Source organism: Perognathus longimembris, chromosome 21, assembly GCF_023159225.1.
Source record: "Perognathus longimembris pacificus isolate PPM17 chromosome 21, ASM2315922v1, whole genome shotgun sequence".
Lineage (NCBI taxonomy): Eukaryota > Metazoa > Chordata > Mammalia > Rodentia > Heteromyidae > Perognathus > Perognathus longimembris.
Genome location: NC_063181.1, coordinates 7,335,972 through 7,408,060, shown reverse-complemented (window position 1 = coordinate 7,408,060; position 72,089 = coordinate 7,335,972). Strand labels below are relative to the sequence as shown.

The window sequence follows — 72,089 nt, the reverse complement described above, 5'->3', positions numbered from 1 at the left end:
AGAATGGAGAGAAGCAGCACTAAAAAAAAGCAATGGACACAATTTTCTGCAAAATAATCTAAGATAGTAGCACAGATTCAGGAAGCCTACAGAGCACAGTAAGGAATACTAAGATGAGGGGTGGATGATCATATCACAGAGAATTTTAAGACACCAAAGAAAAAGAGATTCTTTAAACACCCAGAAAGGGGAGAAAGCTGTATTTCCTACAAAGAACATGTTTAACTTTAACACACACTTGCTAAAGAATATGCTTATGAGGAAAAAAGTATCACAATCCAAAGAAAGACGGGATATGCAAGACAGAAATAAGCAAATAAATTGGAAAATGTAAGAAAAATATGAACATGCATGAACTGCATAAGAGTCATAAATTAATAGAGAATGCATGAAGGTGCAGCCAACATATTGACCAAAATATAATGTAAACTGTAAGGCAGGAACTGAGAGTATAGTACTCTAAGACTCATATTTTGAAAGGATGGTGGAGATTATGATGAACTTCAGACAGGAAATATATGTGCTATAAATTTAGGACAATCACCTAATAACAGAAATAAACTCCTGCAACAAAACTTCACTGTGAGAAGAAAGGACACAGAAAAGAAAACATCAGGCAAATAAAGCTAAAGAGCCCATCAGGCTACTAGGAAAAGGATTTTAAGGTAGAAATGCATCAGATGGCCACCCTATACTTAGCGAAAAGAACAACTTACCAAGAAGATATACATTTATTTGCAACTAATGATAAAGTTTAAATGTCATAAAGCAAAAGATGCAAGATTGCAAGGGGAAAACTACCCATCATCATTCTGGGAAGAGTTTTAAAATATTGTCACTAAGTAATTGATCTGGAAGGAAATAAATAGCTATATTAAGTCAATACTAAGTGGCCACTATGCGTATATCCTGGACAACATTAAAACTGGCATTGAATTTCCTAAGGTTCAGCCCAATATCTAGAAAACTAAATCTAGCAACAAAAGAGGTACACATTCTTTAAAATCACTTATGGTAATCAACTACAATTTATTATGTTTAATAAAAGAGTTAGAATTTAAATGGATACAAAAGGGGCATAAATGGAACTGCTAATTACATCTCATAAAGTACAAGTGAAGTATAAACTGTAGCCGGAGAAACACTCCCCAGTGCCAACTTCAAGAAAGCTCTAAGATATATGTAAATGAATTTAACAGGGCACATTCTAAAACTACTGATGAATGGGCAAATTTAATTGAAAAATACAATAATAAATAAGTAGAGCCAATGATAGGATTAACATTACAGTATTCTATTTTTAAAAGTAGGAACATTAAATTTGGTAAGGAGGCCAAGATTATGTAAATAGAGTATGACTCTAATGCAATGTCAAAGAGACTTTAAATAGAGTTTGATAAGCTGAGCATACCATTTATTTGGAAAGGCAATGCTTAAACATAGGTCATTTTTATGAAGGAGGTGAGTAGGAAGGAGACTTCTTTATGAGAGAATTCTGAAAATGATGCAGGCAAACACAATCAACTTGTCGTGGTTTGGTTCTGAGTGGGAAGAGAGAGAGATGGGCTGAAGGAGTCGCGAAGGAGTGATGTTTAAATGGATGGTGAGACAAGATGAGATTCGAGTCTTGAAAATAATCGAGAACATTTAAACATTTTCAATATGTCTTCATAGAAAAGTGGGTGTTTCTCCCAATCTCTCAGAAACCAGATTCAGAGGGATGAGGTGGTTAGATTGGAGGGACCAGAAAATATTAGTCAGAATGCCAACGTTTCCATTTTCATATTTTGAACACCCGGTTCACATAATGCCTCTTCCACTCCTAACTCAACTGTGGATCTACCCCCATGCTCTTCTCTACGCTATTCAAAGTATTAGCGTGTTGGTGGAAATATTCCCTCTTTCATAGTGCCAGCTCACAGAGGTCCCTGTTACTCTATTGCTTAGGATGTATTTTTCTAAAATAAATCTTGATCAAAACAGGTAGGAGATGAGTCTCTTCATAGTGAGCAGGTTAACTGGAGAGTTGACATTCTGATTTCCTGTCAGTAGCTCATTATATAATTCCTTAAATCAAATTCTTCATTATTTCAATCTGTTTCCAGCTAATAAGAAACATATCACTTCTTATTCTCTTTGCCAGTCAGTATTCTGGCTTTCTCAGGGATGTGCTAGTGCCTGGGGCTTGAACCCAGAGCCTGGGCACTGTCCCTGAGATTCATTCATTCATTTGTTCATTTATTTACTTATCTATCTATCTATCTATCTATCTATCTATCTATCTATCTATCTATCTATCTATCCATCCCAAGGCTAGTGCTTTGCCACTTGAGCCACAGCTCCACTTCTAATTTTTTTTTTGAAAGTTAATTGGAGAGAAGAGTCTCACAGACTTCCCTGCCCTGACTGGCTTTGAACTGTGGTCCTCAGATCTCAGCCTTCTGAGTAGCTAGGATTAGCAGGTGCCGGTGCTCAGTCTACTCTGACTTGTTTACACTATGGTGACAGCATCACCACCGGGGCTTTAAACAACTCCAGGGTGGTTTTTCCTTATGCTGCATGTTCTTGTGTGTTGGTGCAGTAGGACTCAGGCATAGAGTCAGTCCCAGACTAAGGAAAGTTATTTAAGCCTTTGTCATTATGGAAGAGCAGGGCAGAGAGGCACCCATGTTCATGGTCAAACCTGTCAGAAAACAACAACTTCTATCCCTCCATCCCTCCAGCCACATTTCATTAGCCTAAACAAGCCAGGGAAGTAGAATCTTTATGTCACACACACACACACACACACACACACACACACACACACACACACACACACACACACTAGAGAGAGAGAGAGAGAGAGAGAGAATACTGGATTGGATTATTTATCAGCAATCTTAATAGCTACCACATTTCCTATCATTTTTAACCTTTAGCAGTAATGCCAACCCAAACGTCTTAAAATTTCCTCTCTGCTTTCCACAACACAAAATACCCATGGCTTCCTTGTCTAAAAGCTCTCTGTGTATCATGTTTTTCTCCAAAGTTCTTTTTTATCCTTTCTACAGGGGCCTAAGTGAAGCTGATTCTTCAGTTCCTCTCCATGTTCACTGTCCCATTTCCTCTTTCATCTCTGTCCTGGTGTGACCCCATTGCTCTGTCAAATCCCCGTCGACCCACATGGTTCTCACTCGCTCATCGGCACGGTATCGTCAGGCTTCTGTGTGGAGGTGGGAGCAAATAAGATAAAATGCTTACTTTGGGGGAACTCTAAGATTAACTGAGAAGGCAAAGGTCAAGCAGCTCCGGGAATATGGGCTCTGTGTTGGAATATGAACTCTGCTTTTGTCAAATGTCAGATGGGTGCTCATCCTGCTAGGTACCTGTGGGAGTTGAGCATTGTCTCTCGTAGCTGATGACACGAGGCTGCTCAGTACTTCCATCCGTCCTCACTCATAGCCTCCTCTTCTTTTCTAATGCTATTCAAAGCACTAGTGCGTGGGCAGAACGATTCCCTTGTCCCACAGGGACTGAACACGGTTCCTCCCCAGTGTTTCACTTCTTTTTTTTTTTTTTTTGGCCAGTCCTGGGCCTTGGACTCAGGGCCTGAGCACTGTCCTTGGCTTCTTCCCGCTCAAGGCTAGCACTCTGCCACTTGAGCCACAGCGCCGCTTCTGGCCGTTTTCTGTCTATGTGGTGCTGGGGAATCGAACCTAGGGCCTCGTGTATCCGAGGCAGGCACTCTTGCCACTAGGCTATATCCCCAGCCCAGTGTTTCACTTCTTGACCACTTGCAATTCCAACATCAAGAGTTACTCTCCTAACACTACGTATCACATGGGAAAAGCAATTGTGATACTTCCCCAAACACGGGCGAACCCTTTATCCTTAACCACGACCAGGTAAATTTTGCTTTATGAATATTCATATATTAAAAACTCTGGGGGAAAACAACCATCTTGAAGAAGAAAGACCAAGAGTGTCGGGGGAACTTCTGTCTTCATACAACGTTAGAGGTGTGTCTAGCTCAGAAATGTCTCTCGTGAGGAAATTTGAAACTCTTGATACCAGGGTTTAATCTTGTCTTTCTTTACTCTAAATTGGTTTAGAAATTATAAAACTTCTTTCTGAATTCCAAGAGAAGACTCTCGATGCAGTTCTACATTAAGTAGAACATGACATCAGAGCAGTATATCAAAGACTGTTCATAAAATAAATTGAAATGGACTTATCTACAACCTTGAAATAATGGACCTCTCTATCCTATTTATGATCTAGAAGCTAAAGAAAACACAAAAGCAAAAACAAAGGACTGGACAGAATGGGAAAGAGGAGGAGTGAGGAAAGGCAATTTTGGGAGGCTAACTCCTAAAGAGAAACAAGAAGCCCTGGGATGCTATTGCATAATGGGGCGACTGACAAGAATAACATTCTGTGAGTTTCAGAAAACTAGAAGACTTCTGAATGTCTTCATCATAAAGCAATGAAGTTTGAGGAGACAGAAGAAAAAATTTGATGTGGTTTAAACATTGCACAAAGTATGCACACATCAAAACTTCCTGTTGTATCTCAAATATATGTAACCTTTATGTTTTAATGTATCAGTTGAAAACAAATGTAGTTAAGAAAAACCTACATGGGATATAAAGAACATAGCCAAAACAACAAATAAAAGGGCTCAGTGAGCTAGACTGAGAGCTGGATTTGTCACTGGCTGTGCGTAAACAGATGACTGTGTCTTGCTGTAGCTTGGCTTTTTAACATTAAAATTTGAGGAATTGGTGATTTTAAACAATATTTGTGTGGATAATAGAGAAAAGAGTTTGACGTTGTAACCCCTGGGCCTTTTGTAGCTCCAGACTTTTAGACTGAGCTGTCACAGTTGACAGAATCTAACTTCTTTCAAATTCAGAACCCCCCAAACCAGTATCTATTTCGACAGAAGGAATAGTGAACAATTTGTTGTAGTTGTTTTATAAGGACAAGTCTCCACCATTCTTAAAAACATCTGATGTGAATCTCCAACAAATAAACAGATAGAACAAAAACAAGTGTATCTTAAAAACCCATCAAACCATAAACCCCAGTAGATCTTTGGCATTCCTGAAATTCAGGATCATGTAGGGGAGGAAAATTGTTAAGTAAGCAAGAGAGAGAGACCTGCTTTGTGCCTCAGGACATTCTGTCTCTAAATCTTATTATATTCTCATAAAATGAAAAACACTTTGTTACAAGCATGGATACAAACACTTGTGGAAAAATATCACTTCAATTTATAAAAAAAAAAAAAAGATCCAAGATCATTGTAACTGCTAAAGAATCAGTAGTCAAACACTTTCTGAAATTTAAAGGAAAGTATGTGTTTGGTAAAGAACAGATGGTTGTAGCGGGCTAATCTCTTGAGTTTAACCCTGTAAGCAGTCATTATTCTCCTGGCTATGTCCAGGACTATGAAAAAGCTTGAGACGTTTTGATAGCAGATGAGACACTAAGTGACTCTGGAGGAAAAAGGTGTCTTCCTGACCAACCACACCACTTGCTGGGCGCATACACTATGGCCCTGTCCTTAATTGATGACGAAGCTATGGATCGAATTGTCTATTGAGCAGTCCCTCAGTCTCCACGTGCCTCTACTAAAACACCCTGCACATGAGTTTAACCCATTAAACTCTGGAGTAGAATTTCTTGAGGTACAGCAAGAGTTTTGCTTTGCAAATGCAGGCTCAAGTCTTTTTCTTTACTACTTCTGGGCAGAGTCCCTATGACCAAGGAATGGTTTATTTTATGTTACAGATTTGAGTAGATTTACTTAAGGAATGAAAGTCAAATAGAGCCAAGGATTATTGAAGCTATGCTGTTTTGTTTTGTTTTAAATGACTTGCTTTGGAAAATAGCACATTCAACGGGACGCCTTATGAACTCAACTTAAATAGCTTTAGAATTCCATCTGAATGCCTCCTTGGCTCTGAGGAGTGTGATTTCTTTTCTCTCAAAGAACATGGGCGTCTTTCAATCCCCTCTATTTCATGTTGGGACACTGACTTCTCAGCTCATTGTTTCTAAGGAAATGGCCAGGAAAGGCCACACATCAGTGCTCCAGAGTAAAAATACTGAATGGGCATTTGAGATGAATAAGAATTAGCCCGACCCTGTGCCCTGGCAAGGCCTTCTTCATCATTTCCCACCACTGGAAGCTCCCAGCTGAATAATCACAGCCAAACTTGCTGAGCTAATTGAAGAAAGGTGCTATGTAAACACAAGGTACTGTTATGATGGTCATTTTCCCAGACCTCAGCCTTCCCCACCCACTTCCTCCCCAGTGACAATGCCAGGGCCCTGTAGGCCCGCAGAGCCAGAGCAAGGCCATCAGCGCCCCCAAGTGGTTCTGTCCATGTTTACATGTGGAGCCATGGAGTCTTGGCTAAAGCAAATGAAGCTCCAGAAGAGAAAAGATAGGTAAACCACCACCACCACCACCACCACAACCAACAGAACACAAAAGTCCTGTTAGATGAATATGTCTACACATAATCACTTTCAGGTGAAAAATGCCAGGCGTGTTTGCTGTTGTTTAAGTATAACATGAGTATGTCTTCTAGTGCTCTTGGAAGTACAGAAACTGTGTTTCTTGATGAACCTAGCTTACTCATTCAGGTTGCTGTCTTTTTCTACCTAAGTTGGATTATGGGCTATTGGTGTATGAGTTTATGTGGAAGTACTTAGCAGTAAGCCAGCCAGTACTTTGTAAGTGCTGAGTCTGTATCTTGTCACATCGACAGCTCTGTGTCTGGGTAGGGTCAGCTCAGCTGTTTCTCCGAACAGATCCAGTATGTCTTAATTACTAAAAGGAAAACAAGGAACCAAAAATATTGCTTTTCTTTGTAAAAGAGAAAGAAAGAAAGCCATAGGTCTAGTCAGCTGAGGAATAAATAGGGCCAAAGAGATATCCCACAAAACCTTAAAACTGAAGACAAACGTAGGTGACAATAGTGACTCGGGCTGTGTTCAGGAGACGGAGCTGTGCCTATTTGGTTTGCCTTTTTCTCTTTCTAAAGCCCTGGATGCATCCTAGAGTGCAAGCAAACATCATGGAAAGAATCGTGGAACTGCTTACCTCTATTGTTTATTTGAATAACCTCCAATTCATGATGCTTTTGAATATCATGTTATTAATTTTCTTAACAGACAGTTAAATCTTATATGATTCTCCTGTTGTTTCATTGTGTTCACTTCAATGATCACTGTGCACAGAGGCTCTGAAGTAAAGATGATGAACTCTCAAATCCCTGTCTATCTCCATGCTTCTGTGACTTAAGACAGCTACAAAGAACTCTGTGCTCACAGACTCCCGAGAAACACGAACTCCATGCTGGGCTGCGGTAGGACACAGAAGTGATTAACACACAATCCAGTTGATGAGGCTTTTCAAAGGCATAGAGAGCGAGCTCATGATCTACCAGGCAATACTAAAATGTAAGTGAATGCTGAAATGTCCCTGACAGTCTGATAGTCATAGCTATGTGGAGGAGAGGGGAAGCAAGAGTTTAAATAGAAGTCAGAGGAAGGACAAAGCCTTCGAGTCTTGAAGGATGAGTGACTCTGGACAGACAGAAAGGATGAAAGGTGGGTGAATCATTTTGAGAGTTTGGGGCAGGACTGAACTGCCAGGACACAGCTCTAAGAGGCTGTGGAGGCCCAGAGTTTGGAGTCAGGAGCTCTTGTAGCTTGATTTTTTTGTGGTTCTCCTTTCATCAAAACATGCATGTTGAAGACACAAATGGTATCTGGTACCAAACCCCATTCACTGATTTTCCTCTCTTCAACAGTGAAACGGAGAAGAAAATCAATCCACTCTTTTCCCACTTACATGTTAACTTTTACCACCCAACAGATTAGAAGACTACAAGATATTTACAGCGTCAGTTGCAATGGATGCGACTGTATTTGGAAACACGAAAGCTTTCGTGTTTTCTCATAGAGGCTGTCTTTTCTTTGAAGTGGTAGATAGCTCATATTGCTGTAAACAACCGATGCTATGAATTAGTGCAATGTAGTCAAACGCGGGGGCATGGAGTTACAGTCAGATAGCTGTTAGTGAGGTAAGTGTGGCAAATAATCCCTGCCAGCTCAGCAGGGAGCCCCAGTCCCCAGCCCCCAGCCCCAGCCCGAGCCCCAGCCAGCCCTGGAGCCCAGTGTGTGGAAGACAGGTGAAGGCAGGCTCTGGAGAAGCAAAGGCTCTTCTTTTTCTGTCATCACTATTCAAATGCCATGTGCCTTTAACAGAGCTCAGCTAGACAAGGTGAGAGATGACGTGGGAACGAACAGGCTCCCTCACCAAACAATCATAGATCGTATTCGGTGAAGGAACACTAAAGCAGCTCCATCACAAAGGTGACTTCAGTGGGCTTCTCCCCTTCCGCTCCTGTGGTTACTCCTTTCCTGGCTCTTGTGCTGTCTGACTCTGAAGGGTGAGGAGGAAGAACCAGGAACCGTGGCTTCACCGTCCACTTCCTGCCCGCTCAGCCATAGAGGGTGTAGGGCCCAGCCTTAGCTGAGAAGAGACTTGATGTTGATCAAGTGTTACGGTCCAGGCAGAAAGTCCGTTCACAAATTTTAACCAGTTTCAGGTCACAGGGAAGAAAATGACAACCCTCGAAGAGGCTAAAATGCCATTGGAACACAAAAGCTCATCAATTTGCAAGGGAAAACTATTTTAGTACATCTGGGAATTAAAGATATGCTCGGATAAATAGGGAATCTGTTTTCTGGGGGGCAGGGGATCTATCAATGCTTAAAAGGATGACAGAATTAAGGGCAAATGGTGTACCTTTCCAGAAAATTCTGACAATTATTTTGGCAACCATTTAGAACCCAAAGACTCCGTTTAAGTGATCATAATACTTATATATGAAAAGTAGTCTATATTCTATCAGCAATAATAGCTTAAAATAGCAATAAAAAAGCAAGCTGTTTTGGAACTGGCCTTAGGAAGAGACAAAAACAGGGCATGACTTAATGAGGATGTATCTTTCTGAGGCAGAAAGCTCATTCCTCTGGCTCTCCCCATCTTGGAACTGCTAGTGGGTAGGATATAATGTTAATGTTATTCTTATTGTGTGCTTCTTTTCTCACTGATCAAGTGAGAGAAGGAACACTTGGAGACAAAGGTCAGCACACCGGGAACTAAGTGGCCCCATGGCCACCCTCGTGTCCAAGGCCAGACCAACAATGCCCCACGGAGAGTCCTGGGCGTTCCCTTCTAATCCCTTCCTCTCTGAGTGGGAGGAGGGCTGCGGCTTTTAAGACAGCAGCTCGGCATGGACGCTGGTGGCTCATGCCTGCAAACCTAGCAACTCGGGGGGCTGAGATCTGAGGCTCCTGGGCCAGCGCTGGCATAAAAGTCCATGTGACTCAACTCCAAATAAACTACTCAGAGAAAGCTGGACGTGTCACTGTAGCCCACGTGGTGGAGTGGTAGCCTTGAACACAAAGAAGCTCAGGGACAGTGCTCAGGCCTTGAGTTCAAGCCCCAGGATCAGCATTAAAAAAAAAAAAAAGATAGCAGCTTTTGAAAGTCCTCCTTTGCCCGGGAAAATGCTTTGTTCTCTAAAATCTTGTATTTGTTATTTGTGAATAGACCTCAAGTTCAAGGGTCCAAATTTCCAGGGTCAACTATGGCTTGGAGCACTCCAACTTTAAAATTTGACGGTGTGTTTTATCCTTGCTGCACTTCCAATGTCCTGTCTAGCAAGTCACCACCAAATCAAGGAAATGAATGTTAATCCCTCCAGAGAGTTCTCTCTCAGTTTAGCCCTTTTGAATCTCATCCCGTTGGACTGAAACTATTCTAGGTGTGGCATCCTGCCTAGCTGGGATTACAATTATACACCATCATCCTTCACTTGTTTCTCAAGATGAGACCTGCAATGGCTTCAAGCTACCACCTACCACCCAATCTCTACCTGCCAGGACTCTGGGATGGTAGATGCCCTCACCCTCGCTTTTTCTTTCCAGTCTAAATGACTTCTCCATGCCTCCCCTCCCTTCCCAGTCCTCCCCTCTCTTCTGCTGTCTCTCTCAACATTCCCCTCCCCTCCCTCCTTTGCTTCTTTCCTTTCCTAAAACACATGGCCAAACTTTTAAATAAACTAGAAGTGGCAAAAAAAGTTATACTGGTCTAGCTTCCAGATAACCATTAAATAATTAACGACACGTTCTTCATACCTTCTTTGAACAGGTTGGAAAAGTCCCTTTATTCCCAGCTTTTGTGTGTATGTATTTTCATAATTAAATACGATAGAATTTCATGAGTACTTTTTCCATTTTTACAAGTTAAACATGTGGTATGTTATTTTTCTTATTAATATCATCTTCACTGTTCGTGGTCTTTCTTTCTCCTTCCTTTTACTGGGGAACAGTAAAAAAAATCATTAATAATGTCTAGATTCTACATAGGAGAGAAAGCATGATTTATTTGGCTTTCCGAGGCTGACTTATTTTGCTCAATGTGATAATTTCCGGTTCTATCCATCTTCCTATAAATGACATAATCCGGCTCTTCTCTGTGGCTGAATAAAACTCCATCATGTATATGAACAATGTTTTCCTTATTCATCTGCTGTCAGGCACGTAGGCAACTGGCTGTCCAGCAATTGGCTATTGTGTGAAAATAACATCTCAATTTTCACGGGTGTCAGATTGCAAGCTTTTTATCCTTCTCCTGTTTACTTTGTCTCAACTTACACGTGTAAGAAATAAGCGTTGTGCCTGTTCTCAAGAACACAGTCCTACAACACACACAACAGAGACACACTTCTGCACATTCTCGTAAGGGCCAGGATATTCCCATAAATGTACAACTGGACATTTCTGAAAATTCTCTGGTCTAGGGCTTTTACCAGTCATGGTCACCAGGGGGCAGCAACGTGTAGGAGAGGGAGGAGGTCCCGGTGGGAGAAGGCCGTTCTGCATCCACCCATCTCCCCATTCAGCATGGCTTCCTGTCTGCAAGCACACACCTGAAGCTTGTTTCCCTGCTCACCTGCTTCTGTAGCTACCATGAGCCTCTGGGGATAGATCTCTCTCTCTCTTTCTCTTTTTTAAATCTTGCAGCCTTTTTTTCATGAAAATCCCTTTCATACTCATCCGTGTGCATCGCATATTAACTCTCCATAGTTAGATTTAAACACAGCACCAAACAAAACCCTCCAAATGTAATTAAAATTGTGCATCTGTTAACAACTTTTGACACGAAATGTGCTCACCACCTTACGTGTGTAACTGACCCCTCTGTACACCACTTTGACAATAAAATTAAACTAAAAACCTTACATATCTGGTATATTTGTTTGGGTCAGTTAGAACAGAGAGGTCATAGGAAAAATTTTTGGAGTAAATTCAGATTGACAGGAGAGTTGACTTTTTAAAACACCCTCATATTCTCTCCTGGAAGGCCTCATTTTACTTTGTCTCTGTAATTCTAGTAGCTAGCAATCATTTCTTACACACATGGAGAAAGCGGAACGGAAGAGCGGACGTGCCCGAGCGGATGGGAAGAATTACTAAACTCTATTCATAAACTGCCTTGATGAATACCAACTCTTTTGTTCAGTTACTTTATGATAATAAAAATGTATTTGTTGAAAAACGAAGAAGACGGGTTAAGAAAACCAATCCTTTCCGTTGAGGACTTGTTAATCGGGTTTCTTGTTGCTTTCGGCATCAGAACTTTAAATAGCATCTTCAGCTTGTTTTTGTGGGCTGCTTGGCTGGGCGTGTATCTTAGCTCCCCGTTTCTTGTCTCCATTCTCTCTGCACAATTCCTGTCCCCCTTCTTGGGCAGTGGCTACTGCCGTTCCCTTTGTGTGACCACGTGTCTCAGCTCTGGCTTCTTTACGTGCCCGGCTCTTCCTAGCGCTTTCCACGTTGGTTTTGTTTCATCACCTCGTCTCCCACCTTATGCTTCCATTGACGACGCATGTTTTTCCTTGGGATATAGGAAAGCAAATAAAAGCAAAGGCCTTCCCTCACCTTGTGAGGTGGATAGCAGTGAAGTCGCCGTTCTGTTTATGGCTGAGTCTGAGAGCTGGGAAGAAGAGCTGAGATCCATCTTGCCAGGAGAAAAAGAAATGGGTGCGTATGGAGGCCACCCTAGCCTTCGTACAGAGGAAAAGGAAATGTCTAAATCCAGACGCACTGTCGGTGCAGGAGTTCTGTTCAGGCACGGCTTCATTTATATCCATTTGTCCTGGGCTCGGCAGGGCAGGGCTGGCCAGGTCCTTGCAGCCTCTGGGCCTGGATTCAGTGAACAGCTTGCATCATCGATCTAGGTCAGAACTTAATTAAATTTCCCCGGGCTTAGACAGGGGGCACAAAAAAAGGAAGCGATTCATCTTCCAAATTTGACACAAAATCATGTGTACATACATTCTTTTGCCCCACTCAATCTGTACCACAAGAAAGCAGTGTTCTCCCAGCCGGCAAAGCTTCTAAAGACTGGCATGGGTGTATTCAGCCCGGCACATGTACACAATGGAGTTTTAGTCAGCCATAGGAAAGAGCTCATGTACTTGCACCGAGGCATTCATCGCTATGGTCTCTGGCAGTTAAGGAGATAGATGTAATCACACCATACAGTGTAAATAAACTGATAAGAGAGCACCAAGGAGTCATTAAAATCTTTAAAAAAAAAATCTCCTTCTGATTGAGGTCATTACTAGTGGCCTTGCTTGTGCCTGTCAACAAATAGCAGACACGGGGCTAAGAGCTTGTGACGTGAACGTGGAATTGTGTCTGGACTCATGGGATTTTCACGACAAATCAATGGGACATTTCCTTTGTGTGGACACTGAGGCCACGTGAAGTCACACCACCACCACGGGCCCGTGGTGGGACTGCAGTAAGACACATAGGAGGACCTGAGGTGAGGAACCATTTGCACTCCATGTCCTGAGAATGAGTGGGGACTCAGTGTTCCAGAATGTTCCTCCAATGTTCCAGAATCAGCGAGGGCTTTGTACATTCCCGCAATGCCTCGTGATCAGTACAGGGTGTTGACAGACAGAGCAACGTCTTTGAAGCGGAATGGGGATTTACTGAAGCACAGATGAAGAAGACAGCGTGAAGGTCCACAGTTTTACTTGATCATCCATCCACCAAGTGAATTCAAAAGTAGCAGGAAGTGTTGTGTATCCATCGGGAGGTTGAAGGGTAAAGACAAAAAAGGACAGGAGCTCTTGACTCTAGCCTCTATCTCCTGTTCTGATTCTTTCTCAAAAAGAACCCTCTGTGTCTTGATTTGGCTGATGTTAACACCCACATCACTTTACACAGAGGTCATGGCGAGATGGGATTATACATAAGAAAATGGCTTGTAAACTCTGAATGAGTTTTGTTTCTTTTCACTAAGAAGGCTTTACAAAAATCTCCAATAGCTTCATTCTGTCTTTAGGATCCAAGGTTTCCCTCTAACGTGACTAAGTCCACCATGGTTTCTACATTACAGACGGCAAATAAATGCCAATTGTCCAGTTGGCCCTGGTATACTGTTTGTTCTTGCGCTTACTAGTATTGTAGGCAATTCATATTGTGACCTCAAGCCGGTGACTTGCACAGTGTTGGAGAATCCAACACCAGAACCTTCCTGGACACTTCGCAAAGTGCTGGTCAACTTTCCTTGTAAGGAAGTTCTTGCTCTTTATCTAGTTTCAGTCAGCTAGTCTTACATTTTGGTTTTCAATTTCCAGTGAGTGGCTTTCATGAACAGGCTCAAAGACAAGGTTTTTGCTTTATTTCCGCATTTATGGGTCACCTCCCTTTACAAAACCTCTCCAGCCCTGCTTGTAAGAAGCTTTACTTACAGCGGTGACAGCAAAATAAAGCAATGTATTCAAGAAGGGAGATCTTACACAGGGAAGACAGAAACAGAGAAGAGAGATGACGGTCCACAGGAAACTTCCCGTAGCCTACATCCTGGGCACGAGTGAACTCTGCGCTGAAGGCTGGGGTGGGGGGCTGTCAAGCCTGGCTTAGCCTTAGTCACATGGAAGAGCTTAATGAATCCCAAGTCTGCTTAGTCACTGGGGTATCTGGTTCCATTGAGCTGGGGTGACTTATGGAGTTTTCCTGGGTCTGCAGGAGGCTCTAGTGTGCAACCAGGAGTGAGACACAAGTTGGGAATGCCATCGGATGTGCACTTGATCCCCATGTGTACAGAAGGGAAGTAAGTGCCCAGGAATTGATTTGTAACTGCTTTTAGTTTCAGTCAACGAAGTAGCTACAAGTTAAACATGGACACGCAGAATACAGCTCCAGGCGAAATGAGGCCTTCTGAGCAAACAAGATGGTGGAGTTTTGTGGGTTTTTTTTTTCCTTTTAAATGTTATTGTAAAGGTGATGTATAGAGGGGTTACTTTTACATGAGTCGGGTCATGAGCACATTTCCTTTTGAACAGTGTGGTCTCTACATGCTGTTACTGACAATTGCCCATCATCTGGGAATCGGTGATGTTGAATGAAAATAAGCCTGCATGATTTTCTTTTTCATTTTCCTCTAAGATTAAACTTTAGCCAGAGCTCTTAGTTATAAGAATACATGCAAGAACGGGAATGGCCTTTGCAAAGAGTGGTTTTGATTCCGTCGTTCCTGGTGGTGAGATGTGGCTGGTGGGTGGAGCAGGAAGTGGGAAATGGAGTGAGGTGCTGCCCCCCCCTGCCGCCCATCACCTATGGCACTGAGGAAGAGCTAGAGCCAAGACGAGTCGGGCTGAGCGTGGGTGAGGACCCCCCAGGAGACGTCTGTCAGCTCCACAGTTGAGGAGAAGTTGAAGGGTGGGATTAGAGCCGAGGGCCTTAGCATGAGGAGGAGGGAGTGGGGGTTGCCCTTGAGTGACTGACTCTTCATTCCTTGGGCTTCCTAGGTCATACTGCTAACATACGTCCAGCAATTCATGGGAAGTCCTTGCTGGATAGGAATGGAATCTGGAAGAGGTAGTGGGATCCAGGAAAGACCACCTTTCCACCACCACAGTGGAAACGATCTGGAGACTCGCACCCAGTGCTCCTCCGCCATTGTTACCCTGGCTGCCTTGGCTGTGGTTTAAGACACCTGTAGGATGCTTGCGCCATCTCTGGCTTCCAGAACAATGGCCTCCACATACAGTTTTATACTAAATCCATCCCATGGCCAGCTTCTTTTTATAATTTCTTTATTAGGACCCTCATCCATATCCACAACTTCTAACAGATTCATAACTCCCAAACCTGCATCGGTTCTTCCCACTAATGACATTATCAACTTTCTAGCATTGTGTTTTAATCTTAATCAACCATTGACCTTGCCATATTTAGTCTAAATACAGTTAGATACATTTTGAAAATACTTTAGATGGCAGCCCTTAAAATGGACAATTCCTACATGTACATGTATTTGTATTTTAGTGTAATTTGTTTTGTGAATAATGTAAATATTGGATTAATACCAGTATGGGCAGAAACATTGAATGGCTAGAGGAAGAGTTGCTAACAGACTGAGATCCTGGGACCTAACCTTTGCTCCCTTATACCTTTTACCAGGGATCAGACAGAGTTGTGATATCTTTCGTGAGAAAAAAATGAAATGAATGCAGGAAATTTACCATATATTGCCATTTTGTATTTCTTTTTAAATTTTATTTTGAATTAGTATACATGAATAATACAGGGGTTTCATTGTGATAATTGTACAGAATACTCTGAACCAGTTCACCTTCTCCACAAAATTTTCCTCCCCTCTCCCTTCTTTTCAAACAAAATGGAGGCCAAATGGTATCAATAACATAGCAGTGTATCCAAGACTAATATACTAAGTGTAATGTATTTATAGAAGTGCCTGGAACTTAATTTGTCCAGTTTAGTCTCCCTACCACCAGCCAAGACATTTCAGCCTTTGGGTCTTGGCCTTTCTGCCCTCTCCCGCATCCTGGCTGTTGGTTAGGGCACAGACAGCCTGGAAATGTGGAGAGCTTTGCGCCTGCGTTGCCCTCAATTCCTCTTTCAGAATGGCTCAAGTCCCCGGAGAGCACCATCATGCTGACATTCAATGAGAGATCCACGGAAATCAGAACTTTGCAGAAGTCACTTGAATTAGAAAGTGTCCCATCAAATCCCCTATGTGCATGAAAGGAGGCTCACATTCTCAAGACGTTTATTTATGCCAACCTGGCTACAATTTATATGAAATCTATAGGTACCTAGATACATAACCCATGTGCTATAGCCGTAATATGTCTGCATGCATGTGCACGCAGTGTATATGACATGCATTACGTACGTCTTACGCACGTTTATACACAGATCAGGACATCTCAGGACAGATTCCGCCTGTGGCTTGCTGAGCTGTGGAACTAGACTGGAAATTCTGCACCTTTTTTGTGCAGAGCAGGCAGGGGAAATAGTGTGGAATGCAGGAATCCGCAGAGGCAGCTGGGAGTTGCCAGGACTTCCTCCTGCGAGCCATTGTTGCGGGACCTCAGCATGGGTTGTGCAACAGGTGCACTGAGCACTGGCGGAGGCAAGCACAATGAACCTGGAGTTGGCTCTGTCTCCCGCGGGAGGAGGCAGGGGCAGAGCCGGCTGCCCAGGTGCGAGGACAGGGCAGCGCTGGGCAGCTGCCCTCACTCAGCATGTGGCCGGGGAGTCTCCTGCTCTTGTCTTTTCTCCTTTCTCCAGTTCCAGGTAGGACAGAACTCTTCAGGTTCTGTGAAGCACCAGGCAGGTTTGCAGTCTCTTCATCTCGCTGCTCCTATGTTGCATAAAATGTTCTGACTTTTTTCCCCTCCTTGCTCTTATTTTATTAACCTCTCTGACTTGTTTTATAGCTGGGTTATTTGGGGGCGGGTTCTGAGATCCATTGAAGTCTTAGGGTAAAACAGAGGTCTCGAGCTCTTTCATGATCAAATGTTATCTTGTCATGTTTAGTTTGTGTTGCCAAGGCAACAGATTTCACTAACTGTGGATGGGTAAAGGCCAGTTTAGCAATCTATTTTTTTTCCGTACTACATAGTTTTGCATACCTGGTCCTTTCATTATGGGTGATAATAAGTACACATATTGGAAATAAATTATCAATCAACTTTTGTATAGAAAGCCTTCTGACAGTATTGAACAGAAAATGTGTTTCAGTTAAGTGAAAGTTAATAATTCACTCTCATTCTATGGGATACATCCCGCGAACTTGGCCTCCTAGTAATACATCTCTTTTAACATGTGTCATCAGTTCCGGTACATTCACAACCTGATTTTGGATAAAGGATATTTTAGTAACACATTTCTCCAGTTGATTTCTATCTCTGGTCCACAAGCCTGCATACTAGTGGTGATTCCAGATTCCTTACCTGCTAAAACGTTTCTTGGGTCTTAGGGTGTTGGCTTTCTCCTGGGAGTGAGAGGTATTATTAATCAAAAGCTTCGAGTTAGGTAGAGAAAGAATCTCCTATTCTGTGCATCCACTTTGTACTTTGTCACTAAAAATGGCTCTGTAAGTTTTCAGACTTGTAAATATTTTACATAAGACCCTTAAATATGAAACGGAACTAGGCATGCAGGATTAAAATTCCCAAAGCTTGGTAGGTACTTTTCCAGAAATGGTATCATCTACAAATCTGGGGGGTGGGGGTGAAAGATTTCTGACCAATTCTCAGTTGAAAGGTAAGAACATTTTGAGCTCTGTTTTTGCCCAGGAAGATAAATATCGAGCCAAGTCTCAGGGCTAAGATGGAGGCCCCCACCTACTACAACCTTTCCAGTGAAATCGGCCCCCCCTTGTTCCTGTTCCCCCCAATGGTGTGTTCACAACATGGTACCAAAGATGCTTGTGAATATGCCTAGAAGTGTGATGTCACACTCCGCAGACGGTGGTGAGGACACAAGTGCTAAAGTCGTTCTGTGGGAATGGGAAGGCAGAAAGGACAGCCACATGCTCTTATCTTGCCTCTGCAACAGACAGGCGCCCACCTTCTTTGACCACCCGGCTTGTATTCCAAATGAGACTGGGAGCAGTCACAGTCGTGTGGCCCCTGAAATGCCCTATTAGGAGTCCCCTGGCTGGTATTTACCTGCTACCTGAAAGAAAAGAATGAGATGTGAAATCAAGGCAGATACTTGTAATGAGCTTTTGTGGTCCCTCAGAACATGACTGATAGGATTTCATCATAGAGAAAGAAAGAAAAACAAATATTTAAAAGCGTAGGATGTATGTTTTTGTCGTGAGGAAGCAAATGAGTACGTGGCTGAGGAAGGTAATTTTTATGATATGCCATAAGAACATCCAAGGGTGTTGATTTTTGAAATCATTGTATTCAAAACTAGCCATTTTCCTCTGGCCCTTATGAGATGATTGGAGGCCCCAAGCTGTGTGCTCAGTTGAGCCTCCATAGCAAAAATAATAGGCTTAATTAGGACTTGATATTTTCCTCAAAGCTTATACTCCTTTTTCTGTATCAAGTTAAAATGCACAAAATACTTTGTGGTAATACAGAGAATCTCAGAACTAAAGCCAATGTCACTTCAGAATCCCTGAGTTAGGACTTGGTATTATGTGTTTAGTTTTGAAAACACACTGCTTTAATCAACCTAGAACAGATTGGAACAAAAATGAAAATGTCAATATTAAAACAAATGTTCCAGTCTCCAAAATGGACCCCAACACATTCACAAATAAAATAGCCATCCGGACCTGGGTCTGTTTTGTTCATCATATTAACGAATTTGGGCTTTTCTAACACTAACGTACAGTAATATTGTTGTGACTATTATCTAACTCAAACCAAAATAATAAATTTTATTTTCTTGTTGTTTTTTTTTTTTTGCCAGTCCTAGGGTTTGAACTCAGGGCCTGAGCACTGCCCCTGGCTTCTTTTTGCTCAAGGCTAGCACTCTACCACTGGAGCCACAGCACCACTAAATTTTATTTTCTTGATCCTTCTTTGCTGGTGAAAACTAGTCTAACGCATGAGTTCTGTGGGAGAGAGAAAGCGAGTATTAAAATAAATTAGTGGAAACGTATTGTGTTACACCTTGGATCTGTATAATCCCTGGATGGCTGTTACCTGTGTTTGTTCTGCCAACTTCACAACAATTAACTTGATATTCATCGGGGAGAAGGCTGCCCTGACTCCATCCAAGTTGGGAATGAGTGAGGCGAATACTATGTATGTCTATTGTACACCTGTGTGTGCTGTGGAAATCATTCTATTGAAATCTCTTTATCTATGGGGCCTTCTAGCTTTCAGGAAAATAAGAATCTTTAAAGGAAATTCTACCTGTTTGCTTTAGAGAACTTACTCTGTTGCAAGGATTTAGAATGACCTGAAAAATCTACATATTTCACACTGAGACAGGGTTTTAAAAGAGCTACTGGGATTTGTCTATGTGTTGCTTTATTTTGATTTCCATGCAGAAGTGCTCAACAGGGGACAAGGAGTCAGAAATAAATTGTGTAATGGATATTTCAAGTCCATATTTGAAAGCCAGTTAGTCACTTCTGGCTTGGTGAAACACTGGATTCAAGGATGAGCCCAAAGCATGGAGATCAGTGTGCATGACAGAGAAAACTAGTGTGGGATGCATGGATGGATGGATGGATGGATGGGTGGGTGGGAGGGATGGGTGGAATGGATGGATGGATGGATAGATAGATCTGTATCCCTTATAAAGAAAAGGAGTGTGTGTGTGTGTGTGTGTGTGTGTGTGTGTGTGTGTGTGTGTCATATTCTGCTTTTAGAGAAAGAGCCAGGTGGAAAGTTATTGTTTATTTATGAAGTTATTTATGAGGGAAAACAAGATCATGTTCTAATGTTTCCTATTATAATCATATGCAAACTGCTAATATGGCTTTCTAAAACCACTTGCTGAGGTTGCAACGTTTGGTCAAACGTGGCGTCGCAGTTCCATGTTAATGGGACTAATTGGACTGATTAGATGCTATAAAACACCAGGAAGCATATTGGAACCTTATGGTTCTCTTATTTTGTGGCACTGAGCTAAAGGAGACAGCAGGGAATTGTTCCAAGCCCATCAGTTAATGTCTGGAAAGAATGGTTTTCTTACCTCTTGGCATCTTATTGTGCTAAGGGGATTATGAACACTGAACCAAATGGAAAGAAAGTGATTAAAGTTCCTCTTCACGTTTTGTATGTTCATTCTGAAAAAATTATTTATAATGAATGCTGTTCTTTTTCTTCATCATATATTAATTAAATAGAAACAAAGATAGCCAGCCATAGTCTCAATGGCAGGAAGAATGGAATAACTGAAGAAACTTTCATACTTTCCTTGAAATGCCACAGTTGTAAGGCTTGGACTTTGCCACAAAATGACTAAAACTTACTCATGAGAATTACCATCCCTATACACAGACATTATGGAGGGCCCTGTATTCATTTCCATAATATTACAGATGTTTGGAGATGTTTTAGCACCCATTTAATCTACCCCCTCTTTCCAAACAATTAAAGAAACAACAAACCTCAAAGCCATCTCTGAATTACAACATTCTACTGTTAATATCCTGCCTTTAAGTGTTTTAAAAACGTTTATTTGAGAATAAATCTTAAGCCACCCAAACATATGGATGCCATTTTTTTTAATTCAAAGAGTTGTAAATTCTAAGCCAGATTCATTGCTGGATTAAATGCATATGGCTCTGGAATGATTAAAGGAATTAAAACTTGACATTACTTGGGATATTGGGGGTTTTCTACTTTCACTCTTGAAGAACATTTTAGAATTTTTTTTGTCCTCTGAGGCATCTTTGGGGTAACTGAGAGCACCTCCTTGGTGACTGCTGGGAAAATCAGCCTTGGCGAGCACCTGGGTCATGCCTGTTAAAAGGTTAATTGGGGTGACACGGATTTATTCTACCATAGAAGATAGGGTTGAGAAGTTTAATGACAGCCTCTAAGGCTCACAGCACGTGCGACTCAAAGACAAAAAGCACGCCTGTCCAGTTCTAGGCCCAGTCTTAGTTGATAAACACTTAAGACCCAAGTAGGTTGTGGCAGTAGTTTTGCAATTTGCTTTCAATGTGACTGTAGGCTCAAAAAAGTCTTACTCACCATCATAGTCAATGAAGTAAGCCAGGCATAAAGACGTCACATGTTTCCTTGCATAGCTGGATGTTATACTCAAAATATAAATAAATACACATAATCACCTACATGACCATATACATATATATATGAGTGTGTATATATTTATGGATAAACACACATGTGATCAATCTGAATAAGATATGGTCTGTGCATCTGCAAGACGCCATGGCGAAACTCCTTTTGCACAATCAACAAGCACTTAACGAGTGTCAAGAATTTGAAGCACACCTTGTCTGGGGCACAGGTGCTAGGGGAAGAGGAGCAGACGAATGGAGAGGGGAGGAAGGGTAAATAGAGTCAAAATTCTCATGTCTGTAAAGGGCAAAAGGAATCTTGCTTAGACTGGTTTGGGAAAGGGAGTGGGGAGAATGACAAAGGAGAGATTATGGCCAAACAGCATTGTACACATACATGATTTGTTAAAATTAATCCCCTTATACAAATCACTGATGCTAGGGGTGGAAAAGTGTGTGGAGAAAAAGGTCATTTGGGGGTCAGTAATTCTGTTAGACTCTCTGCTTCTCTAATTTTCAATTTTGCCATCTTTTTGTGCACAAAGGAATGAGGGGTTTCTCTGTATCCCCGTCCCCCATCCTGCCAGGCCATTCGATGAACATTCTATTGGAGCCTTTTCTTCTTGTAGCTCAGTTTCAAAGATTGCTATTGGCAGATCCAACACAAACATATTTGAATCAGAAATGGAATGCACTGGCTATTTCAGTGTTTACAACACTGTGTTTTATTCAGGGTTCCTCTGCTCAGTTATTGAGGAACTGATCAGCTTTACGGAGGTCAACTTTGGTTTCTACTCTAATATATATATATATATATATATATATATATATATATATATATATATATATATACAAATATCACACACACACACACACACACACACACACACACACACACACACACTCCTACTATGTTTCTGCTTAGAAAGCCATTGCAGGAGACCCAAGATGACAAAAAGAAATGGGAACACTCAAAAGAAATATTGTCTCTAAGCAGAGAAACACTTGAACTTTTAGTGAGAAAGACGGCTAGCCCAGGAGTTTCGGACAAGAATCTCAGAAGGTCTTTGTGTAGCATTGCCCATGGCCGTCACAGTGCGGCTTCCATGGCCGGCAGTCCGGTGCTGCGCTGCAGCTCAGTCTTCTTCCCCACACCTTTGTGTTTCAGAGGGAGCTGTGAGCCAACTCCCCAAGGCAAAGAAGTATGAAGTGGTCTATCCTGTGAGACTTCATCCGCTGCACAGAAGGGAGCTGGCGGAGCCCGAGCACCAGGTATGCCCTCTGATTTCCCAGAGAGGCGTCATCTGCTGCTCACGCGTGTGTGTTCACATGCCCATATATGTATAGGCATATATATGTGTACACACGTGTGTTTACACATGCACATCTCGATGCACACATTATATATATATACATGTTGTAGATTGAAAAATTCAATCATCTTGCTTTAGAGTTAAATAATATTAGTAGTCATATTTATGTTCATTTTTGACTTTTCATTTTTCCTTACAATCAAAAGATCTACTCTTGGCTTCATTTTTTAAATTGAGTTCTGAAGAGTGAAATAAACAGTCTCAGGTAACCTAATATGGTCTTTAATATTTTATGATAATGTAGGCTCCCTACTTCAAAAAGCCGCAAATTATAGTTGATCTACCTGCCTATCTATCTGTCAATCTTCTATCCACACCAGATACAATTATATGGTCATTAAAATGGGAGAAAATAAAATATTGCAAGTGAATGTATACTTGCATTCTACCCTGAAATTTATTTTTTTTCAAATGGACAGCATTAAAATATGTATTTGTCCTTATTCCTTAATGCAACAATGCATTCTCTGTCAACGTTCATTTAACAACTTTCTGTGAGTTGCAAGAGGAAAGCAAAAAGGGATCAATGTTGAGTGAGATGGTATACCTCTGGATTCCTTCACCAGTTATTGCTATATAGGAGATTATCTCTATTTGTTTTTGGAATTAATGAGCCACTAGATGTGGTTTATGTGCATGTTTAGTTATAAGGTATCACATGTGTCCAGTTCAGTAGCTAGTTAAGTAGGCACAGGACTCTGTTTTCCTGATCCACAGAGAAGAAGGTGGCATCTGAATTCAAATGGTTAGTTTGTGTTCACACCATAGTGTTGCCATTTCTTTCTGCGTAAATTCAGGAAGACATTGTAAGTCTTTGAAAGTTCAGGTAGTAACCCTATGTATATATTTTATGAACATTTTGAGATGTTCATTTTGTATGAAGCCTAAGTCAGAATGCAAGTGTTAATGGCACATTCAACATTATTTGACCACCGGTTAGGGATGTAACTTCCTCCTCTGGTTGGAAACTATCTGGGTCTATTGCAAAGGTATTGTCTGTATCTTTGCTAGCTCTCTGCCTTTGCTTCTCCAACTCCTTGTGTCCTAGGACATAATAATTTATTCCCAAAGCATTTGTTTATTCAACTAAATCTTTGCAAAGTATATCAGTGTTTTTCTTTTCTTTCTCTGGCCCTGGGCTTGAACTAAGAGCCTAGGTGCTATCCCTTCTTCACTCGCGGCTAGCACTGTACCACTTGAGCACACAGCTCCACTTTTGGATTTTTGGTGGTTAGTTCGATATACAAGACTCTTGGGTTTGTCTTCCCAAGGCTGGCTTCAAACCACAATCCTCAATCTCAGCCTCCTGAGTAACTCATATTTCAGGCATGAGTTACCCACACCAGGCTGCATATAAAGGATGCATATAATGATATGAGATAGTTTACTTATTAGTCGCCATCATTGTTTTATTGGTAGAAGGGGATGAGACAGGCCATTAGGCAGCATATAATTCACTAGTACCGAAAAGCCAGAACTGTCCACCAAGACCTAACCAGGTAGAAACTGCCCAATAATCCTCCATGTACACTTCTTAATTTACAATGCATTTTTTTACAGGATCCATCTGAAACCAAAGTAATATATGAAATGAAAGTTAATGGAAAAGTTACAAGGCTTTATTTGAAGAAAAACAAGTAAGTGCTTCTACCTCTGGGATCATCCTCATGGCTAGCAAGTTAGGATGTGCAAAATACAGAAACTGAATCGGATAGACTTCCTGCCCTCACAATCTTTGACTTACCAGTTTCTTCCCTTAATTAACCCAAAGGGTTCTGTGGATAGTTGTGTCTACTAAAGCAGTAAAAACACACTGGGTCAAACAGCTTGCTAGTGTTTTGACACTTTTAGAAGTGAAACAAAATGACTATCATGTGAGTACACGTAGATTTGACCTGCTCTGGAAAAAAGATGGAGAAATTCCAATACACTGTGTGATGATGTTTGGTTTTCCTCTTTGCTATTATAATTGATCACTCTAACACAACAAGATATTGGTATTAGAAAGCCATTTGTATCTCAGAAAAGAACAAGGCATATAAAAATCTCCATGAAATTCTTGGGTTAAATAAGAAAAAAACAATGGCAAAATCAGAACTTGGTCTTATTCTTCTCCAATATTAGTGATCTTTCTGCCATGCTATCCGTTCATCCATCCACTGTCTTTGCTTCCTTCATCCTTTCCCTTTGGGCCACCCGAATTCAGCATTGTGTTTCCAACTCAGCTGCCATGGAGCTGACTCAGATCTCGCTCATCTTGTATCTGGACTGTTACGATAGTCGTGCTTTCCTAAATCCGTGCTTCTCACCTTTCAATCCTTATATCATTCTATATGAGACAGTAAGATATTTTTCTTTCCAAACTACACAGTGACATTTTCCAAAAATTGTAATTGGTTGAACTTTTGGAAACTGTGGGATAATAGAAATAGTACAGACTTTCGATTCAGGCCAACCTAGATACAATTCTTCCCATTTTTGAACTATGTATTGTCATCTGAACATAAGGAGACTGACACATATAACAGGAATAGAACAAATTAAAGGATACATATTACATTTCCAACATAGTACCTACTACAGAGTTGGTTTTTCTACTTTCTCAATTTTCAGAAAATATGTTTGTTACTTACAATAACCAAGTTCTGGAATAAACTTAAGTATCCATTGATAAAGGGATAGATAAAGCACCTGTACGCGCATGCGCATGTGTGTATGTACACACACACCCCCCCCCAAAATAAAGATGCACTGCACAAACTCATTTACACGTGGAATCTAAAAAAGCCCAACTCACGGACACAAAAAAAGAATGTGGAGATGTGATTGGAAGGGCTCAGTCTCAACTGCAGCATAAACTCTGGGTCGCTAATGAGCAGCAGAGTGATTGCAGCTAGTGACATCTTTGATACTTGAAATTTGTTAATAGAATTGATTTTAAGTATTCACACAAACACATGTACCTATAGCAACTATGGGATGGCTGTGTCAGCTTGATTGTGCTACTTGTTTTACAATGCCTATGTGTCTCAAACCATTACATTGTACACCTTAACTGTCTTCAGTCTTCCGGTCAGCCACACCTCAGCGTGCACATGTATGTGCGTGTGCGTGTGCGTGTGTGTGCACACACAGAGGCATCCCTGGCTATTCTCAAAGGATACCCAAAGCACTCAAGTCTACCAAAATTCACAGATGCCCAAGTTCCTTAGAGGAAATGAGCATAGACCCTGTGTTTGTAATACAAACACGGTCAGAATATAAATGCTATGTAAATAGTTACAATCCTGTATGGTTTAGTGAATAATGACAAGAATTATATATAAGTACATATGCATCCATCATCTATTTTGGTTAAAGGCATGAATGCAGTACCCATGAATATACAGGGCACAGTGTATCTACGTTTTCTCTTTCTCTTTGTCTGTCTGTCTCAGGCTCCTAATTTTGGTGACTACCTTGCAAAGTTCTAAGTATCTTAGTGAAGGCCTCAGGTAAGTTCTAACTAACCAAAACAAATTCAACTCCCCATCAGTTTTACTTTGCTATTGGTAACTGCAAAGGCCTGGATGATTGGCAGTTATGCCAAACTGGCAGAAGCAGGCTCCCATGATTTATTTACTTCTTTATTATGATTTTGCCCTCCTGGGTTCTGAATCTTCTCAGGCCTCTCCTCGCTCCAGTGGGTGTGTGTGTGGTGTCGGAGGTGAAGGTGTTGCTCTCCACTGTTTAGGAATGTCCCGCGTGTGCACAGAGCAGCCCTTTCTTGTTTCGCCTTGTCTTCAGAGGTCAAGATGACTAGCTGAAAAGTTGAAACATATCTGCGCGTCATTCACTGGACTCCACAGTTCACACCAGTAACCATGCTGTTTCTTTTCTTCTCCCAGGAATCTCCTTGCGCCTGGTTACACGGAAACACATTATAATTCCATTGGAGAGGAGGTTACCACAAGCCCGCAAATCATGGTACAGAAGTCTTGGTAATGGGGGGGGGGCCACCCCAATATAGCATCCCTGCAGGCAAATAGGTGTGAAACTTCATTTATAGCCTTTGTGCTATTTTTTTCATTAGCAGTACTTAAAACTTAATTACTTCATTGCTCTTCCAACTTTTTTTTTTTTTTTAACATTTCTTTCCCCCAGAATAGCATTCCCAACAATTCCAGGAGGCTTTTCCAGCCTAAAAGGAAGGTGGGCGGAAATAACACATGTTTTCTTTAGCGTAGCTTTCTTCATAGTGATTCCATAATCTGGAGACACTTCCGGAGGCCTCCACCCAGACCTCCATCCAGACCCCCTGTCTGGATTACAGAGTCTCTCCATGTGAAGACATTCTCAGTGGCAAGGGAACATGGTTTCCTTGAAGAATAGTCCACTCTCGGGCTTTGTCCAGAGCCTGCCTCTTTCCTCATACGGAACACATGAGAGCTTTCTTCTCAGAGCTCTCTTTTCTGTTGGAAGCCTTCAAACCTTCTCTTCCGTGGCAACTGTAAACATGGTACCGGGCGTACACCATCCCCTCTCTTTGTCCCATAAAGCAGGTCCCCTCACAGAGCACTCCATGGGAGCACACTGAGAACGATGGGATGTTTCTACAGATTCCTTTGAATTCAGTAGCATTCTTTGGAGACGTTAGCACATTAAAAATGCCATCTGAGTCACCTGCCGGTTGGGAAACATTTAGTCGATCTCTGTTAGAAAAAAAAATGTTTAATGATTAGTCATCAAAGGGAAACATAAAAGCTAGTGTTTTAGATTTATGTTAACTAATCTATTTCTTTGAAGTAATAGTCAACTCTTTGTTCTATTCCAGCAGTTGCCATATGTAATTAATACTTTATTTTCATTTGTTGGGATTACTAACTAAAATTAAACATTTTAACTCACACAGAAAGCTGTTAGAATTAGTTTTTTTTTTCCCACTTATCTACATTGACTTATCTAGCAGAAATAGATATACCAGGGAGTTATAAAACCCACGAACCTCTATAAAGACCCTTTTCTCTTTCCTTTAGGATGACTGCTACTACCAAGGCCATATCATTAATGAGGAAGCTTCTGATGTCAGCATCAGCACCTGCAGAGGTCTCAGGTAAGACGTGGTGAAGGTCTTGAACGCACTTGTGATTATGGACAGGTAGATGTAAGGAATCTCAAGGCTCCTGGCTATCATTAGTTATACCACAGTTGACTACAAATTCTAAGAGTTATAAAAAAATTAAATTTGAAGCAGATGCCATTTCTTGTTATGGAAGTATATAATTTACACATTGGGATTGCTTTCAGAGTGGTTGTAATTTGTTTTCCTGCTACCTAGAGTCAGTTACAGAGTCAAACATCTTTAGGAAATGAGAGTTCCTCTTTACCCCTTCTCCCCATTATGAATCTCTCTCTGTGTCTCTACCATATCTTATTCATAACCATGGCATCTATTTCTTTTCATCTTGGTGTTTCTGTCCATGGTAATAGATCTCTTTTGATGTCCCAAATGGATTATCTTATTTCTTTTTCTGTATTGCCAGTTGGATATCTCAAGGCACCTCAATTTCAGGGTGTCTGAAACCCAGTTAAAGATTGTCTCATTCACTAGTTATTTGTTCCTGTGTTTTCTACGTCAGTCATTTATATAAACAACTGATAAATTGCCTAATCCAGAATCAAAATAACCTGAGAACTTCTTGCCTTATACCCTCCATGCCAACCATCTTACCTCATAAAGTCCTACCACAATCTTTTTTATATAAACCATTGGAAAAAGAACACATAATGAATCTACCATATCTCCTCCTTGTTATCTTGCAGTTTTGCACACAATTAACCCAGTCTCCCTATTGCATTATCTCCCTATTACATACTCTTGTGTTTCTTCTTTATACTAATTATCTCTTGTAAGCACGTCTATCATATACATGATATATATATATATATGTATTCCTTGATTATTTTATATGCACCAATTTTCTCATTTGAATAAGCTTCAAGATAGAAGCAACCATGACTGCTTTTTTAAAAAATTCATATTTTTCATATCTATACTTAGTCTAATGTCTAATGGTTAATGGGTCCTTGCTACATATTGGTTGAGTAAATCTTAGCTCAGGACTTCAGCCCAAGAATTGAGAAGAAAATTGTCAAATTTTCATTAATCACACACTTTGTGTGTTATATGCCATAACCTTCACCATTATTCTATTAGATAGGTAGATACTATCAGTTCCATTTTGTAGAATGTGAAACAAGGCTAAATGAATTTAAGGGTAATCTGTGACAGACTTGGCATTTTAACTCTTCACCTGCAAGATTCCGAAGTCTCTGTCAGTTTTAGAGCACCCAGATTAGACAAAGCTGGAAAATCAGAACAGTGTGCTGAGTCAGAAAATCACTCTACTAGTGTCAGAACTGACATGGTCGGCTACCTGACGTTGCAGTGGGCTCTTTCTCACCAGCAGATCCTAAGTTCATATAGAGGAAATACACACAGGTGGTATTTAAGAGCATCTTCAGCTATAAATTTCATCGTGTTCTATCACTGTAAGATGAATCTGTCTTGGCACTGACTAGCAATTTCAAGAGGTCACTTTGTTTACATCGCCTGTAAGTCTGTACAACCCAAATGCCAGGATGTGTCGGTAAGCAACTCGAATTCTCATACTCCTCAGGGGCTACTTTAGCCATCGGGGTGCGAGGTACTTCATTGAGCCACTGAGCCACAGGAATCAGGATGACCAGGAGCACGCACTCTTCAAGGAGGACCCCGAGGGAGACATAGCCAATGGCACCTGTGGCATGGCTGATGAGTTGTGGGCACAGGGGTCACCCCACAGTCTGGATTTACCTGCCACCAGACTGGTCGTACGTATACTCTCATTTTCACTTTGTACCCCTGACCTGTGTTCCAGTCTTAGCAGTGAAAATCACACTTTACAGTTGCTGTTGCCTAGTTGTAGATTGTAGAGACATTGAAGATGTCTCATAAAGATGGCTGTGCACTGATGGTTGTTTAATAAGCACTTGTTGGTCAACTATTATTATCCACCAGGTATAAAGTTTTAAAAGAAGTCTGAAATACAATACCTGTTTTACTCTTTCTAGCCTATAATAATAAAAAGTGTAACAAATTATTATTTTTATTTGAAAGATCATATTTTCTTCACAAATGCATTTAATAAAACTCACTTGAAGAACATAGAAAAATACCAGTGGGTGAAACATGTAGGATCCGCCTGCAGGAGCATAGAATATCCTTTACCATTCTTTTATTTATTCTTCACTACTGTGGATAAAAGACAAAAAAGAATAGTCTTTCATGTCTAAAACTATGACGTGTAATCTGAAATGTCTTTGCCCAATGATTGCTTTAGTTGCTTTCAATATCGACTTCAAGTCCTAGCATCTCTTCCCAATGTTCTCCGAATCCATGCACACTGGGCAGACTTGTTTTGATAACATTTGGGGTTTGATTCCTTTTCTGTGGGTTTAAATTCTACCAGTGTTATCTAAGAACCCAGAAAAACCAGTCCTGGCTGTATGGTGCTGCAAATGTTGGCACAGACCCGTAGTCTTCTGTCTTAGTTCTCCGCTAACCATGTTGAGACAGTTGCTTGCCTAACATGCTGATTACTTTGGATTTCCTTCCACCTCAATGACAATGGAACAGATATTAACCAGAATAGGAATTTTAAAAATAACTAAATTAATGGAGCCCCACTGGAAAGACTTTGAAGTCAGAGCTCTCTGCTTCATGGCAGTACAGTTGAGAAAACCCCAGTGTTTTCAGATGGATTCCAGTTCCTCTACTAATGGATTTGGTTACCTTAGGGTTTAGTACTAGATTATTATGTGATGTCTCTTCTCACCATAAGAAGCTTTACTTGTGCATTTGTATTTCCATTATATCTCCTCTATGTGTACCAGTTGCACTTCTAATTTAAAAAAAAATTCCCTTTGCTTTAAGCTTACAATATGCATGTTGAAGTCCGCCTTCAAATAATACCATTCTGCTTCATATGAAGTTCAGGTACCTTATAAAAAATAGTTATGGTGTCAGGTCTGAACCTTGTTTAGGGATCATTCTAGCTGTTAAAATGGAAATATTGCCAGCCTTCATTCTCAGTTATCATTCAACACCACTTATGAAATTGTATGTATCAAGAAAAAGAAGGATAAATGTTGTCTGAGTCATTTTCCTTTTTATACTTCAGAAGATGAATGATGGGAAGATTCAGGAACAGAAGAAATATATAGAATATTATGTGGTCCTGGATAATGGTGAGGTAATTATATCAGATAGAGGTGTCTTTAAAATCCTCCTCTCTACACATTTACTATATGAGGCATTAATGTCTTGATCTATTTTGAAAAATCATGACCTATAAATCTATGAACATTGATCCTATAATACACTTTTCCTAATGTCTTAAAAGCTCCAAACATAGTTTCTGATTAATTTCTCTTGCCATATTGGATTCTGTCAAGCACTTAACCGTTTATAAATTAGAATGTATACTCTTCAGAAAACACTAAATAGAAAGGCCCAGTGTCTCTTTGGGAAAAGGCAAGTTTTTGTAGCTCCTCACTGTTTGTCTTTTATAAGACAGTATTTTTCTTTTTTTGCCAGTCCTGGGCCTTGGACTCAGGGCCTGAGCACTGTCCCTGGCTTCTTCCCGCTCAAGGCTAGCACTCTGCCACTTGAGCCACAGTGCCGCTTCTGGCCGTTTTCTGTATATGTGGTGCTGGGGAACCGAACCTAGGGCCTCATGTATCCGAGGCAGGCACTCTTGCCACTAGGCTATATCCCCAGCCCTATAAGACAGTATTTTCATAGAGTGGAATCTCTTCTCCCCTCCATTCCTGTTGTTTCCAGTCCTCCTGCCTTGGGTCTTCCGAGTGCTGGCCTCACAACTGTGTGCTGGGCTATAATCCTAAGAGCTTACACAGGGGCTGGGGATATGGCCTAGTGGCAAGAGCACTTGCCTCGTGTACTTGAAGCCCTGGGTTCGATTCCCCAGCACCACATATACAGAAAATGGCCAGAAGTGGCGCTGTGACTCAAGTGGCAGAGTGCTAGCCTTGAGCCAAAAGAAGCCAGGGACAGTGCTCAGGCCCTGAGTCCAAGGCCCAGGACTGGCAAAATAAATAAATAAGTAAATAAGTAAGTAAATAAATAAATAAATAAAGCTGCCCCTAAGAGCTTACACAGACCCACTGCCTCAAGGGAAAAACCATTTTCTTAGTTCCCAAAATATTTTAATTTAGCTGGAGAAATAAAATCAATTTGATTCGAATTTTTAGCTGTTAGTATTAGTAATTGATTCTTAATTACTATCACTAATAAGTGTGATCAGTTAGCTTGCCTTTCTTTTCTTTCTTCCCTTCCTTCTGTCCTTCCTTCCTTTCAATTTTCCTTCCTTCCTTCCATCATTTGTTCTTTCTACTAATGCCTATTCTTGTTTGCTTTCCCTTAGTTTAAGAAGTACAACAAAAATCTAGATGAAATAAGAAAGAGAGTATTTGAGATGGCCAACTACATTGACATGGTATGATATCTTCTATTAAATATAGTCTGATGCATTTTGCTAGGAGATGTCATTGGTTGTTTGTATGGATGACATAAATCCAAGAAGGAAAGCCAGGTCCTCAAGATTCATGTTCCTCATGACTCCAGTGGGGTAACCATGACTTTTCCTACTTAAACCGTGGTAGAGACCTTTCTTGCCTACTTCCCCCACTGAACTTAAGCCCATGAAGATTTAAAAGCTAGTTTCTGTGGGATGCTGATCACTGAGAACAAAATCCAAACAGAAAACCACAGCAAAGAGGGGAAAACACCATCAATGCATTACTAACTTAATCCTCATGATAACCTAAGTCAGATAAGCGCAGCAACTTGCATAGGATTATCACAAGGACAGAAAACAACAAGATAGGGCTTGAGTATAGATCTGTCAGGTTCTAAGGCTCATCTCACCTATACAGTTGGTGGTGTTCTTTAATGAGTCTATCACCTAAAATACTCATAATGATCATACATCCTTTGCAATTACATATTATAAGTTCCTCATTCATTGAGTGCATACACACACACACACACACACACACACACGCATTGCTTGGAATGTAAGAGTCTATTAGTAGTGCTTGCAAATCTTCTAAAGCTAGAAGAAACAGCAGGGATTCATTGCTCATCTTTTCACCACCAAGATCACAGACTTTTCCTATGGAACCTCAAGCATCAGTTATCCATTATTGAGCACTTTCTTTGTGCTAAGGACTTAACTACGTTACAGAAAATTCAAGTATTTGTTCCTTGGAAGAGGTAACCTTCCTAGGAGGGAGGCAAATGTACCCACAGAGGTAACTTGTGCTGTGTATGGTAATAGATGCTGTCATAAAAGGTAGGACAGAGAGTTCTAAGGGCGGGGGGTAGGTAGTTGATCACAGGGCCAGGCTGAGCAGCAGAGTGCTCTTTCTGATAAGGTGACATCTGAGCGGACAGCTAAAGGAGGGGAGAAACTTTCACTCCTAGAAAAACAGCCGGTGTACATTCCTAAGAAGTGATATTAGGCCTGGCATGATTCTAATAAGTGTTCATAATCCTAGCTACTGGGGAGGTAGAGTTCCAGAGGATTGTGGTTAGAGGCCAGTGCAGGAAAAAAGAAAAAATTAGTGTTACCCTACCTCGACAATAAAGTCCTGATGATGTAGGTCTTTCATTCCTGTTACACGGGGGGGTGTAGGTGGGAGGATGGTGGTCCCAGCTGCGTGAACAAACATGTGGGCCCCGATGCAATATGTAAATGAAGTAAAAATAGAGAGTGGAGTTTGCAGCTTGACAGTAGGCCTATTGTCTCCTAAGTGTAGCTTTTTCATTTTTTTTTAAATGTCTGCATTGTGGCTTTTGCTGCCTTGTTACAAGTGTTTTTAGAAATAAAATACACTGGAAATATTAAAACAACAGTGTTAGGCTACTAAGTTTCTGAGCCTGCCATGCATGTCCTCTCTTTGGACAGCTGTATAAAAAGCTCGATGCTCACGTGGTCTTAGTTGGGCTGGAAATCTGGACGGATGAGGACAAGATCAAGATAACCCCCAATGCCACCTCCACCCTGGAGAACTTTTCTCAGTGGCGGGGGAGAAACCTCCTCAGCCGGAAGGGCCACGACGTCGCTCAGTTGGTTTCGTAAGTGTTGCTTTTCCTCTCTGCACGCTGTATGCTTGCTAACATGAGAGGTGTGCAGAGAATGGACAAGGCAAGGGGCGTCTCGGGTAGCAGGTAAGGAGAAGGGGTTCAGGCACAGGGATTAAAAGTTTCAAACCACTCACTTGCATCATGAAAAGCTTACTAGTCATGAATTACATTGTCAGTCATCTAATGTGATGAGACCCAAGTACTTTGATCTCAAGCAGTAGGAAAGATACTGCAGAAAACAAAATGTCTCAGGCGGTTCCACAAGAACTGAAGAAGGTTAACGGGGAGGAGTCACACTAGGGATTTCTCTGCTAACCATTTAGAGTGCTAGGTGCCTTGCCTACAGTATATCTACTTGGAGAATGGTGATTTTTTATGTCTGTTCATTTCTTTCCTCTAGCTCTGCAGACTTTTCTGGAGCGACGGTGGGCCTTGCTTTCCTCTCTTCCATGTGCTCTCCTTATCACTCCGTTGGCATCATTCAGGTCTGTCTGAAGATTAATAGATGGTTCTAGAATGTACTTTTGCTGTATGCCTCCCCTCCTTGGGTTAATGGCCTGTCCTCTGCAGGTCTAGGAAATAACCTTGACCAAAGTGTAAAAGATCACCTAATCTTGGGACACTAGGAGCAATCCAACCTTCTCAGGATAGTTGTTTTTTAATCCATCTGTAAGTATAAGGAATATTAGACTACAGATTTCTATTGTTATAATGTGCTATTTCTAGGTTCGTTAGTATAAAGTAAGTTAGAATATGTTCCCAACTCTTGGCTTTTCTCAAATATTGGAGTAGAGTTTGCAATTATTCTTTCTAAAACGTTTAATACAATCCACCAGTAACACTACATGAGACTAGACTTTTCTTTGTTTGGTTACATAGCTCATATCTCCACTAGACAGTAAGTGCTGTTCAGATTATGTATCTGTTAACTGGGGGTGGGGTAGAGTAGAAGGATTTGAACTCAAAGCCTTGCACTTGGGAGGCAAGCCCACTACCCCTGGAGCCAAGCCCCAGCTCTTGTAGTTTTAGTTCTTTTGCAGGTATAGTCTCATACTTTCTCCGAGGGCTGAGCTCACACCAAGCTTCTCCTATTGCCACTGCCTGTATAGCTGGGTTAACCCCCAAGAGCCACCCTGTTTGGTCTGTTCTTTAAGCTAGAGTCTCACTTTGCTAGGGCTGGCCTTGATCTACCCTCCTCCTATCTTTGTGAAGTAGATGTGAGCCACTGCACCTAGCGTAGATTCTTCACCTTGCCTTAAGCAAGCCTTGGTAGTTTTGTTCTGACCCTCAGTCCTTTTGTTTCTAATTCAATCCATTTCCAAATTTTATCTCCATTATATCCTTTCCTCTTTACACTCCACATAATTCATTTTTTTAATACTCTACCTCCAAGATATTTTCAATGTGGGTTAAAAGCTTCACATGAGAATACCTAAGTTATTTTCTCCCAACTATTGTACTAATCATAGGTTTATCTTTGTTATATAAGTGACAAATTCAAAATCCATTGTTACTAGTCTGGCCTTAGTAGTATTTCACTAAAACTTAAAATAAGAAAAATTTAGACTTAAGTTTGTCACTATTTTATCATATCCTTAGATCCAAGTTTCTAATCTGGCATCATAGTTTTTCCTCCTATTGGAACTTTTGTTTGTTTTTTTTGCATTCACTCATTCATTTATGCATACATACATACATACATACATGCATACATACATACATACATACATGAGTCCGAGGGCTTGAATTCAAGGCCTGAGCACTGTCCCTGAGCACTGTCCCTTGTTCAAGGTTGGTGATTTACCACTTGAGCCACAGCTCTACCTGTGGCTTTTTGGTGAGTAATTGGAGATGAGTCTCATAGACTTTCCTGCCTGGGCTGGCTTCAACCCATGCTCTTCAGATCTCATCTTCCTGAGTAGCTAGGATTACAGCTATGAGCCACCTGAACCCAACCGAACTTCAAAATTTTAAAAATATATTATATATGTATAATATTATACATACACATATGTTTTTCCTAAAACACATTTTCAGGCTCACTTGTCTGCAAAAGACTTCATACCTTGCTTTCATATTAAATGTATTTTCCCAGCAGCTTTGGATTTCTATAACCACAACTTACTAGTAGATTCAAGAGAAGTCACAGTTATTTTCCTGTCCTCGTGAGGGGAGGGGAAGAATCACATTCTATCTCGCTTTCTGCACCATGGGTAAAATCGAACCCACTGTATGTTTAGTGACTATGAGGCTGGGACTGGTGCCTTAGCCTTTACCAAGTCTATGTGATGGGTCTCATGGGCTGAACGGAAATAAAATACGTACTCCCTCCCTGTGAAGAATGTACCATGGCACGGGAAGAGAGACTGACCAGTTACATGTTGTAATGTAATGGACATTCAGTGCCACAGGGTAGGGTGTGTGTGTGTGTGTGTGTGTGTGTGTGTGTGTGTGTGTGTGTGTGTGTGTGTAAAAGAGAAAGAGGCAATGGGGTTGGGGGGTGTCATGCTGGCTTAATAAAGAAAAGCACATCTTCTCTGTTGTAGTTTCACTTGCAAACCAGACTGTTTCTCCCTTCTTCTCCTCAGGACCACAGTAGCAATCACCTTCGAGTAGCAGGCACCATGGCCCATGAACTGGGCCACAACCTCGGAATGTTCCACGATGACTTCAGCTGTAAGTGTCTCTCCGCAGTCTGTGTGATGGAGAAGTCGATAAGGTGAGACTCGGTGCTCATGGGTCTGTCTTCCCTATGGGTCACCTTCAAATGTTTAGATTTGATCATTGAATCAACCCACATCTTTACACAAGTTATTTTTTTTTAGTTAAGAAATAGTTTGATCTATTGTGTTTTTGCGGATTGGAAAAATAGCCACGTTATCTTCATTGTACCTATACAAGACTTAAGAGTCAGGAAATCCTTAGCTTTGACTGAATTTTCCATGAACTCAGAATGATTGATACTAGGGACAATTTTGGGGAAATCACATAATCAAAGAAAAAGTATCTCAGTTTGTGGAAAGCTATGACATGTTCTTATCTTGCCTTTACCTTTATATACTTTTTTATTTTATCTTTTCTGTTCTTCCCCACAGAGCTCACATAAGCTAGGATTATTTCCCCATGTCCTTTACAAAATAGGAAAATGTTTTGCCGGTAATGAGCTGTGCCAGCTCATCTCTCCCAGATATTATTGCATTAAAAGCTTTTTTCTTTGTTTATGTGATAAAAATTGTTAGTTGGCCCTTACTTAAGGGCATATTAATTTTCTTAGGCATACAGATAAATACGACTCTCTTATCTTTAGCATTTGTGAACCCCAAAGTGATCTAAGGCTGAAAAGATTAGGTGGATAATCCAGAAGCATTTTTGTTTCATTAAAAAATGGTCTGCATGGTCCACTATGAGAAATGATTCAACTAGATGAGTGGTTCGTGTCCAATCCAAGCAGGTTAATTAGGACATGCAAATGAGCTCATAACGGCATTTGGTCAGTGCATTTGATTTGGTTTTTTCTTGTGGCTGTGTTATTCCTGAGGTTTGAACCCAGGGCCTGGATGCTGTCCCTGAGTTTTGTTCTTGAAGCTAGTGCTAGCCAAGGTTTCACTTTGACTTTCTTTTAATGATTAGTTGGAGGTAAGAGTCTCATGGACTTTCCTCCCCAGGCTGGCTTTGAACCATAATCCTCATATCTCAGCCTCCTACATAGGTAGGATTACAGGGTGAGCCACCAGTGCCTGGCTCAATTTAGTCTTCTGGGACAGGTTTTAGGTGTAATTGTAGCTAATTGCAGACATTGCTTTCCACATGCTAAATGTAAGGGTATTCCATTTCCTCTTGTTTTCTCGTCACAGATTCCGCATGCCCACAGACTTCAGCTCCTGTAGCCGAGCCACCTATGACAAGTTCCTTGAAGATAAAGCACCAAATTGCCTTTTAAACACTCCACTGCCCGCGGATATCATATCTGTCCCCGTGTGCGGAAACCAGCTGGTAGAAACGGGAGAGGATTGTGACTGTGGGGCTCCTGAGGTACGGCCAAACCTTGTCCACGTTGACTAACTCATTTACCGACTGCTGAGAAGCTACGCAAGAGAGGGCTATGTGGCCAGCCTAATATTGTGCTTGCTGTCATTCCGGCTATGCTCATGGGTAGGCATTTTGCAGGCCCATCTCTCCTGTAGAGCTTGTGTATTTCTGTCTCTGGGTCCTTCCCATTTTTTTTTTTCTAATTTTGAAATAGCAACTTAGGACTTGTCACCCCCACCCACATTTTTGGTGGAAATACTTTAATAACTCACTGAGCCTTCCTTCAGGCAGAGCACCGTGACAGTGCTCAGGGAGGCCAGATAGCTTCCTGGCTCAAGGCTCAAGGCACCGCCAAGAGCCCCGAGCTGGATCCAAGTGCATATGGAATTCCAGCCCTGGCCCTACAGCATCTGGTGCATTCCATTCCTCTTGGGGATTCCCAGGTGGTTACTGTGAGAATCTTACCCTGTTCTCATTCTATCCACTGTGGTAAAGCCAAGATTCTCAGTGGGGCCTTTGGTCCTCCCCGTCCCCAACTACTATTATAATAGTGTAAATATTCAGTGAGCAAGAGGGACCTCTCCCAGGTGAGGTTCACAATGGAATAGAGGGCAAAGGCATTAATGCAAGCAAGTTATGACTCTAAAAAAATCTCACTCTTCTACAGGGATCAAGGTGGCTGGGAGAGAAATTGTAAAGGTTCAATTCTCCAATTGTCTTGTGTAGGCACATTTCTAATTTCTCAGAAACCAGTCAGGGAGACCAAGACGAATTATATTGCTTTAAATAGAATTGAATTAAACGTCAGAATCAGATAAAAAAATGTGTCTTCCATTTTTCAGAACTTGTTATAGAGAGTGAATTTACTGCTGGTTAGATATATAACTAATAAGCTTAACTAATTATGTTCTATAGATTTAATACATTTTATTATTACATGGTTATATTAAAAAAACCTTTCCCTTTTGTTTCCACTCATATTATCAAGAAGAATAGTTTGCTTTTCTTTGTTTGTTTTTTTTAAACAGCTATTGGGAGAGATGGGGAGAATGATGAAGGGGATGACATTGAAGATCGAGATACATTGTACTCACAAACTGACATAGAATTCAAACCCTTTTGCACAAATACTTAAGGATAATAAACAGAGAGACAAACACGGCTATTTATATGAGGTTAGAGAAAACATTTAAGTTAAATTTTTAAAAGAGACACTTAAGTTAAAAACAAGAGCTGGGTGCCAATGGCTAACACCTGTAACCCTAGCTACACAGGAGGCTGAAATCTGAGGATCATGGTTCAAAGCCAGCCAGGGCAGGAAAGTATGAGACTCTGATTTCCACTTAACTACCAGAAAACTGAAAATGGCACTGTCTCAGTGATAGAGTGCTAGACTTGAGCAAAAGAGCTCAGGGATAGCACCCAGGCTTTGAGTTCAAGCCCACAACTGACAAAAACAAAACAACACAAACATGTAAGTACAGTTCGGGCAAGTATGAACTATCAGTTGCTCCAGAAACATTTAAAACGTTTTTTTAATTGCTTGTTTTCCTAAAAGTCACTTTTAGATTCTACCAAATCAATGTGCCTGTGACACACAAATTATGTGATAAACTGCTGACTGACATAAGGCCAAAAATGTAATCCATCATTTACTTCTGACGTTTCTTAGGAATGTACAAACGTTTGCTGTGATGCTAAAACCTGTAAAATCAAAGCAGGCCTTCGATGTGCTGCAGGAGAATGCTGTGAAAGATGCCAGGTGAGGTGAGGGTGCTCTGCTTTCATAATCGTGAGTGTCGTTTCCTACAGCAACGTCTCAGTCATTGCGTCAGTGAAACAGCCCCAACAACAGTTTCCTCTCTCGAAAGGGATGCCAACATTTATTCAACATTGCTAGAGGACTTTTCATAGAAAGCCTGCTTCATTTTCTCATGACAGCATAAGGTAAGGCTTGCTCTCATTTGGTTTCGAGGGAACAGAGGCTTGGAGCAGAAAATACGGAAAATAAGATGATTGCCCTTTGTGACTGGAAGTGATTATGTGATAGAAAGCGATTACGACAAATCAAATGAGCTGGACACAGGAAGTGAAATAAATACTGCATTGTCTCCGGTGGATGTGAAATCTTAAGGAGCTGAGTAAATAGGCAAGAAAAGTAGATTCGTGGTGAAACACCTGGACACAAGCAGGGCCAAGACTCACAACGAGAACATCTAAATTCCAGGCCTGTCCCACTGGTTGTAGAAAACGAGAGCCGACGTTTGGGATGGAGGAGATCAGAAAGAAGAACCTTCATCATGGGGAAATGCCATTCACCTTACCTAGGAAAAGGAAATGAATGGAAGAATGCAGTCAAGAAGGCCACGCCTATCCTACAACATGAAGAGGAGCGCGAGAAGGAGTGGATAAAGGGAGGGACGGGTGAGAATGTGCATTGCATTCATCAACTGCTTGATTTAAAGGCAACTCCTTTGAACAAGTACTTAGAGATAATTTTTTTTAAATGATAGATTTTAGGTTTGAATTTCCAGATGAAGAGCAACTAAAGGAAATGAGTGGTTTCTGCGGCGGCTGGTGGGAACGCCAGTCTGAATGGTGCCCTGGGTGGGAGGGGTGGGGTTGGATTTGAAGGAGGACTTTGGGGTCAATGGCACACAGACAATGGAGGCTGTACGCCAGCCTGCTCGCCACCCATTCCTCAGATTCACAGGCCTGGCTGTGCTTGTTTCACTCGGGTTTCTCGGAAATGAGAGTAGCAATTGCAGGGCAACCAAGCCAGCCCCTGGAACGACTATTTGGTGATTTGTTTCTACATGATGAATTATTGCAGGAAGTTGAAAGGAAATGTCTGGACCTATACTAAAAGGAATTAAAATGGAGGGAACCCGAAGCCTGGAAAAGTCTAGAAGGATGCTACTCAGGTGCTTTGTAAGAAGGTCTTCCTTTATACAGAAGGTTCACTTCGTCAGGCCCCTTCACAAGTTGGAGATGTCAATCTTTTTTTAAATTCTCCATCAAGATGCGTCCAAACAAAGGGAGAAATGAATCACATCTCTACTTGTTTTGGGTTTTTGTCTGAAATTTTCTGTTATTATTACCCGACTAATTCAAAATACTTGTTGCTTGAAGACGTGGGGCATTGACCAACAACTAACAATATGACAAGAAATGGCTTATAGTTCACAATGAAGTTATGCCTCCAACTGTTTCCCTACCAAAAGAGACCAAAGTGGAAAAGATCCTATGTGTTCACATGTGATATTAGGGAAATGGGGGAGGATAAAGATTCTCTCTCTCTCTCTCTCTCTCTCTCTCTCTCTCTCTCTCTCTCTCTCTCTCTCTCTCTCTCTCTCTCTCTCTCTCTGCCGCTCTCCCTGCAGTTTAAAAAGGCTGGGGCTGTGTGCAGAGCAGCAAAGCACGAGTGTGACCTGCCTGAAATGTGTGATGGTAAATCGAGTCACTGCACAGAGGACCGGTTCCGAGTCAATGGCTTCCCTTGCGGCCACGGCAGGGGCTACTGCTTGATGGGAAGATGCCCCACCCTGGAGCAGCAGTGCCGGGAGCTGTGGGGGCCAGGTAGGGCTCGCGGGGAGGGGGTGGTGGTGATGCTGTCCACTCTTCTTAGGAACCCTGTCGTTACCCCGCATCAAGGAGGGCATTTTGAGACTTAAGGATCAGAATCGTCTGACTTAGTAAAGATAAGAATGGCCCAGTAGCTTTTTTTTTTCCTTTCAGAGTAACAACTTCTTTTGCTATTGTTGTTTAGGATCAATTTACTCCTGCAGTATTTGAGATCTACTTAAAAAACACCGCAATTCAAACTAGGTAGACTGTATTTCATCTCTCACGGCTAATATCCTTGGTCTGACAAGGAAATGTGTGTGGTGTGTGTGTGTGTGTGTGTGTGTGTGTGTGTGTGTGTGTGTGTACCTACATAGAGGACAAAATCCTGGGTGAGTGCCAAGAACTAGTCTTGGGGAGAAAAGAAAAGAAGGGTCTGGAATGCAGAAAAGCAAGGAGGAAACATGAAACCCTTAAATGATTTTTTTTCCCAGTGGGATTTTTTTAGGCAACCAGTCATACCCTCTGATTAAGCCATAATGCTAAGATGACACCCACAGCTTGATTAGCAAGGCCATTTTTAGATCACTTTGGGGTGCTCCCTTAGATGTGAAATCTAAAACAAAGCTGAACCCCCGGAGATGGGGAGGGGAGGGAGGAGGAGAGCAAAGGATGCCATGAAAGGGATTCTGGTCAAAGGTCACACAATTGGGGGTCATTAAAAAAACAAAAACCAATTGTTTAGAATTCCTGAACAAGATGTGTAGTTTGTGTATTTCATTGCTAGCCTTTCCTGCCACACTTTTAAATTCCTACCGGCATGTCTGAAAATAGTATATTTAGTTTAAAAGGAAAGAAACTACATAGTCTTTAATAAATATTTTGTACAATTTCTGAAAACATTGGTGAATAATGCTTGAGGGAATACATTAAAAAATCCCCCACTCACAAGCCCCCCTCCCGGAACAAAGTGAAAAAACCAAGAGATCGAAAACAAACAAACAAAATAAATAAATAAAATCCCTAAGTAAGCCTCTCTGTGTCCAGCAAGTCTGGTGTAGGATACAGCTGGAAGAGCTGAGTTCAAAGTCATTTATGTCTCCGCAACTGCATGATTCTTCATGGCTAAACTGCGCGTGTGACTAGTTGAATTTGCTGGTTAAAGACTCCACATTTCGGGGAAGCTCTGAGCACCTCCTTTATTTATTGGTAATGAGCTTAACGATTTTTGGTTTTCTTGATCAACAACATACATCTTCATTGGCTTCGGCCTTGTTTGTGCATCCAAGATTGATTCAGAATTCCCTAGTGTCTAAGAGTGTTCTTTGTTGGTGTGTATGCAGGACAGCTCAACAAAGGTCCTTGACTCGGATAGAATTGGGTAGGAAGTTTGTTTGCTTTTTTTTTTTTATCTCCATGACACAATATGATCTGTTTCCTTATTAGTAAAATAAGACTTGCCAGAATATTCACTGACCACTGTTCCCAGTGGCTTGCATGCATGGAGTCATCAAATTCTCTCATCAACTCTAGGATATCAGAACTAGCGCCTATATTCTCATTGTTTAGAGGCACAAACGCAGACATTGCGACATTTGCCCAATGCACACGGTTGCACACTATGACGGAATGCCTGAGCTCTTTATCTACTGTGTTTCCAGACCACCTGGGTAAGGATCTGAGGCTGACTGCCTGGGCAGTAGGTGGTGCTGTTTGCCACTGTGGCTGGTGCACAGTTTGAACATAGCTGGCACATTATAAATAATGGCCTATATCCTGGCAGCCTGTTATGTGAGAGTAGCAGTGATATTATCCACATAATAATGGCAGCTCTTCTGGCTAAGTGTTTGCATTTAGTTGGCTTTTCACTTTAAGTCAACCATACAGCTGTTCCCAGATATCTAGATAGCCATTATCAAATTGCAGATCATAGTTTAAAAATAAAACCATTCCAGCCAGCACCTCTGATACCAAAATTATGACAACTGCTGTTTCCAAGAGTGGCCAAATGGAGAGGTGCCCAAATAGTGCAGGTTGAGCTTTCCCAATTTGAAAATCTGAAATCTAAAAGGCTCCAAGATCCAAAATTATTTCAAGTAAGAACTGAAGTTTTAAGTGTAAAAAATCCACACCGGTCCTCATGTGACAAGGCACAGTGAACTGCAGATGTACTAAATTGCTGTAATATACTTATATATTTATATTTCTTTATATAGGGATATGTATATAAAATGACCTGTTCCCTTATGAATAAAATCAGACTTACAAAATTAGTATGTAGGGCTGGGAATGTGGCCTAGCGGTAGAGGGCTTGCCCAGCATGCATGAAGCCCTGGGTTCGATTCCTCAGCACCACATATACAGAAACTAGCCAGAGGTGGCGCTGTGGCTCAAGTGGTTGAGTGCTAGCCTTGAGCAAAAAGAAGCCAGGGACAGTGCTCAGGCTCTGAGTTCAAGCCCCAGGACTGGCAAAAACACAAAAACACTAAAGCCATCCAGAACAGGAAACTTTGTGAGATTCTTATCTCCAATTAACTATCAAAATAAAAACCAAAACAAATATTATACACACACACCTTTAGGTTATATGTATAAATCATATATGAAAAAATAAATGTGTTGCTTAGTTTAGGGTTCCATCGCCAAAATATCTCATTATGCATATGCCAAATCCCAAAATCTCAGGGCTGTTTGGGTAAGGGTTATCCCTACTGTACTTTTAATGTTTATTCAATCTGTTATGAACCCTATCTCCTTTTCTGTCTGTGCACGGTGCCAGAAACGAAGGTGGCAGAGACGTCCTGTTACCACAGGAATGAAGACGGGACGCAGTACGGATACTGTCACGTAGTGAACGGCACGCCCGTCCCCTGTGAAGCGAAGTGAGTGGCCTTGCTGCCCAAGCCTCCCAGCTGTGGGCTACGACACCCTGCCAGCCCCTCAGCCTAGCTCAGTCCTGGTCAAGGAAGGTGACTGCAGCACCCTTCATTTGACATCATCCACCAAGCGCCTTCCTGAGGTCCTTCACAGTGAGCACTGCGCACGTGGGTGCCATGCGCAGTGAAGAGAGGTGAATGCTAACCAACACTGCATGAGTCTGGTTGGGAATTTGCTCATGAATCCCCCAGCATTCTGCCACTTGAGCCACAGCCCCTTCTGGCCATTTTCTGTATATGTGGTGCTGGGGAATTGAACCCAGGGCCACATGTATAGGAGGCAAGCACTCTTGCCACTAGGCCATCTTCCCAGCCCCCCCAGCATTCTTTAGAAGCTTCTTGTAACCTACTGGTTTCTCATTGTGAGTCTCGGGATAGACATAGTCATTTACCCCGAGAAATGTCGGATACAGGGAAGACACCGTGTCACTTACATGTGTGATGCACTTGGATGAAGGAAAACATATGTTTTTAAAAAAGGTTGACAACGTACCTGAAGAGATGGTTTGATGATTTTGATATTGATGTCCTAGAAAGAATTCAGTTCACAGTAGATGAAGTTGAGATTTTTCTATATAATTTCTTTCCTCCAATTTTTGTTGTTGCTGTTGGTTCTGGAGCTTGCACTCAGAGCCTGGGCACTGTCCCTGAACTCTTTTTGTTCAACCCTAGCCCTCTGTCAGTTTGAGCCACAGCTCCACTTCCTCTTTCTTCCAATGTTAAGATGATCTCTAAAATCCAAGTTACTGTAGATTAAGTTATATCTGCCATGTTCGTATTTTATACGTACAATGTAATTTAATAACAGGAGGCTGAGCAAAATCAAAATTTTCCCAAGTTTTTATACTGATCATGGATGTTGCTAGAGGACAGATATTGTCAAAGCCGACTACAGTTTGGGTGTAGAGTCATCTCTTCAGGGAATGTGGATATAAAGGACAAGTCTTCATCACAGTATTCGGTGATAACGGATAAAGGATGGTGATAAAGAATTGTGCAAAATTTCTGACTGTTACATGAAGCAATTGAATGTCATTTGACTGGCTTTGTCTCATACTTTTTTGTGGTAAATGAATGGCTTTCTTGGGTGTTAAGCAGATACAGTTTCATCTTCAGATTCAGAGGAAGTTCTTTTAGTGATTCCACTCAGTGTCTAAAAGGGATGCTCAGCTATACTAACACCAAACTAGAGCTGAGCTCAGGACTTTATCTGTTAGAAATATTCTTCTGAAAATCATAATCTCAAATACATAACTCTATGTTCTTGGGTGCCCTGGTGGTGTTTGGAATCCAATTTCTTTTTTTTTTTTTTTTGGTTAGTTGTGGGGCTTGAACTCTGTTCCTGGGTGCTGTCCCTGAGCTCTTCAGCTCAAGGCTAGCACTCTTACAATTTGAGCCACAGCTCAACTTCATGGAACCCAATCTCAACATACCTTTTCTCTCCATTATACCTTTGACTGCCATTCTCAAGTGTTTCTTTTGATCTGTGTGGCTTCTACTACAGCTATTGCATCTCAATCAGTAAAAAGGAGAAATCACAACGGAAGAGAACACATCCCCATATCAAAGACTGCTTTCTAAAATTTAGACTTAAGACTGATCGGTTCCCATTGGCTAGAACACTGGCAACTGGCAAAAACTAGCTGTGGGAATATAAGAAATTTGTTTACCCGTGCAACAGTGAGCTTTGCTAATATTCAGACTTTCTGTTGCCAAGGAATAGAGGAAGATGGATATAAAGTACAAGTAGAAGCCTCTGCTAAAGAACAGTTTTGTTAATTAACATGAATAGCCAAGAGTGGATATCTATACTTGCATAAAACTGTAATTTGAACATTCAATCTGTTTTAATTTTTTCCCCATAGAGATTTCATGTGTGGGAAGCTGTTTTGTCAAGGTGGGTCAGGTAATCTACCCTGGAAAGGATTTACAGTGACTTTCAAGACCTGTAAACTGTTTGATCCTGAAGACCCAAGTCAAGGACTAGACATGGTGGCCAATGGTACCAAGTGTGGAAATAAGAAGGTAAGCTGAAGTTATGGCTTTCGCTCAATATGTCTGCCATGTTCTTTGTTGTCTTGCTTTCTGGTTATTCAGTAGCTGACTTTATTTCCTAGCTATTGGGTTTAGCATCTAGGGGTCTGAATCCAGACCACTAAACAATTAATAAAAATAAAGGGTGACCCAATGCAATAGTGATACTCATAAGAAAATATGTTGGAAATTAACTGTAAAACTTGGGGGGAAGGTGGGAGAAAGATGAGGGAGGGGGTAACAAGTATGACAAGAAATGCACTCACCTTACATATGTAACTGCAACTCATCTGTATATCACCTTGATAATAAAATCAAATTTAAAAAGAAATTTAATGGTAGAAAACCTAATAAAGAACAAGAACAAAGATTGTTGTTAATATTCTCAAAATTCCTGGTGAAATTTTCAAATAATGACTTACACAGTCATGATTTCAAGAATAGTATAACATTGTTCTGCTGATAGCATACATATGACCAACATGAAACATGAATATATAACCCGCATGTGTGTTACTTCCCTACACTGTTTAGAAACAAATACAAAGTACCAGGTCTGAGACACTGAGCTTTGGTGAACAAATTTACACACCCATGAGAAGATAATAAACTCACACTCAAGCACTGCTAAGTCAACGCACAGGCTTTGATAATGACGAGATTTCACCTAGTATCAGAGATTAGAATTATTCTGTTTATTACGTTCTGATATTTATGTTGCCCAAAAGCCTGATTTTTCTAGCACCATAAAGCTGACTCTAGATATATTATCTACTTTATTTAACTTGCTTCAGCCATTTAAATGTGAGTTAATTTACCGATGGATCTAAAGTTACCTTTGTGGCTCAGTTTGGGTATGTCTCATGAAAATGTTTAGCAAATAAGTAGAAAGCACTGGGTGAAGCTGACATCATCTTTGAAACCTGCAAACAAAAAATAAACATTTAAAAAAGTTCTACATGCTGCTGGTTTGAAATGGAAATCTCAGTTGTCTCCTGCAAGAAGTTCTTACAGCATTTACCTTCCTTCCCTGCTTCCTAAGATGCATTACCCTTGCCCAGGGCAAGGCTTAGTGCCCAAAGTAGGCAAATTCCTGCAGCAGCCCCCATACATTTGTGTCTTTAATACTGAAAGTTTCATACTTGCTTTGGACAGTAGACGATGCTTTTCGAATAAAATTACAGGAGGCAGGGCCGTGGCCCAAGGTAAAAGCTCAGCAGACCTGCTGCGGGGCAAAATACCAAGCCTGCCATCCATGGGACACAGTGGCCAAAGAAGTGCCCCCCTCCCCCCCACCACTTAACCAGGGCTGCATTCATTCATTCATCCATTCATTCCTCCCTCCCGTGGCAGTCATCCTAAGCCCAGGATGACATAGTCACACTTCATCAATTTAGTGTTCTAAAATTGTACACATGATAAAGTCCCATCTGGAAAACACACCAAGTGCTGGGTTTTCTGACATACAAAGTGAACTGAATGACGGTCCTGGCAACAGAAGGTACAGTGCTCCAGGCAGTTGCTCACTCGCCGAGCTGCAGCCCTGACCTCCTCCCCGACGGCTCCCGCCTCCCTTCCAGGTGTGCATGAATGCCGAATGTGTGGACGTGGAAAGGACCTACAAGTCCACCAACTGCTCCTCCAAGTGCAAAGGGCACGCGGTGAGTGTGGAAACGGGGCCCCCAGACTGCTGGGTGCGATGTCACCTTAGGCCGTGGAGCTGAGGCGATGGAGCCCGGGGACGCTTTCCTCTCCCAGAGTGGCAGGTGTTAGGTTTACCTGACCCCCAGTAGTTTCGTGGAATAGGAGGCATTCCTGAGGAGAAGCCATGACTGCAACCCTGGGGACTCATTCACAGGAACCCCAGGCAGCTGGAAGCTTCCAGAGCAGGACTCTACATGCCTACTGCAGGATGGACTTCCTGTGGACGCAGGGGGCTAGGGTGTGTGGTTAGTCTGGTGTGACTCATCTGCCCTTCTCCTGCAGGTGTGCGACCACGAGCTGCAATGCCAGTGCGAGGAAGGGTGGGCCCCGCCTCACTGTGAGGATTCCTTCACTGTCTTCCGTAGGTAACAATGTAGCTCCCTGAGACCCGGAGAACACGGGTCCCGTCCCCAAGCTTTGTCTCCTACCATATGGAGTCTTGATTCCCCTCTGCTTGTCATCCTTGTCAGATGACTCTCCAGAAGCTATTGACTTTAGATAGATAGATTCAAATATAGTGTATATATCACACATGTATGTAATATATTATACACTGTATATATTATATTGTATATACATTGTATTGTACATATATTACATAGTGTGCATATATTGTATATAAACAATATTTATATTATACAATATGCACTGTATATAATATATACAATTATATATGCTATACTGTATACTATATTGTATCGTGTTACTCTATTGCATATAGTAAGTATGCAATACTTACTATATGGTGACATTCAGCTCCGGTTTCCAGGGTGAAGAGGACTTTAAGGAGGGAGCTGCTTTTTCTCCACGCTCCTTCCTGACCTTCTCTTTGGTGGGTCTGGTTTGAGTGTCTAGATGCTGTCTCTGTGTTGCTTTTCAGGCTCTGGTACCAGCCCTTGCCTCTGTAGAGCAATTCCTGTGTTTCATCCTAGAGGCATGGCAGTGCCATTCTATGTACAGGGAACTTGATGGGGATGGGACTGAATGGACCATGGGTTCTGAGTTCAGATTCTTCTGACGTTCCTCAGTCATTTCCTTTGGATGTGTTGTCTGTGATTTACTACTTGGGTCTATCCCTAGCCCTTAACTTTCTGCTCTTGTGGAGCTCCTAAAAATATTTCTGGTTTTGTAGTGTTCTATAATGTAATTGCACACATACACACACCCTTTTTGGATTCAGCATGCATTTGTGAAGGGTAGAGGGATGTCTGTGTGTGTGCATAGTCACAATTGTGAACTCTTCTTGCATTTGTATAACAATTTATCTTGCAACGGGATTGCTAATCTCTGCAAGGAGAGCAGTAACTGTTTGCATTGATCTCCGAGTTTGTACTGCCTGGGCTCCTGTAGTTTTAGGCTATTATAAGAGAAGTGAGTACGCAAGAAAGCAAAAGATTGGATCTATGCTCATTATAATCAAAGCAGCAGGTGAAAGTGAACGTCAAGGAATATTCATTCAAACCATTCCCAGATCTGGGGTTACATAACTTTCTTTTCTGGCCATCATCATTTTAATATCGAGCAACTGGATCACTTAGCTGTGTCCCCACCACTTCCATCATTCATTTTGCAGATCCTTATTCATTGCTGAGAGGAATTGAATTCCAATATTTTTCTTTTGCTTGCTTCATTCAAATTTTTTTTTTTTACAAAAGATCTCATTACTGCTCTGCCATCTTCTTTACTCCATATTATTTTTTAAAAATCTGGCAGCCCTTTGTCTTCTCACCACTTAAAGATACCACTGCAAAGACTTCTCAGTAGAATGATGTTTTGCCTCCCCCCATATTAAGTGCTTCCTAGAATTTACCCTTGATTCCCTCTTTATAGACTTTCACAATAACCATGACCTTTTCATGTCCTTGGTTGTTAGAGGTCTTCTAGAAGAGACCTTCTCTTTTTTGGAAAAGATAGATGGACATTGTGGCAAATAGGAAAACAGGGTCGGGGGGGGAAGGGGGGATGGACTGAGGGGAATTCCTCATGACCACAGGAGGCTCCTGGTTTGTCTGCTGCAGATTTCTCCATTGTGGTGGGAGTTCTCTTCCCGATGGCAGTCATATTGGTGGTGGTCGCAATAGTAATCCGGCACCAAAGTGCTCGAAGAAAGCAGAAGAAGGTGCAGAGGTAAGCTTGGCTCTTCCTGCGGGGTCTCTGAGTTCCCTTTTGGCATTCACATCATAGCGTGATCTCACCTTACACATTGAAGTTGCACTTCAAATGTGCATATGCACACATTCTTCTTGGACTGTACATTGCTAATCCTTTCCATTAGGAAATATCGTAGCCATCAATGTATCTTTTTCTTCTGGTAGTTACTCTATCTATAGTTAATAGTAAGATTGACAGTAATTCTCATTATCAAAGATTTTCACACTTGTCCTAAGAACACAGTGCCAAGCATTAATTAATCATACTAATTATATGATAAACATTGTGCTTAAGACCTTTGGTATCCACTGTTCGCTTAATCTTCACAGGAACAGCAGCAGGTAGTTTCTTATTACTTTCAATGTAAAGATGAAAAAGTGAGTTATATTCATCCTTTCAATCCTATCAGGTTAGGGGCTTCACTTTGGACTGGTATAGGAGAGCTCAGCTCTCTGAGCAAATGTGCTTACAGTCTTCCCAAGTAAGAGATGGAGCCCTGGTCTGAATCCATACATGCAGGAAGACTGTGTTTTGTTTATTTGTCAGTGCTGGGGTTTCCTCAGGACTCTGTTCCTGCTAACTAACAACTTGAACACTGGACACCTATTATCACCCAGCCCCCTTTTCCCTTAGTTAGATATGAAATATTTGTCCAGGCCAACCTGGACCATGATCATCCTATTTACATCTCCCACATAGTTTGCCTAACAGGCATTTGCCACCTCACTGAGATTTATTAATGGAAATGGGCAAAGAGATATGGAGAAGGCTTCTCATGAACTTCTTATCAAGGCTAGCCCCAAATCCTCTTCCTCCTGATTCTTGTCTCCCAAATAGCTAGGATTACAGTTGTATGCTACCATATCTACCCTCTTTTTACATTTTTAAAGACTCATTTATTCCTTCATAATGAGTATTTAATAAATATTAAATGAACAAAACGTTGATGAAATGCCATAATTCAGGTTAAAAATTGGGCACAACATTACTTTTCAAACAGAATCCATGTTCTGTAGAAAATAAGGAAAATGGGCAGCAGTGATTATGAATTGCAGGAAAATGATGGTACTTTCCAAGAAGTAAATGCCAGAGAATGCTCTGAGGAGCTGATATTAAAAAAAAAAAAAAGTCAGTCCATTACCAAGCCTGGCACTGTGGGTAAAGAAAGTTGGGCACCACTGCTGAGATTTCCCCATGTGCTGATGGAATTTCTCCATTTCTATGATGTGTTCACGTGCAGGCCACTACCCACCAGGAACAGCAGGCCACACAAGCTGAAGCCTAAATCCCAGACGCCAAAGGCTGTTCGACCCCAAGAGGTGAATTCCAGCCTGAACGCTTCCAGCCACAACCCCAGCTTGTGATTTCCCACTCTTGTCTCCTGTTTACATTCTTCCTAAGAGCACTGACCACATCTACTGCACTGTTTAGTATATAGCAAGGGTGATGGGCCCTGTCAGAACATACTCAGAGAAGTCGCCTTTGTTTAGTGTTGATCACGAAAAGAATTCCTCTCCTGAAGAGGGAAGGGCGGTAAAGGGGAGCGCAGAAAGGGAGGGAGGAGATGCAATCCTGCTGTTCCATAGACACTATGTGGAAAATGACCTGTGTAACTTGTGGGCAAGGAGGGGAGGGAGAAACGGAGAAAGTAAAGGAACGGTAGCAGTGTCAAAAAGAGAAATATGCATGAAATGGTAGCCCCTCTGCCCAACACATTAAGAGTAACAGTACAGTACTTTTTTTTTTAATAAAAGAACTAAAATCCAGGGGCTACTTTGCGGCTGGGGTTCATGAAATAAATAAAGGGACAATGGGAGCCATGAGGGAAGAAACCAGATGTTGGTTTCTGTCTGTCTCTTTCTCCTCGACGCTAAATCAATTCCTTATTTGTATAATATGTACAACCCTTAATGCCTTCGTCATGTTCTACAAGTTTAGAGATTTGCCATGAGGCTTATGAATGATGTAACATTGGTAAAAATGTTTCTGCTGGAACTTTCCTTTGTGGCCCTTGGGGAGTTCTTCCATAGTTCATGGCCTGGGCCACTGTGACATCCTGCCTGCCCTCCGGCGGTCAGGGGACTTAACGAGTTCCCGCATCTTGAGAGCATTACTTTTTGGGAAGATGCACTTTGGAACCCAATGGTTTCACTTAACCATATGATTTCTTCCCCTTAGATGAATCCAATGGAGAAGCTTCCTGTGTCCGATCTGCCCGTGGAAGGCAGTGAGCCTCCAGCTTCCATCGTAAGTTAAAAATTTCTCTGCTGTATCACTCAGTTCAACCTCCAGGAATAATTGGTCAAAGGCACAGTGACCACACCCAATGCCTTATTCAGAAGGAGTTGACCTTTGTGTGCATAACAATATAAATCACACAGTTTTACAAACACTTCTGGAAGTGAGAAATTCTATGCCTCTCTGTTCTATTCCTAAATTTAACACCTAAACTTAGACCCCCAGAGCAGGGCAGCTGACAAATCATCAGTTACCAATCTGCTTTATGAACTACCCTTCTTAGCCAGTATAGCACATTCAGGAAACTGGAGAATCCAGGTTCAAGTTGCCGACACAGTGTCAGATGAGGACCTCCTCATGGCTTTTAAATAGCTGACTTCTCCATTTTCTCTAGAGAGAAAGGAAGAGAGGCAGAGGGAGAGGGAGAGAGAGGGAGAACGAGAGGGAGAGAACTTCAACCGCAAGCCCTAAGCACCTCCCCAATCAGTCCTCACTTTGGGGGATTAGATATTCAATATATAAATATGTGGGGAGAATTGAACATTCACTCCATAATAATCACTAGCATGGCAAATTGATTTCCCATGGACGTGTGACCAAATTGAAACTAGGTACCCAAATCAAAGCCATCAAAGTTACAGGTGTAGACGATTCCCATGGGTAGGCTTTTGTTTTCCCTATGCCTGAAAACAATTTAAATCCTTTTATCAGCCCATGCGTTTTCAGTACCTCGCCTTTGAACTGAATTTTCTTTATTTTCTTACTAGTTAATCACAAAGCCAGATTTTCCACCACCACCAATTCCTACATCTATATCATCTTCCTATGACCTGGTAAGTAAACACCGATGCTCTAAATGTTTCTGAGTCCCCTGAGAAAGTCTTCCCCATAATACATGAGCTCTGGAGATGGGCCCTTTTGCAGCACAGGTTTCTCAAACAGCAAAGCCTCCTTGTTACATAGAGGTCCATAGGACTATTGAACCTTTATTATGAAACAGCAGTTCTTTTATCTTATAATTGCTGAGACATGATAAATACCTGCATTGTATTAGGTAAACATCTCATTTACACCATCATTTCTAGATGCTTATCTCAGAGGAGATAAAATCTTATCCTCGTGGCATTTACTATAACCTATTTTAGGCCACTCAAGGCTAATTGTTACAGGTTGTTGTAGGAGATAGAGTATGAAAGAATAGCTCACAGACAAGCAAACCTGGAATAAAAGTCAGGTGATCAGGAAATAAGGAGTGGAATTCATATACTTACCAAATCGTTCCTGAGACTGTTTCCCAGTCTTGAGGTTCGCTTTTTAATAAACAAACAAACAACCCTAAAGTTTAGACGTGTTCACTGGGAGAAAACAAATTACATGTACACGGAACTTCTAATTCCCCAAATACAATTTGTGCCAAACTAAATAATACTAATGAACATAGTGAGGAGAATGTGAATGGTTGTGGAATCATGCATGAAGCAAGAAATCCACTGAGCAGTCAAGTGTGAATGGGTCCTTGGCATTGGGTAGAATCTTAATGAGTAAAGAGAAGATAAAAAGTAATTTTGTAAAGGAAACAAGTTTTGCTGAGATGGGTAGAGCCTATCATTCTGGATACCAATTTACCGAAAAGAGGCGAAAGCATTTCTCACTACCGTTTTCAAAGGTAAGGCATTGACTCCACCTACATTGAGAGATCTTTACCCCAAAGTACAGTACAGTAGCACTCCTGGCATCAATAAGAAATGCTCCCACCATGAGTAAGTCCACTGAGAACAGTCGGTTGAGTATGTATTGAGGGCTAACATAAATGTTGTGTTTCTGAAGAAAGAGAAGAAAGGTGTGCCCCAAATCCCTCTTTTTTCCAGTGGACTTCTCAGAAATGTTCCCTGAGGATACAATCTCTCATGCAGTGTCAGCCAGACCCACAATCTCCTCCTGGTGGCCTGTGCTCTCCATGTTAGGCTAATTGCCAAGAAAAACACTGGGCTCCCAGGACAGTGTTTTTCTTACCTTCCTTAGGGGTGCCCCATGTCTCTACTTCATCCCAGCTGATGGTAAAAAAAAACTCCATTAAATAGGATGTATCTTTTCAGAGAATGAGTTCCAATTCCTTAAAAGTTCCAACTCACTGTCTTTCTTCTTTTTCCTTCCTAGTTTCCTTTTTCCTTTCTCCCTTCCTTCTTTTCTTCCTCTCTCCCTTCCTTCCTCCCATTCTATCTACCTATTGCTATGCTCATTTATATTTATCTGTATCTAACATGTAAGAAACACTGATCATTTAAGAATATGATCTTTTTTTTCAAGGGCTCGAGTCCAAAGGTCTGAAGCAACAGCTAACTAGTGACTGGTAAACAGATGATCAAGTTGGAAGACTGGACAATTTGGGTGAACAGATATGTTTGCTTTCTCACTACTATTTTTTTCATAGCCCTAAAAGGTTAACATTCTTGATTTGTGCTATACTTTCATGAGATTAAGTAAAACTTTTCAAGAGAGACATCATCGTGAAAAAATTTGGTTTTAGTTGGATTTTTCCTCTACGTTCCTGGAAAAGACAATTTTCTATAGAAATATCTGTAAACCTTAAATTTCTAATTAGTTGATTTCTTCCTAGTACCACCCAACTTTTTTACTCTGATATTGACTGGTCAAATAACTTGGAGCTCCTTGATTTGCTGCTTTGAAAGGAATTATTGTATTCTCTAATTAAAACAAAATAAAAATCAGAAGGGATGGGAAAATGCATTTCATTATTCTGAATTACAAGCACTTGATAGTTTTAACCATTAACACATCAAATTAGGAGGGATAGGAACATGCATTTCATTATTCTATGAGTTACAACAGCTTGATCATTTTAACTATTAGCACATCAAATTAAGAACTCTAATGACAAAAATTATGTAAACATTCTCTGTATGTCTCCTTGTATTGTTATAAATTTTTAGTAAGTGTTTCATTTGAAATTTGTCTATAATTGTATAAAACCTTTTTTGCACAGAAGTTCAATTGTAGTATTTCCAAACACATATAATGTACTTTGATTCACACCCTAAAGAGTAAAATATCACAGATATTTGCAAAATTCAGTTACTGCAGGGATAAAGGGAGCTGTATTTTCTGTATAAAGTTTTCATGAAATGAAATAATATCATAAATCAAGGATTTGAGACCGGTGACTCACAGGCCCTTTTTGGACTGCAGATGTAATTTGTTGCACATAAATATGTTGACCACATAGTATTTTTAAATGTTCTGAATTTATTGCTAATATTTTTTTAACATGCCAGATCTTGCAAAAAAAAATCCAATTTCCCAGCTCTGGGAAAGCAATAAGATGGGTTTCAACACCAAAATCTCATAAACCCTGATAACCACAGTTTACTGGAGAGAGGGTCAACCTTGTCCATTGAAAGCCAAATATCTCTCTTCCACTCTGCTTTCAGAACCTCAGCTTTGTCCAGCTGTCCATTTTAGCCCAGATGACCCCGACTTGATCACAGTGGTAAATCTTCATCACCTTAACTAAATCATAATAATCCTATTTTCCTTGGCAGTGGTTGTTTTGGACATGAATGTATGATGTCCCATTTTTCTCAATGGGATGAGAAAGAATGTATGCTGGAAATGGCTGGGAAATATTCCCTTCAGTTTTCTTCTGGCTGTTGGTATCTGGTAGTACAGGTATACTGGACAAGATAGAGCAGAAAAGATGAACCGATAGTCATAGAACTGGTAGATGTCATAGATGATGTCATAGAACTGGTAGAGCAAGAGTTCCTGAAGTCACCCCAAACGTTATTAGGACTTCCTGTATCACCAATAACTATTTCTTGTTGTTCAAGCTATCTGGAGTTGAGTTTTTTCCGTCTCTGACACGAAGTCATCCTAACTAGTTGAAGTTGTCCTACTCCAGTAGCCTTTCCACCACCAGGATATACAGATCTTCATTCATCGCAGCTGCATTTTTCTTATTCTTGGCCTATCTCATCTACTTCCACCATTTACCGATCCCCTGCAGGCTTTTGTTTCACGAAGACCTTTGCCCACGACATTTATCCATTTATGCTGGGAGGTCAAGAGAACGGAGGCCAGCCTGCTCTGAGATCCAGGGAATCATGACTTGAAGCCAGCCTGGGAAGAAAAGTTCTGTGAGATTCTGTCTTCCAAATGATCAGCAAAAAAAAAGCAGGAGTGGAGGCCTGGCTCAAGTGGTGAAATGCCAGTTAAGAAAGCAAGCTACATAAGCCAACGGCCTGGATTTAAGGTCTCATACCAGCAAGAAGAGGAAAACAGAGTGAAGCTGAGTCTACAATGTGAAGTTTCAGGACATCCTGTTTGCATCCACATTCGTTACAAGGAGCGGTGGTGAGGGGCGCCCAGGGGCCGTTTCCAAAGAAATGTCATCCTGGAACAAAGCAAGCTGGGGGTTTATCTGGAGAGTCTGTACACATTCATATGGGAACACACGTTAGGGGCAGGTGGGCACATTCCTGAGCATGCGCAGTCTCAGGTCAGAGTTCAAGAAGGGAGATGGCAGGCATGGATTTGGGGCCATGCTTAGGTTAAAGTCATAGAGCATGTTTGAAAGTTTAAATTGGTGGGCGGTAACCATTTGGGGCATACTTAGTTTCTACCACAAAGATGGCAGACACTACCACCTTTTGACAAACTCTGCTTTCTTCTAAGTTTGGTTTGGAAACAAAGAAAGGACACTTTGAAGGTGCGTTGGTATAGGAGTTTTTGCTCCTAAAAGTGCCTGCCTTGCTTAGTTGTTTTCAGAATGACAAGTCAAGCGAGGCTGAAGAAGTTCCCAATGGAATCAGTTGGTTACAATGCACACACAAAAGAGAAAACAAAAGTAGGCAAATGTAGTTGAAGAAAATTAGCCAAGCACAGAGCACTACTCACAGACTAAGTACTGTACATCCTCAGAATAAGTTGTTGAAATTACCTGAGAGACAATTCGCCTTCAGTGGGCTTCCATCCAGGTCTCTAACATCTTCAAGCAGCCAAAGAGCTATAAAGCCAAAGAGGTTGGCCAGCTCTTCCAGTAGCTGACACCTTTCAAAGTTAATTCTAACAGGGGCAGGTGTCTCACTGAGCAGTCCCAAGTTATGGGTGCTCAAGTCCCTGAGGCAATATTGTTCTACTTACAGAGCTCAGTTTGGAGGTAAACATTCCTGGTTCAGGCTGTCTCTTTTGCTTGTCAGTGCCTAGCTGTCAGTGTGACTGTCAGTCAATCAGATACATATCAGGGGTGCCTATCCATCAACCACTGGACTCACAGCTTGTGTTACAAGAGAAAGCTCAACACGGATTTTGTGCTATCAGCCTATCATAATGAGAACATCAAGACTCCGAGGAACAATGCAGCACCCATGCACCACAACAAGAGAGATTCTCAGTCTTAGTTTCTGCCTGTTTGGACAAACCTACCATGCCTGGGGAGGAACACGTTCCTTCTCAGCCACTTGTGTGTGAGGATCCGTGTTCACCTTTAAGGAGAACCTTGACCCTTCTAAAGTAACTGCCATGAAGTAGCTCCCTGAAGCACATGTCTCTTTAGAGAGGTATAACCATGGTTGCAGTGGGGCTTTGGGGATCTTAGTCCAGAAAAGACACTTTTTCCTTGAGCAAGACTGAAAAGATCCACTAAAAATGCAAAGTCTCAGAAATGCAAATAGGGAAAGCAGATCAGAAATGCAGTGGAAATAGGAAGAGAGAAAAAATAAGAATAATATTGGAAACCGTGTATACTGGTATTAGAACTAGGATATTGAAAGGGAATAACAAAATCGAGAGACACAGGGTAAAAAAAGATAAACAACTACAAAAGCAACACTTGCAAAACTGTTCCATGTAAATTAACTGAACAACTCATGGAGGAGGAGGGGAGGATGAGGGAGGAGGTAACAAACAGTACAAGAAATGGATCCAATGCCTAACGTATGAAACTGTAACCTCTCTGTACATCAGTTTGATAATAAAATTTAAAAAAAAAAGAAAAAGAAAAAATAAGAATAGAAAAACAAATTTTGAGTATGCAAATATAAACCAGGAACGAACTCATGAGCCGCCCTCATATACAAGATGTTTGAATTGCTTGAGCATCTTTACACTGATTCATCCATAAAATGGAATTCAAAACTTTACAATTTTTAAAGAAGGTTCTGTAATCTGGAGGTCGAATGTCACTTAGGGGTCTACACAATAAGGACTTGCTTCCCAGCATGTGCCGTTGGGAAGTGGCAGAAACAGGAACAGGGGGCTGGTTGGGAGGGCTTTAGGTCCCTGGGGATGTGTTCTCGACGGGCCTTATGGGATCCTGGCTCCTTTTTGGGTTCTTCTTCGTAGCCAAGCCATGAGGCGAGTGGCTTTACTCCACTAAATTCTCCCCTCTGTGATGTGTGATCTCCCCCAGAGCCTGTGGCAATGGGGCGAGCTGACCATGAACTGAAACCACAAAAAACTGTCATCTAAAATCGAGTGTTCCCCTTTATAAGCTGATTTTCTCTGATATTTTGTCCTCGTTGCTTCTTAGCGCTTGCTAAGGATTACACCAGTCAGGCAATCACTCTACTGCCGAGCCACATCCTCCAACACCTTAGTCCAAGACTGACTCCTTCCTCAGTACCATGCTGCTGAGGCAAAGCTGTTTTTGCAGAAAGGCACAGAGATTGCCACAGCTTTTCTATCTCCAGCAAGTTATTTTCATGAAATGCACGAGGCTGCAGTCAAACCTCATACCAATTAGACCTTCAGATCTTGAAGACCGCTTCTTGTTTCCTCTTTTGTTTTGCTACTTATGTTCATCACGAAGCCTAGAGGATAAGGAAACATCTTTCACCAAGATCCTTGGTTTAATACATTGCACAACTAATGCCGATGTGGCTGTTTCCCTTAATTCTTTAATACAAACATTTACAAAGTCTCCATGTACTTAGCTGATACCAGGAATAGAACGATTAACCTCTTCCCCTACAGCGCAACCTTGTTCTCAAGGCTAACATAAATACAGAGTTAAAGTAACTGCTGAAATGGGTATAACTTGTTCATACATGGCCACTAGGAAGCAACATTTATCAGGAGAAGGAAGGCATGAGAAATTTGACCAGGGGTGTCATTCAAATCTTGAATCATAAGCAGTTTTTCAGATCTATAAAGGACAAAGAAAGAAGGGGAATTCAGAGGAGATATTGGGGCTATATAACAGGCATAATTCTAGCAAAGTTCTCACATTGTTAGTGTATACTAGACAGGTCAACAACAACAACAGTGAACTATTAAAAAATTTTAATACCTTTTGGAATAATTTTCTTCATTAAACACATATACATAAATTTAGGAAGCATGGAAAAGTATGACACAATAGATATAGGAGGCTATAAAATGAGAAAAGATATTAGAGATATTATAAATCCACACATTAGATGAGATACAAATGAAATATAGAACATACATGCCTACATGTTTAAGTGTGAGTGCTAAGTTTTACCCCAAACTACTCATAAACAAAAACTAAACAGACAAAAGAAGTAAATAGGACTGACATAGGTTTATACAGTGTCTATAAAGTTCCAATAAACATGCTATGACCAAGGATAGCAAAACCACAAAAACTAAGCAAAACCAAAACCAGCCAGCCACAACATTTAAGTCAACAGAAAAGGGAACATAGCTCCTCCTCCCACGGCTGGGCCCGAAGGTTTTCAGGATGGAGTTAATAATGGATCAAACTAGAGAACATGTGTGTAATTTTTGCCTCGACTCTCACTTTACTAGCTCCCAGGTAGTTAGTTTATCTGTGCAGACAAGCAACTGTTTGCAGCAACCCACACTTTGGTCACAAGCACTCAGAAATGACCCTTAATAAGGAGTAGAGCATAGTTCAGATTTGGACATCCGTCTAGCCTCTTAATTAGTGACTCTGAGCTCTGCTAAGGATATGAAGTAGAAATAATACATTCTGATGGTTTTGCTATATAGCTAGCTACTAACCACATGGTATTGAGACTATGTGGCTTTTGTGACTGAAGCACTGAAGTTCAATTTTATATTTAATTTTAATTACTTTAATTTTAATAACTGCTTGTGGGTATTTTTTGGTTGGCATAGTTTTAGATAACGTCAATACAATGTAGGGCTTGGGAAAGAGCAAAGAATAGGAAAGCATGGTGAACTCTTATCTTCTATGAGGGAGATATGAACAGATACTAATTTTTTTAAGAAATGTGAAAAGATTTGAAAAGGTAAATATAAATTATATCAATAGTTACAGAAAATAAGCAGACTAAACTTTAAATCTTCTAGAAAGCAAAGATTTGCAATAGTGGAAACAAAATCTAGAATATGTCCTATTTATAAGTGATACATGAAAAAAAATTCTGCAAAGATAAAATGGTAAGATAACGGTGGAAATATTAGCTTGCCATACACACTGTATGGCAAAAATAGTAAGCATTGGGGACAGAAGGGTTAAGAAATCAACCAAAATACTGGACAAATTGAAAAGTTAGCCAAGGCAAAAACGTAAGCAAAAGTTAAAATTTTTTTAAAAATCAAAGAAACTTTTGAAAATGTAAAAAATGATAAAAAATAAATCCATAGACTGTAAAAATAATAGAGAAAATTTAACAGAATCATAAATTAAGCACTTGGAAAGAATAAAAGAGATCAACCTTTACCAACTACATCAACTACAAAGAAAAAGCAGAAATTCACAACTGGGATTGAAGTGATGACTTCCTAATTGACCTTAGCAAAAACATAGTAACCAGTAATAAGAAAATGTCATTATAATAAATTCTGCAATGTGCAACTTAAACCACAATGGGCATTGTTCATGTTGCAATGTTTGCAATCCTTTAGTTCTGATGATCAAGTATCTCTTCTCCCATCTTAGTGACTTAGGAGACACATTTTGCAAATATCCTAGGTAATTTAAAGCAAGTCACCTAACTTAGAATCATTTACTACATTAGAAGTGCAATCTTTGAGTTGACTATCGCTACTGTTATGTTAACCAAAGAATAGTGATGTATGTGAAAAAAATATTTAAAGGTACAATGCATTGCTCTAATATTTCTATTCTGTTTGAATTTCTACCTAGCCATCTTCCCTATACAACCAAAAATACTTTTAAAGGAAAAATCCAAAAATGTTAAGTGGTATGCTTTATGGGAATGAATTATCTGCAGCCCAGATGTTACTCATAACTTCTGAGTTTTATGGTCCCAGTTGAGTGCTATGTTTAGACAATCCTTGCATGCTATAGTCAATAAGGCTTTGTATGCATGCCATTTCTCGTCTCCTCCAGATGTAGTGAGTAAACAATTTCCTTACTGGCACTACCACAGTTTAAAGACTGAATATTAACAACTACCTAATACGCAGCATAAATATTCCAGAGAGAGAGAGAGAGAGAGAGAGAGAGAGAGAGAGAGAGAGGAGAATTGCCTTCCATTTTTTCATGGTACATATGTTTAATGGTTATTTTAAGATATGATTCTGTTCTTGTGTTCCTCAAGAGAATGTCAGAAGATATAACTTCTGTCTTCAAAGGGTGAAGTCATTGCATTTCCCATCTATCTACTAAATTGCAAGGTATCATAAATAAAATTCATAGTTTCTTTGTCTCTCTCACTTTGCTTCATTAATCAGTAAGTCTGAACACTAAATATGATGAAATGAATATATCTTAAGTATGGATTTTTTTGTTTTTGCAAGTCCCGGGGCTTGAACTCAGTCCCGAGGCTGGGCACTGTCCTTGAGCTTCTTTAGCTCAAGGCTAATACTGTACCACTTGAGCCACAGCTCCATTTCCAGCTTTTTCTGTGTATGTGGTACTGAGGAATTGAACCCAGGGCTTCATGCATGCTAGGCAGGCACTTTACCACTGAGCCACTTCCCAGCCCAGGATGAATCTTCTCTCTTAAGATTCCTAGTCTTTACCTCTATAACTTGGCAACTACATATATCAAAACTTTGTGTCATATACCTATTACCTTTCATGTTAAGAACAAGTCACAGAAAAATACATTGTAGTTCCACAAGTATTATGATTCCCTACATACCCATGGCTTTGCCTCCATACTCAATTCTTCTGTTCCCTTTTCAGCTAGTATTAGTTAATTTTCTTTTTACGTTGTTCAGAATTATTTTTTTTTGTGCTGGCACTGTGCCTTGAACTCAGGGCTGAGCACCTTCAGCTTTTTAACTCAGGGCTGTGCTCTACCACTAGAATCACAGCTCCACTTCTGGCTTTTTGTTGGTTAATAGAAGATGAATCTCACAGAGTTTTGTGCTCAGGCTGGGTTTGAACCATGATCCTCACATCTCAACCTCCTGAGTAACTAGGCTTACAGGTGTCTGGCTAGTTAATTTTCTTTTCACAGTAAGTGGAGTGTCTTTCCTAAGGTATAACCAAAGCATATATACAGACCTCAGCTGTAATGCTTCCCATTTGTACAGACTTCAGGTCTGTCTTAATGTTGAGACTTTACTACAGGAATCTCAATAGTGAGGATAGACACACAGTCATCTTAGAATGGACAGATATCTCATAGTAACAGTCCAAGCATAAACATAACATGGTCTCAGTTAAATAACTGATATACCAAATTATACTAGTTACATAATTTATAATCAAAATTAATTTCCAATAAGTAGACTGAAAGTAGTATTATTACCAGGAGCAATTAAGTTGCCAATAGGTATTAAATAAGATCTCCACTATCAGAGAGTTATTACTACCCTAAAACTGTGAGACAATGTAAGCTATCTACAAAATAGAACAGAGCACATAAAAATAAAAATGAAGGTGCCTACTCTGAGAAAACCTAAACTCACAGAAGTTTCTAACCAATGAAAGAGATCTATTCATGTTTTATAAAGGATACAAATTTAAAGGAACAGACGCAGAAAGGATTTTGAGCAAAGAATTTGGTAAATATGCAAATCGTTTCAAACAGCATCATCTTTACAAATATATGACAAATTTATAATTAAAAGTGTGAATTTGAAACAATGGTAAAACTAAAATAATTGCCACCCACAGGTGAGATAGAAAGGGAATGAAACTCAGTGAAACCATTGAAAGATTAATGGGTAATGTTAATATTAATGATATTGATGCTTAATATTAGTTCATAGTATTAACTGATAATAGCCGCATTTAAAAATATAATGGTAAGTAGTATGTGATGGTAAATGGTAAAGAAAGTAGAGCAACTTAGGGACCAACAATCCCATTCTCCTATAGGATTATGGGGGAAATCTCCTAATTCTGGAGAACAAAAAGAAGAAAAGACAGAGAAAGGTGACTTCAAAACTTACAATAGGATTCTGGGATGCTCTAAAATATATTAGTCAAAAGGAAGCTGAGTCGATTGGATGGTCAACGAGACACATTTTAAATAGAAGGTTTAGGAGTAACACTGAGTAAGGCTGAGTAGCACTGCCAAGGTAGACCATCCACCTCAAACTGACTCATCCTTGTCAACTAAATAATACTGCTGCAAGAAATTTACCTTAGAAATCCATCAAAGAAATACAGACGAGTTCACATAACACGTAAACATAATGCAATATTCTGAGGTTATTAAAAGAATGCGCTAATGTTCAATTTCAAGAAAACTCTTACTATATATGATACTGTATATTGTTTTATGTGAAATAATATCTGGATGGGGTTGTATGGAACCGCAGGCGAATTTTTAGTGTTACCAGCACCCTGTGTCATCCATAAAGAGACTGAGAATCAGAAGGTCCTTCCGGCATCCTGATGTTTGTTTTGGACATGCAAAACAGATATGGACAGAACCCTGATATCCTTTCCGGACTTGTCACTCTGAAGGACATATGTGTAAATATGCAGGTAGGGGACATCCGTCGTAGTTCACACAAGCCCACACCGTCGGAGGACCCAAGGCAAACAGCTGTCCAGATGTGAACCTCAACGAGCAGCAACCACAGATGTAAACACCTCTCGGAGGCGAACATTCTCACGGTCTCCGCCCTGCAACTTCTTGGTGATTTCCCAACGGCAGTGAGGAAATCTCTCCAAATCTCCCAAGACAAAAATGTGTGGCCTCGTTTCCTTTTACGACTTGCTAAAGAGAAGTACAAATAGATGAAACCACAGCGAGGGAGGCCACAATGACACACTGTCTGAGCTCCCCGCTACCGGCTCTCGCCAGGATGTCTTGGGTCCTGCTGACTGTTCTTTGGCTCATCCTTCAAACTCAAGGTAAGAATGAGTAGGCTGGAATTTTATATGAAAGTCAAATTACATCGTGAATGTGCCCCTGAGGAGGTGATAAATGCTTCGTAATACAAAGGATCACTATTGTTTGGATTTTTCTTTCTCAAATATATATGTATATATATTCTATATAATATTTATATGTGCATTTGAATGAAGGCATCAAAATTACTATGTAAAACATACATTCTAAAGTTTGTCATCACCTGTCTCAAATGTAATGCATTTTTATAAGTAAAAAAAAAAAAAAGTCAACGTTTTCCAAAATAAATCAAGTCAAAGTACATGAGTGGGGCTGGGGATATGGCCTAGTGGCAAGAGAGCTTGCCTCGTATACATGAGGCCCTGGGTTCGATTCCCCAGCACCACATATACAGAAAACGGCCAGAAGTGGCGCTGTGGCTCAAGTGGCAGAGTGCTAGCCTTGAGCAAAAAGAAGCCAGGGACAGTGCTCAGGCCCTGAGTCCTAGCCCCAGGACTGGCAAAAAAAAAAAAGTAAGAAAAAGTACATGAGTGGTCTATTTATAATTTCACTGATAAAATTTTTTACTAGTGTATTTAAGAATGTAGGCTATTTTGTAATAAACCTACATTTTAGGATTAGTTCCTGAGAAGGACTCATGAGTGGAAAGACAAGGTCAAAAGAACTAGGCCTGAAAATTTGAAAAAGCAATTCTTTTCCTCCTTAAGGTTGATTTTTGACAGATGAACCATTTGGCACCTGCTCTATGCATCCTTGTTAGTCTATGGAGAAATTGTGTTCATTGTGGGTCACTTCGCCTATGATCACCTGATGGTCATGTTAAAAGCCAAATGCTGTGAACCTGCACACTTCAGTACATAAATACGTTTCTAGGAAAGTGTCTACTGAAACAGTTTTATAGAAACATAGATAGCTAAGGACTTACCTTAAGCCTATTACAAAAATATCACTTGCTTAAGGATACTGTGTAAACATTGCACCAACAGGATTATCTGGGTAGATCTTATCCTTGTGTTCAAGCCACTAATGTACCAAAGAAATAACTGATAACATTTAAGCCGATAATGATGCTATACATACAGTCTAGTGAGTGCTTTCATAGTCATTTACTCAATTATCAGGCACTCTACTCAGAGCTAAGATTTTGTGTCTTACACAATAATTAATAAAGAGTCTTTGAACTTCCATCTTTCACTGGACAATCCTAGCCCATGACACAGCTGTACCACTCCTGGCTGTATAACAAAAGCATCTAAATCAGCATAAAGCAGAGGTAATGATGCATAGTGTTTACGGCAGCACTATTCACAAGAGCCGAGCTATGGAATCAGCCGAGGGGTCCAGAAACTGACGACTGGATAAAGACAATGTGGTCTTTACATACATGTTTACTCCATGATAAAGACAGGCACTCGACTGCTGAGCTACACCTCTGGGACTATTTTGTGCTGGTTATGTTCTGAAAGGGTCTTCATCTTTGTCTGAGCCTATTCTTGGACTGCAGCCCTCCTATTTTCCACTTCCTAAGAGAGCTCAGACATCAGGTATTTTCCATTCCACACTGAAATGAAGGTTTACAAACTTTTTCTTTTGCCAGTGCTGGCCTGAAACTGATCCTGCAGATCTCAGTTTTCTGAGTAGCTAGGAATATAGACAGGAGACGCATGCCCAGATTGGTAAAAGAAAATGTACTAAGCAGTTGTAGACTTTGTGCTTTATTGTATAGTGATTTTTTTCTTCCTCAGGAAAGCATTGATTTAGGAGAGAATTCTTTCCTTACTCTTTCCCTCAGTCTCTTCATCTCAGTGAAGTGTACAATTCACTTGTTGCTACTTAATTGCTCTGATTGTCTTAGCAGAAAACTCTCTATGCACATTTGTGTGTGTGTGTGAAAACTGAACATTCATGAATAAGAGTGACATTAATTGAAGAATTAAAAAGAAGAAAAGGGGCTGGGAATATGGCCTAGTGGCAAGAGTGCTTGCCTCGTATACATGAGGCCCTGGGTTCGATTCCTCAGCACCACATATACAGATAATGGCCAGAAGTGGCGCTGTGGTTCAAGTGGCAGAGTGCTAGCCTTGAGCAAAAAAGAAGCCAGGGACAGTGCTCAGGCCCTGAGTTCACGGCCTAGGACTGGCCAAAAAAAAAAAGAAGAAAAACAATATAGTACCATTTTCGTAGAAGGCTGCTACATAGTTTTGTATATTGTTTCTCCATAAATCTCTGTCCCAGATAGCAAATGACACAAAGGCAAAGGACTTTGCCAGGGGCAGTTAACGAGGGCAGCAGGCCATGTCTTTTGGCTCCAAGTCAGTCCTTTCCTTACTATTGAAATACAATAGAAGCTAGTGATATAATTTCAGGTCCAACAAAAAAGATCTCTTGTCTATAATCAATTTTCCTTGCTCTCTGTAGCTTTGAAAAAATCTTCTGAGAGAGGTTTACAAACTTAATTTCCTGTGACTTCCACTGTTTTCATAGAAAATGTCCATGAGAAAAGAACCTCACCATTTATTGTCACATGAGGAGTAAAATTACTACTTGTAGCATCCCCTTTTGTCTCCCCAAGAATGATGTATTCTCTTGAAAATTATATGGAAATTATATATACAATTATATGAGCTTATCTGGGCTTGTGAAGTGAGTATTTACACCTGCACCACAATGTGAAAATGGTGAAGAAAAGGAAAGGCAGTGAGAGGGTAAGAAACCACAATTTTAAAGAACATTCTAGAGGGAGAAGGAAATACATTACTCCAGGCAGAATTTTTATTCTCAGACAGACAGTTTCTCCAAATTTTGGTCTAAGGCTTACATTCATAGAGATCACTTCGTGAATTGTTTCATGATCCCTTACGTCATTCTAGAATAGAATTAATAGAGGAAAAAAATGGTCTTTGTAATCAAAGCCAAAATGGGAGAATCAACTGCTTTTAATGTTTTTTTCTCTCTCTCCCTCTCTCTTATATCCTTTTAATAAAACAACCAGCCAAACCAAAACTTTAACTCTTTTATGTCCACATACGCTCTCCTTTTTTAGCCAGAACTGTAAAGCAAAGCCCTGAATTCAAGCTCCATGAGCTAGTTCACCCTAAAAAACTACACATGGCCTACCAGAGGGAGCTTGAGAGCAGCCGGAAGGAAAGGAATGGCAAACAGGTAAGCCACACGAGAGATCCTGGTTCACTTTCCAATCATCTGAAGACAGACTGGAACCCTTCTCACTCTTAGAACAGATGTCACCGTCAACCTTGAAGAGAAGTCTATACAGACAGCTCCTCTTTTTCCAGAACAAAGCGCGTGATTCACTTGCGCAGCTAATGGGAAGGAGCCATCTTCCTTGATAAGAAAAGACAGAGCAGACTGGACATTGTTTCAAATGTGTAGGGGTGGGGGTGGGGATTCCACAAGAACAACTACGTCTAGAAGGCGTGAGTTTGACAGCTGCTTCCTTCCAGCTCTGCAAACCCTTATCTCCTCCTCTTGGTACTCTATTTGCCTGCGCGTCACCCATTCATGCATAGAAAGCACTTCTGCATGGCTACAAACACTTCCCTCATTTGGTCATTTTTTTTTACTCTTATTTAATTCTTTGTAAATCTTTACAGGTTTTCCTTAGTGTATCGCAGTTCATTTTGATAAAAAAATCCATGCCTTCTTTTTATCCTGCTGGTGATGCAGAGTGGTCCACTGAACATTGTATCGCACGCTGGAGAAACCCATAAGCCCCTAACACAGGAAATGGCATTTTTAATAAGTCCATCTCAATGTACCAGCTATGCTTCATCTTACAGACAGAAGAGGACTGAACTCAGCCTGTATGCATTTATAATTGTTAGCCTAATATATGCCCCGTGGACCACTACGATTGCTTTTAATAGGCCTAGATATGTTAATGGTGGGGCATAATTACACCATTAAACTCTTTCAGGGAAGATGTGTGCCTAACGTTCACTACCAAATTACCTTAAGTGGAGAAGAAATTATCCTTCACCTTCAAAACCCCAAGTAAGTTCTATTTCCTGCAACTCTAATCATGTTGATTGTTAATTGAGAAACGGTAAAGTATCCTTGGGGCACTAATCAGTGTGATTGGAGTAGAAGGCACGAAGCATGTTGAGTGTTAAGAAATATGAGTTCATGTAAACAGAAGAAGGTCTGTCTTCTGTCTACCATCACTGTATCCTTGGGAAATGATATGCAAGGTAGAGAGCAATGAGACCCATTCCTATACATGACTTTCTTTTTTAAACTTCTTGTAATGTACAGAAAATATCTTCTATTCAGATACATTCAAACCTTAGGTGTGTCTTTTTATTACTTTTGTAAGAATATATGTCTAAGGGTGTTTTCCTGGAGAGAGACTCTGGAAAATGAGGCTCCAACACCTACTTCCAAGAGGCAATGGCCCCTTGTGCATAATTACAAACCAGCAGGAGTCGCCCAAGACTTCCTAAACCCGTTCCCTTGGTCCAAACCATCCTCAAGAAATCAATTTGAAAGCAAAAAAAAAAAAAAATCTGCAGCTGAGAAGCAATTGGGATTTCTACCCTCAGATTTTATCCACACAGATTAGCTGCAGCAACAAAGTTCCAATGCTGGGAAAGTTCCAATGGTTCAGATGTCAACTCTTCCTCATTATAGACATTGTCATTCTCTGCGTGTTGAAGATTGTGTCATGGGAGTCAGCCTCGTTCCTATCCTGAGTATCCTACAAGTTCTCATTCTCTACAGGTTTCTCCTGGGGTCAGATGGCACTGAAACGAAATTCTCATCCAGAGCAGAGAATGTCACCAGCAGCCCACAGAAGAGGGTAGGGTCTGAAAGCTTCCTGGGACTTTTCTTAGCATCTGTCGCTTACTTATTAAAAATACACAGCTCCAGAGACGTCTATTAAAAAATTCAAATGGCTTGGAAGCCAGGTGCTCATGTATAGCCAGTTAGACAAGTGCACAAAAACTGCAGCTGTGAAAATGTGGGAATAGCAGGAGGCTTCTGCCACCTATTTAGAAGCAAATGGGGTGCACCTGTCTCTAGACCATTTTATACTGGGGTTAGGAATGTTGTCTCCTAATATGCTTGTATGGATATATCATAACAAAACCCTTTGCTCCATTAATATACTTTAAGAAAAGGCAAAGAAATGCTATGCCCTACAAATACTGGAAACTTGTTGTTACGACTATTTTCTGAAAATATTCACGTTTATCATGGAGTTGGCAGTGCCGTGATAATGTTTATATCTGGATCATTCAAAATTCGGCACCCCCAAATTCCAGAGTCCAGCCTCCAGCTGTAAATAATCATGACCCAGACAATCAGGGAAGAACAGGAAAATGAGACCTCCTCTCTGGAACCACAAACACACATCTCTAAAAACAAATACAAAGGACATAGAATGTCCACCCCTGCCTGGCCTGCTTCCTTGCCTTATCAAAACTCTCATTTCTTGGATATCCGAATGTCTGGTAACATTTGTCCTCAGAGAAGAGTACCTGGTAACTTAATTAGGGATTCTTTTCTGTTGTTGCTGAGATGTTAGGGTTTGAATTCAGGGCTTTGTGTTTCCCAGGCAAGTTCTCTACCACCTGAGCTTTTCTCCCAGTTCCAGTGGCTGGTGACATATTAATGGGGTACCTTGTCCACATTGTCGATGAGAAAGTTTCTTGTAAAGAACACACACACACACACACACACACACACACACACACACACACACACACACACACACAGAGCAAGTCTTGAACCTGAGGTGGTTTGTGAGTCTTTTCTAGATCTTTCCACATAGGTGGCCCCTTGCCAATACAGACCCATAACCACACATTATCTTAGTTGTAGACAAATATTCTGGGTTTTCAAATCTGGTAGGAAAGCATCCACTCACAATTCGACAAAAATGGTCACTTCAGCCAGTGAGTCTGAAGAACTGAGGATGGTCCCATCCTCATAGCCTAAAAGGAGGGGGTACTGAAAATCCCCAGTGATTGGCTACTTCTCATTCACCACAAAACGCTTACATTACTGCCAACGAGGTTGAGAAAAATGACTCAGATATTAGATAGAGATTTCTGGAGTCCACTGTGGAACAGTTCAGAAAGCTTCTAAAGCCCTCATTGGGTTTTCTTTCTGGAAAAGAGTAAGGGCCCCCATCATGAGTTGAGTTTTCCCCGGTATTAAAGATGGCAGCCTTCCCCACAACTACTCTTAACCATTTATGTACATGTGAGTGTGAGTATGAATAGTGGAAGCTAGCTATGTTCTGTCTATGTGTGTGATTCTGAGGTGATGTTTGGTTCTTCTCTCCAGAGGCACTGTCACTATGAAGGTCACATCCTAAATGAAAAGAACTCTGCAGCCAGCATAAGTACCGGTGATGGGCTGAGGTGAGACAATGGTCCAGCATATTAAATATCAGAAAAAGTTTTGCTACACAGAACTGAGTCCTTCTGGGCCCTACCTAGTCTTGCTACTTTAGTATTTTTCCTTGCTGATTACTGAATCCATGTTCCAAGCAGGAGTAAAGCACATCACCCTTACAGTCATGGCAGAATCGGCCTTTTGCTTCAGCTGCTCCACAGGGTAGGGCTGGCTGTGTTGGAGTGGCACTCTGGATTTCTGGGTTCAATGCCAAGTCTGCCTATTTCATTCTTAGAAGCAATTGAATCTTATTTTCTTGAAGAAAATGGCCTGTAATTTTCCTAGTTGAACTTTTTTTTTACTCTTCGCTGGTCCAGGGACTTGAATTCAGGGCCTAAGCTCTGTCCCTGAGCTTTTTTTTTTTTTTTTTTACTTAAGACTAGTGCTCTAACACTTGAGCACAGCTCCACTCCTGACTTTTTCTGGTGGTTAATTGGGGATCAGAGTCTCACAGACTTTTCTGCCCGCACTAGCTTTGAACCGCGATTCTTAAATCTCAGCCTCCTCAATAATTAGGACTATAGCTGTGAGCCACCAATATTCAGCTCTAGTTGAACTTAACTTTTCAAAGTGTATGTGTATATGTGTCCACACAAGCAATTCTTCCTAGCTAACAAAATTTCAGAGTCATCAAAGGCACACGTGAGAAGACCACACATTTTACCTCTGAATGGTCACTGGTAATTACTTCTTATTATATATATATATATATATATATATATATATATATAGTATATACTATATATATACAATATATTTATATATAAATGCATATCAACAAGTATATCTTTCAGGATTAAAATAAAAAAGCTCATACTTGCTCTCCTAACATGATGTGTCCTTAGCATGACATACTAAAATTTCCCCATATCATAAAATGCACTCATAGATACAGCTTCTAGGAGTCCCCATTTGTGACTCTGGATGCCCTATGAACATGTTTTTCTCTCCACTAGGGTTCTTGTACCTAATCATTCCATTATTCCACTCCTCCCAGCATTCCTAGAATCTTCCAAGAGACATTCTATTATATCAATAAATAAGCTGTGACAATGTTTACTGCACTCATCACCT

At 40.8% G+C, this 72,089-nt stretch overlaps 2 protein-coding genes across 2 annotated transcripts in view; both read left to right on the top strand.

Moving 5' to 3' along the window:
* Nucleotides 1-16,646: 16,646 nt before the first annotated feature.
* On the top strand, nt 16,647-56,243 carry Adam28 (ADAM metallopeptidase domain 28). Its single transcript, XM_048330988.1, has 23 exons — nt 16,647-16,698; nt 22,296-22,399; nt 24,061-24,137; nt 26,388-26,466; nt 27,516-27,592; nt 29,160-29,352; nt 30,702-30,773; nt 31,965-32,036; nt 33,510-33,679; nt 34,089-34,173; nt 36,277-36,407; nt 37,543-37,720; nt 39,390-39,479; nt 41,101-41,296; nt 44,061-44,163; nt 46,083-46,242; nt 47,832-47,912; nt 48,238-48,316; nt 49,974-50,082; nt 51,347-51,425; nt 52,285-52,353; nt 53,112-53,161; nt 56,111-56,243. The coding sequence occupies exons 1-23, from the start codon at nt 16,647-16,649 to the stop codon at nt 56,241-56,243; spliced, it is 2,439 nt and encodes an 812-aa protein (XP_048186945.1).
* A 5,264-nt stretch (nt 56,244-61,507) lies between these two features.
* Nucleotides 61,508-72,089, top strand: part of Adamdec1 (ADAM like decysin 1) — a 17,131-nt gene continuing 6,549 nt past the window's right edge. Inside the window, exons 1-6 of the mRNA XM_048330987.1 lie at nt 61,508-61,521; nt 64,524-64,597; nt 67,639-67,757; nt 68,530-68,606; nt 69,333-69,411; nt 70,905-70,981. Coding sequence (XP_048186944.1) covers nt 61,508-61,521; nt 64,524-64,597; nt 67,639-67,757; nt 68,530-68,606; nt 69,333-69,411; nt 70,905-70,981 — 440 coding nt within the window. The remainder of the gene's footprint in view (nt 61,522-64,523; nt 64,598-67,638; nt 67,758-68,529; nt 68,607-69,332; nt 69,412-70,904; nt 70,982-72,089) is intronic.

Bases quoted from the DNA above. Each gene is read 5' to 3' on its own strand.
- Adam28 (XM_048330988.1), top strand. From the start codon at position 16,647: ATGTGGCCGGGGAGTCTCCTGCTCTTGTCTTTTCTCCTTTCTCCAGTT. The intron at 24,138-26,387 runs GTAAGTGCTTCT...TTCTTCTCCCAG, and splicing joins CTTTATTTGAAGAAAAACAA to GAATCTCCTTGCGCCTGGTT. The intron at 36,408-37,542 runs GTGAGACTCGGT...TTCTCGTCACAG, and splicing joins GTGATGGAGAAGTCGATAAG to ATTCCGCATGCCCACAGACT.